The sequence below is a fragment of the Panicum virgatum genome, chromosome 9N, assembly GCF_016808335.1.
Source record: "Panicum virgatum strain AP13 chromosome 9N, P.virgatum_v5, whole genome shotgun sequence".
Classification (NCBI taxonomy): domain Eukaryota; kingdom Viridiplantae; phylum Streptophyta; class Magnoliopsida; order Poales; family Poaceae; genus Panicum; species Panicum virgatum.
Window position 1 is genome coordinate 77,238,327 of NC_053153.1, and position 68,112 is coordinate 77,306,438.

At 48.9% G+C, this 68,112-nt stretch overlaps 7 protein-coding genes across 24 annotated transcripts; 4 read left to right on the plus strand and 3 right to left on the minus strand.

Moving 5' to 3' along the window:
- The first annotated feature begins 1,785 nt into the window (after window positions 1-1,785).
- On the plus strand, window positions 1,786-5,737 carry LOC120691536. 3 transcript variants are annotated; one of them, XM_039974618.1, is made up of 7 exons: window positions 1,791-2,155; window positions 2,269-2,308; window positions 2,417-2,487; window positions 3,779-3,873; window positions 4,008-4,075; window positions 5,180-5,290; window positions 5,376-5,737. In XM_039974618.1, exons 1-7 carry the CDS (start codon window positions 1,972-1,974, stop codon window positions 5,515-5,517), a joined length of 711 nt encoding a protein of 236 aa, XP_039830552.1. In that variant the 5' UTR covers window positions 1,791-1,971; the 3' UTR covers window positions 5,518-5,737. The 3 variants fall into 3 exon arrangements, with proteins under 3 accessions (XP_039830554.1, XP_039830552.1, XP_039830551.1); XM_039974620.1 differs by lacking the exons at window positions 5,180-5,290; window positions 5,376-5,737 and adding an exon at window positions 4,367-4,831 and having other exon boundaries at window positions 1,786-2,155; XM_039974617.1 differs by lacking the exons at window positions 1,791-2,155; window positions 2,269-2,308 and adding an exon at window positions 4,367-4,958 and having other exon boundaries at window positions 2,416-2,487.
- A 935-nt stretch (window positions 5,738-6,672) lies between these two features.
- Window positions 6,673-9,474, plus strand: LOC120689373 (WAS/WASL-interacting protein family member 3-like). Its single transcript, XM_039971662.1, has 4 exons — window positions 6,673-6,738; window positions 8,355-8,850; window positions 9,319-9,359; window positions 9,466-9,474. Exons 1-4 carry the CDS (start codon window positions 6,673-6,675, stop codon window positions 9,472-9,474), a joined length of 612 nt encoding a protein of 203 aa, XP_039827596.1.
- Window positions 9,475-9,689: 215 nt separating this feature from the next.
- LOC120692892 lies at window positions 9,690-11,792 on the minus strand. The gene is made up of 3 exons (XM_039976282.1): window positions 11,314-11,792; window positions 10,783-11,154; window positions 9,690-10,690 (listed from the first exon to the last, which is right to left on the minus strand). The coding sequence occupies exons 2-3, from the start codon at window positions 10,873-10,875 to the stop codon at window positions 10,055-10,057; spliced, it is 729 nt and encodes a 242-aa protein (XP_039832216.1). The 5' UTR covers window positions 10,876-11,154; window positions 11,314-11,792; the 3' UTR covers window positions 9,690-10,054.
- Window positions 11,793-14,036: 2,244 nt separating this feature from the next.
- LOC120691494 (phosphomannomutase) lies at window positions 14,037-18,785 on the plus strand. Its single transcript, XM_039974569.1, has 11 exons — window positions 14,037-14,557; window positions 14,681-14,725; window positions 14,800-14,866; window positions 14,983-15,059; window positions 15,222-15,257; window positions 15,343-15,398; window positions 15,716-15,815; window positions 15,909-16,004; window positions 16,090-16,179; window positions 16,728-16,779; window positions 18,486-18,785. Exons 1-11 carry the CDS (start codon window positions 14,483-14,485, stop codon window positions 18,539-18,541), a joined length of 750 nt encoding a protein of 249 aa, XP_039830503.1. The 5' UTR covers window positions 14,037-14,482; the 3' UTR covers window positions 18,542-18,785.
- Window positions 18,786-19,443: 658 nt separating this feature from the next.
- On the minus strand, window positions 19,444-27,377 carry LOC120690177. Of its 14 annotated transcripts, none has more exons than XR_005681614.1 (6): window positions 27,239-27,377; window positions 26,798-27,067; window positions 26,559-26,644; window positions 21,069-21,170; window positions 19,994-21,004; window positions 19,444-19,869 (listed from the first exon to the last, which is right to left on the minus strand). XR_005681614.1 is itself a non-coding variant. In XM_039972746.1 (5 exons), the coding sequence occupies exons 2-4, from the start codon at window positions 27,023-27,025 to the stop codon at window positions 20,375-20,377; spliced, it is 960 nt and encodes a 319-aa protein (XP_039828680.1). In that variant the 5' UTR covers window positions 27,026-27,067; window positions 27,239-27,377; the 3' UTR covers window positions 19,444-19,869; window positions 19,994-20,374. The 14 variants fall into 14 exon arrangements, 10 of the variants coding, with proteins under 10 accessions (XP_039828680.1, XP_039828678.1, XP_039828675.1 ...); XR_005681615.1 differs by having other exon boundaries at window positions 26,559-26,710; XR_005681616.1 differs by lacking the exon at window positions 21,069-21,170.
- Window positions 27,378-50,870: 23,493 nt separating this feature from the next.
- LOC120691489 (AP2-like ethylene-responsive transcription factor AIL5) lies at window positions 50,871-55,158 on the plus strand. Its single transcript, XM_039974564.1, has 9 exons — window positions 50,871-51,159; window positions 51,878-52,436; window positions 52,547-52,629; window positions 52,772-52,780; window positions 52,877-52,965; window positions 53,487-53,560; window positions 53,899-53,949; window positions 54,209-54,285; window positions 54,434-55,158. The coding sequence occupies exons 1-9, from the start codon at window positions 50,970-50,972 to the stop codon at window positions 54,850-54,852; spliced, it is 1,551 nt and encodes a 516-aa protein (XP_039830498.1). The 5' UTR covers window positions 50,871-50,969; the 3' UTR covers window positions 54,853-55,158.
- Window positions 55,159-56,663: 1,505 nt separating this feature from the next.
- LOC120693173 lies at window positions 56,664-61,110 on the minus strand. Of its 3 annotated transcripts, none has more exons than XM_039976591.1 (5): window positions 60,929-61,110; window positions 59,672-59,940; window positions 59,051-59,182; window positions 58,187-58,303; window positions 56,664-57,413 (listed from the first exon to the last, which is right to left on the minus strand). In XM_039976591.1, the coding sequence occupies exons 2-5, from the start codon at window positions 59,936-59,938 to the stop codon at window positions 57,069-57,071; spliced, it is 861 nt and encodes a 286-aa protein (XP_039832525.1). In that variant the 5' UTR covers window positions 59,939-59,940; window positions 60,929-61,110; the 3' UTR covers window positions 56,664-57,068. The 3 variants fall into 3 exon arrangements, with proteins under 3 accessions (XP_039832525.1, XP_039832524.1, XP_039832526.1); XM_039976590.1 differs by having other exon boundaries at window positions 60,925-61,089; XM_039976592.1 differs by lacking the exon at window positions 60,929-61,110 and adding an exon at window positions 60,658-60,895.
- Between the last annotated feature and the right edge of the window lie 7,002 nt (window positions 61,111-68,112).

Consider the following 68,112-nt stretch of genomic DNA (forward strand, 5'->3'; position numbering starts at 1 on the left):
TGGTTCCATACCCCAAGCCTACTCCTTCGCCGCCCTATGGAAAGCGCTCTAGTACCTGAACCTGGCAACAGGTATTTCGGCCTCCAAGGGGTCTGGAGCACCCGCTCTCGACATGAGCACTCCGACACAGCCAAGTTACGTGGAAACACATCACGATAGTGGCCCCACCCGCGGGTTCGTACCTCTCCCGATGTGGGCCCGGGGCCGCTGTCGGTACCCCAGGACTGGAGTACCCCCTCTTGCTGTGTCTAGGCAAGAGTCTCGTAGTTATCCTTAACTACGCCTTGACGACCGAGCAGCCGGACCCCTGTGGTCCGGAGCCCTACTCACCCGGCAAACGGCCCCGGATCCGCTCCCCGCTTGGGGAAGGTTCGGTGACGCCACATGTCCCGGAGGAGGTAGCTCTCAGCCAAAACAGCTGGGGGTCCCGGACCTCCCAGGGAGTACCGGACCCCCGCCGGGTCCCGGACCCCCATATACTATCCGGATCCATCAGCAAGGAGGAACCGACACCCTGCCTGGGGCTAGTCCGGAGCCGCCACATGTCCGTAAGTGCGGGCACGCGCGCGGGGCCGCGTGGATTTCACTGGAAGACTCGCCAACCTACCGCATTCAATGCGGTAGGCGGAAGTGCGCTCTGCCACAGCAGAGCCCGAGGCGGCTTTTGCCAGGTTGCACTATTGGTCGCGTGTTACCAAGGAGCGCAATGCAGTCGCTGGCGCCGCCCACGCCACGTATATCAGTCTACTATGCCAGTTGGACACGACGGCTCGGCTTCGCCCATTATGACGCCTACACGATAGCCTCGACAGACTACGCCGCAAGCTATATTTCCCCAACGGGCGCCTCGCCGATGGGATAAATAAAGACCCCCCTCGGTCAGAGAGTCTACAGGGCAATGAAGCGTATCCGAGAAGAGATCATCAACCGCTGTAGCTCCATTGAAGCTTCCTGCGTAGTATATTATACATTCACGTTAGACCCACCTGTCGGGGTCAGAACGCCTGTGTACGCGTTCCCTTGGTCTATAAAAGGGAGACGCTCGTTAGAGGAAGGGGATTCAAGCCCGGCTGGACAGAGGATAGACTTATTCATACTAAGAGCAATACATCTCACAGTGGATGTAGGGTATTACGCTCCGGCGGCAAGAACCACTCTAAAACCGAGTGTTCTTGCGTTCTTGCCCCCAAGCTAGATCGGCTTAATTGCTTAGCACTTTCCCGAGTACTCCCCCTCTGGGATTAGGCAGGTGCGTTCCGCCACCCGGCTGTGGGTACCCTCAAAAGCCCGCGACACAGGTTTAAGTTTGGCAGCCTATGGGCCTCCTCAACTGAATGATGAAAAACAATATGCAAATGCAAATCTGAAAAAACATATGTCAAATATACCTCCATTCCAAAATATAAGTATTTGTTGTCTTCTACTGATCATGTTTGATCATTCGTTTTATTTAAAAAATTTGAGAAAAAATAAAAACAATTAAAATATACTTCAAATATATACGATGGTAAAACATGTCATTACAAAATAAATAATATTTTCACAAATTTTTTGAATAAGACAAATGGTCAAACATGATCAGCAAAAATCAACAAATACATATATTTTTGGGAGGGAGGTAGTAATAGTAAAGAATGTAGAAGAAGGACAAGATTTTGGAAATATGGATCCCAATCTTTGTGCTTTGCACAAATAGACCTGTGTACGTGAAGTGATCATGTACGGCTACTGGCATCAGAAAGCCCACGTCGATCTGTTCCTGGCCCTGGAATTTGCCGCGGGCCAGGGGAAGGGAACGAGTGGCTCTCGTTCTCGTGCAATCGCGTCGCTCGCAGCGCCGAGCACAGGAGCCCAACTGACCGCGGCGGTCGCTGCCGCGCCACAAGCAGCGTTGCCTCGCGCCGTCGCGCGGCTGCTCCAAGCAGTAGCAGCTCGCGACGCCGCTTCCCGCCGCCTCCGCCTCCTCCAAAGATGTCCTCCTCGCTCGTCCCCACCAGGGCCACCACCTCCGGCGGTCTTCACGTCTGCCCGTCCCCGACTCGGCCGCGCCGGCGCCGTTGCTGCCAGGTCACGGCCGCCGCGCTCCCCCCGGCGTCGGGCCGGCGCGCCGTCTCCCTGGCCGGCGTCGCCGCCTGGCTCGCCACAGCTGTCGGGCGTGAGTAGCATCCCCATGAAAAAATCCTGTGTTCCGTTTGAGCGGCGACCTGGTTCCGCTGTGCGCGCGCGGCGCGACTGATTTCGGTGCTCCCGAATTGCGAATTGTTTCAGGGGCGGACGCGGCCAGTCCATTGGACAAGTACGTCAAGAGGTACTCAGCCGTGTCCTGCTCTCACCTGCTTTGGATTGCTGCGCACTGTGACATTAGTTTTGCACAACACCTTACGGCCTCTTGCTGTCCTTGAATTGCTGCTGTCAGGAAGAAGCTGGAGCCTCTGGAGACCTACGTTCCGGCTGTGCTGCTGACTATCGACCAGTTCGTTGATCTAGGTAATTCACAACTGATAAGTAAGGTAATCAGTATCCCACAATATCACTTCGGGCAACGTTGGCTGATGCACAGCAAGTAGTGTCAAATATGAATTATATTTAGTCATAAAACAGTCTCTCTTTCTGAGTACTTCAAATTCGAATCAATAATTTTTATCTGCTTGAATGTTTCTCATAGCATTTGCTTTGGTGATGGATGAGGTCACAGGGGACATACAATGTGATATCTCTTGGTGTATGCTCTTTGCTGATGATGTGGTGCTAGTTGACGAGAGTAAAGCAGGGGTTAATAGAAAGTTAGAGCTGTGGAGACGCACGTTAGAGTCAAAATGATTCAGACTTAGTAGGACCAAGACCGAGTACATGATGTGCGATTTTACCGCATCTAGGCATGAGGGTGGTGACGTTAGTCTCGGTGGGCAAGTGGTGGCCCAGAAGGACATTTTTCGGTATTTAGGTTCCATGCTACAAAAGGACGGCGACATTGATGAAGATGTTAGGCATAGAATCTCAGCTGGTTGGTTGAAATGGCGTCAAGCTTCTGGTGTCCTCTGTGACAAGAGGGTGCCACAAAAGCTAAAAGGTAAGTTCTATATGACAGCGATTCGCCCGGCGATGTTATACGGTGTTGAATGTTGGCCTACAAAAAGGCGACATGTCCAGAAACTGAGTGTAGTAGAGATGCGGATGTTGCGGTGGTTTTGCGGGCACACAAGGAGGGATAGAGTCTGGAACGAAGTTATTCGGGAAAGGGTAGGGGTGGCATCAATTGAGGAGAAACTTACCCAACATCAGTTGAGATGGTTTGGAGATGTCCAACGGAGGCCTTCGGAGGCGCCGGTGCGTAGTGGGGTGCTAAAGCGTGGCGATAAGATAAAGAGGGATAGAGGTAGACCTAAACTGACTTGGGACGAGTCGGTTAAGAGAGACCTTAAAGATTGGGATATATCTGAGGAGGTAGCTTTGGATAGGAGCGCTTGGAGACTAGCTATCAATGTGACTGAATCGTGATCTTTGTGTCTTTTGGGTTTCATCTCTAGCCTACCCCAACTCGCTTGAGACAAAAGATTATGTTGTTGTTGAATACTTCTCATAGCACAATCTGTTGAAACTAGACATAAACGGCCCTTCTTATTTAATTTGCTGGTACAAATGGAAGTACATTTATATTGACTAAAAAGTGCTTCTGCCGTTACCAATTTTTAAGAAAAATGTCAATATTTTGAGTAGGTGTTTAATATGATTGAGCAGCATATCCATGAGAGATTCCCCAGTACATGATTCATTGCAGAGAAATCCTTAGAATTTGAGAAGCCAAGGTTTGACGAGACCAGATCATTACTTCGCTCCGGACCAGCATCATCTCTACGAATCAACATTCGGGCAGTAAGTTAGTGAAGATCATTGAATCATTAATCATGTTCTTTCATGCCCAAGGCGATAGGCTGGTAGCTTGTGTAGCATAATGCAATTTCGTCATCCGAATGATGCCAACTGAATTCGTGTGACAAAAAAACCAGGTGGCACAATATGCTGACAGTACTGGTCAAGGCAAAGCTGCATCAGACGCTGTGGACGAATGCTTACGGTAACCATGTTCCTCTTTTCCCGAGTGCACTTCTTTGCAGAATAAACTAGGCAAAATTTATCCGGGGACATTGAAAAAAGATGACATTTGCACAACACACTGAAAAAATATGTCTTTGCCACAACACATTATAATTTTGTGGTAATTTGGTCCTGGACACTGCACCTATTATTATAATCATTTTTAATACAAGGCCACCTAGAATGACCGTTATACCCCTGCTCCTCTTCCAAATCCTGCGCGCCATCGCTTCCCCTCACGCCTCCACCTCGCCGTCATCGCCTTCCGAAGACACCATGTTGACTCGGCGAAGAACAAGACGGTACGACCGTCGTGGTACGCGGCGGAGAAGAAGATGGTGCAAGGCGACGGCGAGGCCCAGCGTCGGGAGCGCGATGGCGGCGCCGGGAGATAGCACAGCAGCGCCTCGGGCTCGACGCGGATGTCGCATGGCTCCGCCTCGCCGCGGCCAGGATGAAGGGCGGCGTCGGGGACGACAGCGGAAGTGGCCGGCGCTCGAGGCGGACTTTGGCTGCCACTGTCGGCGGCGACGGAGCTCCAACGCCGAGGACTCCCCCATCTCCGTTCTCTCCGACAAGCTCCTCCTTGAGTACCTCGCCAGCTCGCCTGCGTGCTCCCGCCGCCCAGGGAGGAAGAGGCCCCCGACCTCAGGACACTGGCCAAGGGAGGAGCAGCGCCGGGAGGGAGCCGGACGGAGGAAGCTGGCGGCAGACGGCAGGCGAGCTGCAGGAGCAGCGCTGACGGAGCCACGGAGTAAGCTGGCAGCAGGCGAGCAGCAGGAGCGGCGTCGAGAGGAACAAGTCCCGATCCGTTTTTTTTTTTTTTTGCCATCCCGTTCGGCAGCAGGAGAGGGAAAGAATAGGTAGGGGGCAATTTCGTCTTTTCGCATACCTTTCTATTAAAACTGATTTTTATAAGAGGTGTAGTGTCCAGGACCCAATTACCAAAGAATTTTAGTGTGTTTGGGCAAAGACAAATTTTTTTTATGTGTTCTAGCAAAAGATATCTTTTTTGAATGTCCAGGACCTAATTTTGCCAATAAATTATGAGAGGTTATGACTTTTGTTGCCTGTGTTTTCCTAGAGCATTGGAAGATCTCGACTCGCTGCTACTACATGCATCACGGAATGACCCTACTGCATCTGTTGAGACCATGAGGAGCAAGATCAGTGTTGCCCTTGGAGCATTGGACAAGTAGTAGCAAATGAAAAGCCCATCTACATCTTGAAATCCGTAGGGATCATCACTCACATCTCACCTTTTCCTTTCATCTTTCCAGTCTCTTGCAAACTGTGCCATCTGCGGTCCTGGATAAAGGAAAGGCGATTGCTGATGCATATCGGACTCCCGCAGATGATTATGTTGAGGAAAATGCTGCCGAGTTGGATCCCAAGCTGAAAGAGTTGGAGGATATTCTTTAAGCTTGAATTTTGTTAAATCCAATACTAACTACTTCCAGCGATGCGACTATATTGTAGAGTGAAATTTAGAGAGAGGGTATCGGTACATCAATTTCTTTTTTTGTAATACTTCCTTATGTTTATAATATACTTGTTTACGTAATCAAATTGTCTGAATGGTAAATTTATATGGATAAATTTCTGATGGCTGCAACCTATATGTGCAGCCAGGGGAAGATCACAATCCAAAATCTGAAAAATGTGTATTGTTAACTTGGTCTTTCTTATTTAAAAGACGTATAGACAATATCCATGAACAAAGACAAGTCCCTACAACAGTCGAACAATTGTTCCACTAGACATGCTCTGCACTGCTACTTGGCAGCATATGAAATTTGGTCGTTTCTGGTCCTGCCACAGTTGGGACACAAGAAAAACTAGTGCACAATTACTTGGTAAATGCGTTTATGAGTTTAACATAAGTACAAAAGAAAATATTTAGACCATGGCTAGGGTTCAGCTTAATGATATGGAAGATTTGGAAATTCCCAAATGAACACGCCTAAATAACAAGCTGATTGTGGCGCTGACAATCCGACGAGATCCGACACTGAGGATTCTATTCTTCCGGGATGACGGATGCTAAGCATGTGGGGCGATCCGTGGACTTAGGCTGGCGAGCAACACGCTGACCGGCGTGCCCCCGTGGCTCCTCCCACCCTGCAACTTTGCAAGCGGCTCCTCCCACCCTGAAAGCGTCGCGTGGCTGGGCTCCTGACGTGTTCTCGTGGCTCCTCATTCTTCCTCTCGTCATTCTCGTCATTGTCTTCTGAAAAGCGGCACTTGGGACGATCTGAGCGGAGCTTAGAATAAGTAGTTTCGACGCAGGTTAGCATGCCACCTCACAAGGTCATTGTCTCTGCCAGGATCAAAAAACCTGTAGCCCACGTCAATTGTGCTTGGGTAACCACAATCATCCTCAGTTTCTCCAGTCTTGTGTGGATGCGCGTCACTTATTTGAAAAGAATTATTTGAAAATAATTTAATTACATCAACGACTACTAAACAATTAACTTCTTTATATATTTTCTTAATGGAAATTTGATAATAGAAGATACACACACACAGGTAGCCTATGCATTATTAACTGGCCCTCATATGAATAGTTTAGTGGCGATGACGATGAGTAGGCCGGCGGAGGGAGATTCAAGCACCAATGGTGATTCCAAAATGATGTACATGGTAAGTTTACCGTAGGACCTTTAAAAATGATAAGTGGAAAGTGTACCGCATATTTAAAAGTAATCATGAAAAGTGCATCATAGATAAAATATAAATGGAAAGTGCATCATAGGCCATATCCATCAATTCCCTTCCATTCTTTAAATTCTTTCTCTCACACCCTATAATTTATTTTCAAAATAATAGGCAAGTCTCTCACCTCCTTTAATTTCTTTCCAAAATGATAGAGAATTCTCTCATCTTATTCAATTTCTTTCCAAAATGATATGCAATTAGCATAAATTAGCCTTAAGATTAAGGGAGCGGAGAGGAGTTGCGGCGGTACCAATGGGTGAGTTTATATTGGTGAAAAAAGTTTGGCTTTTTGAAAAGTTGGTTTTGAGGTTTTCTCCAAATTTTGGTACCTCTTAGTCCTAACAAGTCGGTTCTCTATGGGGAGTATGGTAGGTCTAATTTTGGTTAAAAAGGTTTTCAATTATTTCATGTTTATAGTATAAATTTATTTATAGTATAGATTATAGACTTACAGTATAGACTAGAAAGGCCCGCGACTTTGCCGCATGGGGCTGTATCCCGCATTGTTGTATTATAGTTGGTGCGGACTTTATTAGTAGTGGTTGTGTAAAGATAAATGTTTAATTTTTTAAGCAACGTAGTTAAGATAAATCCATCCTTTCATTATTTTCATATAGGTGTCATGGCCTGCAGCCACTATTGCACTTGGTATATATTTTTGGCATTCTGTTATTGCGACACTATTATTTAAGTATGTTGCACTTAGTATATTTAGGTATTCTATTGTCACGATGCTATTATTTAAGTAGTACATTATTTTGAGTATTGAAATACATGTATGACATTTGTTATTGTATTTATTATGGTGAAAGAAGGGGTAAAATCATTTATTAGTGAGGATGGGCATAATTAGTCGAATACTTAATGTATTTGCGAAACCATGAGGCAATTAATAGGGATGATAGGTTGATTTTGGGAAAGATTGAGGATTGTTTTATAAAATGGTAGGGGTTCCATCCGGCCAGTGGGATGACCGGGAATGGATGGTGATGTGGCATTCTTTTGGTGCAGGATTCGTATATAGAGATGTAGATAAATAGTACTTCTTGTATATTGTGGACGTGATTGTGGGTGGTGGCATTGGATGACTAAGTAAGACGTATCCTCAAAGTACGCTTCTACAAAGTGAAGACGTTTTCTCGGCAATCGGTTCAAGTCCCAGCCCCACCATGGAAGTGGCAGGGCCCCACTTTTCGGCATACAGTAATCTGACGTAGCGCGCAATCGCTGGCACAACCGCCACCTCTCACGACTCCATCCATGATCCATCCGGCCCAAGGAAAGTGACGACCTGTGGGCTGTGGCCTGTGGGCATGGCGCAGGGCAGCCATCGAATTAGGTCCCGTTTGGATTCGTAGAATTCAGAATCCAAAAATCGTGTTGCCTCCCAAATGGGGCGATTCCTTAGAGCAACTCCAGTGGGGCTGCTAAATTTGGGTGAGCAAAAGCCCATTTAGAAGTCCAATTCTAAATTTTACTCACCTAAATATGGGCCTCCACTCCAGCAGGCTGAGTAAACTGGGCTTCCATTTTTTCATCAGTCAAATGGGCCCCACCTGTCATTCCCTCGTCACCCCCACCCACCTCTCTCACCCGTTCCAACCCCCGCGCCGCCGCCGCCCTCCACCCCGCCACCGCCCGCTTGTCGTCCCGCCACCGCTGCTCCGCCTCCGGGCGCTCCGCCCCTCGTCCTCTCCCACAACGCGCTCGCCGGCGGCATCCCCAGCGGCCCCGTGCGGGACCCGCTCGTCCACCTCGACCTCCGCGGGAACCGCCTCTCCGGCGTCGTCCCGCTGCTGCCGCCCACGCTGCTGCTGCAGCTCGACGACGACGTCGCCGCGCTGCGCCCCGTCACCGGCCCGCCCCTGCTTGCGCCCACGGCGTCGGTCGTCTCCGTCGCGGCCCTGCAGGTGGGCCGGGTCGTCGTCTCGCTCTTCGACCTGCTGCGAGACCCGCAGGCGCAGGAGCCGCTGCGCCGCCTCCCTTCGTCGCCCGGCACCACCACGCTCTCCCGGCACCACCTCATCGCCTTCGCAGGTGCGGCTCTGTCTCCTACTCCTCCCCCGCCTCCCTTCGTTGGTAGGAGCCCGTTTTGGCTGTCACCGAGCTCGATTACGTGCAGAGGAGCTCGATTTGGTGGTTGTCGAGCTCAACTCTGCACAGCGGAACTCGATTTGGTGGTCCTGGAGCTCAGTTGGTCAAATTGTGAGCTTGCTCCCGTGGGCGAGATGGCAAGCACGATATGTTTTGCTTCCGCCCAATCTCATGTAGATGCAGGCAAGGCCATTGGTACTGCCCATATATAGTAGTAGCAGTATATATAACAATCAGCTAGCACTCCAAAAGGTAGTTCGGTGGCCAAACTTTTTCTTGTTGTTGACCATCAAAAATTGATCTTTTGATCTGTCCAATGCAATGCCTCCTGTATTATAGCATATGCTTCACTACCTGAAATTCTTGTTAATATATGATATTTCTTTTGTCACCTATTTTATATTATGTCAGGTGTACAAGCATATCTTGCTGGTCTTACATTAGCATATCCAGTATTTTATATTACTTTCATATTGCACACTCTGTCCTTGCACAATCACTCTGAGTCTACGTTATAAACTAGCTAACTTGATTTACTCTTGGGCTTTGGATATATAGATTGGCTAAAGAAACAACACGCATGAAATGGCATATGAACCCTTTTTTGTAAACTACTGACCTGATGTAAATATCATTATCAATTGCTCCTTCGAATACATGAAATGGCATATGATGATCCTTTGTTGAACTTCAGAGAGGGTACTTGACTTAATTTGTTGATCCTGACCTTGAGAGTGGACACGAACATGGCAAAGCAAACTGTTACATGGGAGAGGTTCAGCTTTGTAATCCAGCACACATCCTGATGAACATGGCATGCCCAGCAAACAAACTCAGAGTAACATAAACACTCAGTCATTATTTGAATAGAAACATTCAGATAAATAAACATCTCAGGTTTGACAATAAATAAACATCTCAGGTTTGGCATCTAGCCATCTACCACCCATCTGAACAACCAAACAAGAAAGATATTTGACAATAAAAATGCCACTGCTACATTTGACCAAACTGAACAATCACGAACAAATGATGAGCTTCAATCCTACACTGGACTCCAATCCATGCTGAACCAGAAATGACTGAATGTTCTTCTGAAGAGGCCCCTACGACAAGTAAAGCAAACAGAACTGAGACAAGGAAAGGATCACGCGGAGCTTACGTCATCCCCAGCCGCCCCGCTGGCATGCTCGCTTGCCCCCGAATTGAGTGAGGCAACCTTTGCCGCTGCAATATGTGCCCTCATCACTCGAACGTAGGCCCTCTGACTCTCATCCATCGAGCTGAGATCACAGAACATAATCTTTTGCTCTTGCTCCCACATCAACCGCCGCTCCTTTATCTCGAGCCTCTTCTCCTCAAGCCTGGTAGATTCTTCAAGCTTCTTCTGCTCAATCCTGGTAGCTTCTTTCCACCTTTCATTTTTTTGTTTTGCTTCTTCCACCTTCATCTGAACAAAGCTGCCCCAGACCTCTATGCACTCATCAACTCCTCGTCCATTCCTCTTCACCTTCTCCTTCGACTGTTTCCGACCCGGAGGTCGATCTTGCTTGGCAGCAGGCATGGAAGAGTTAGCTGGTGTCGAATCTTGACCTGCTTCATTTCCTTCATCTTCAGCTGGTGTAGCACGCTTGTCTGATGTGCTTGGCCTCCTTGATTGCTTCATGGCCTCTTGCAGCGATAGAAACTTCTCGGTGTGCCTAACCTCCAACCAGCAGTGGATGAAGGTGAAGGACTTGGTTTTGGGGTCAGCTCGAGCATATCGAGCTTGAGCTTCTTTTATCTGCAAGAAAGAGAAAACAATGAAGCAATTATTAGAAGATAATAAGCATTCGAACATTGAAAGTAACAAAGGCGATGTTCGATGCCACTTACATGCTCAGTGTAAGGAATACCACTTGGATGTCGACGCTCGATCTCGTCGTAGAATGATTGGAATCTCATGCAGTCTTTCAGTATGCCTCCCATTCTTTTCTCGAGCGAAGCAGTAGTTCTATCAGACTCAAAACATTTGTGGTCGTGGAAGTGCTCTGCAATCCTTGCCCAATACGACTTGCTTGGTTGGTCATTTGCAGTGATTGGATCAGTTGTGATGTTAATCCAAGATCTGCAGAGCTAGATATCCTCATCGTGGTGGTAATTGCCACCTCTCTTACTTCCACTGCCTTGAAGTTGCATCAGCACATCAACCTCCAGCTCAGTTTCTTGTGTCATAAAATTGACGAAACCTCCTGGGGGAATTGAATCCTACAAAAGCTCGACATGTTAGAAGGTAATAGAAATGTGAAAACATATAATAGGATTTATGAACTGAGTTTTGTACATTGAAATGGTGAAACCAGAAACTGAATTTGGACCATGGAAATTTCATAGCACACAATGCAAGTCGATATCACACTAGATTACCTGGGTGGAGTCCGGGGTGGGGGTCCAGTCAAAGAGGTTGGGTGCACTGAAGTCGTCTACGGTGGCCTCATAGTCAAGTGCTGGTGTTGAGGAGGCTCTTTGAGTGTCCCAGTCAGTGGCGTGGCCAAAGGATGACATGGATACTTGTGGCAGAGATGGTAGGCGGGACGGCTCAGAGATGCTTGGCATCGGGGCCTTCATGGTGCTTTGATGGTAGCCACCGCCGGGAAGTGGATGCTGGCCGCCGCCGGTACTTGGTTGATGCAGGCTGCCACCGCTCGGTCGGGGAAGCGGAGCGACGAAGGACTGGTGTTGTTTCTTGGACGGTGTCGAGGTAGTCGGCTGAGGAGGTTTGCGGCCACCGGAGATGGAGCGGGCCGGCGGCGCCAAGTTCCTCAAGCTCGCCCCGCCGCCGGTAGCCTGTTGCAGATGACGTCTCTCCATGGCGGCGTCGAATCTGAGATATACAAAAAAACATGGCTTTGTGGTCAGGTTCTCAATATTCGATGCATTTGAATAAACACAGAGGCTGATAATGCCTGCTTGAGAGGCTGAGACCCTCATACCTACAGCTAGAATACCCAAGGTCAGACAGCGCGTCTCAACTCCAACCAAATAGGCATTGCCGAGATAAAATTTGAGCAAACAGTTGGGTGATTAGGTCAGGCAAGAGAAGATCATTTTGATTCACATCAGACAACAGATGCAAGTACCGTCAGCAAGCATAACAAGAGCCATGTGAGTAAGGGCACAGTAGGCTACCACTGCAACCACAAGCTAGATGAAAATCCCATTTCCATTTCCCACGGTACACGCACTGCAATACATACCAGTTCAACCCAAACAAACCGACATCACTCTACTATAAACTTCCACGAATATCCCAACCAGATTACAGCAGTTGCCAATCCAAAGCCTGAACTCACACAGCAATCTCCATCTACGGGGAGCTGGGAAACAAACACCAAGTCTCCTCAACATCACGAGTATGCACACACAAGCAAATTTTCCTCAAACCGAAGCACAAGACCCCCAACCCCAGCATGTAACATCTAGAAGCTTCTAGAACGGATGCAGATCGAGAGCACACTTTACCATTGGGCAGTAAATAATCTGACAAAACTTAACCACGGAGCAAGAGGCACAGAAGCGGAGCGGAGCACATGAACAATACCTGATGAATGCCTGCCCAAGCCGCCGGCCAACCGGCTCAAGATGTCGCGGAGCTGTGGCGTTGGCCTGGAGGACGCTCACCGCGGCCACCTCCCCGCGCCCGCGCCCGCGCCCGGCAAGAAGCAGGCGCCGGCGGCTCGCAGATCCGGGGAGGAGGAGGAGGAGGAGGACCGGAGGCAGGCAGGCGGGCCGGCGGCGTCAGCTAGGGTGGCCGGCGGCGTGGCGTCGGCAGGGGAGGGGCGGCGGCTAGGGCGGCCGGCGGCGTGGCGTCCGCGGGGGCGGGGCGGCGGCGGCGGCGGCGTGCGGGGCGGGGGTGCTCGCCCTGCGTGCGACGGATCGGCACAGCTCCGTGAAAATGAAAAAAAAATGGGTGGGGCCCACAGTTGGCAGCCCAAATAGAATGCCACCAAATTGGGGAGTGGGATGAGAAATTTGGAAGGGCTACCAAAATGGCAGCCCATTTACTCTCCCTGTTGGAGATTGATTTTTTGTGTCCACCGCCTAAATCTTGATTTGGTAGCCCATTTGCTCGTCCTGCTAGAGTTGCTCTTAGGCTTGCTCCAACGGTGCCCTCTATATGGCCCCCCACCCCACGTAGGGGGAGCTTTGGGGGGAAATCCGATCCAACGGTTCCCCCCAAAGCTCCCCTATATACGGGGGGAGTTGAAACTCTCTCCATATATAGAGTGAGTTTCAACTCCCCCTATATCTCTAATCACACCGTTTCTTCATGATATTAATCTCGTTTGAGCCCCGTAACATGATGATAATACGTATTATGACAGTACAAATACTGTATGATTTTTTTAAAATTCAAAAACGATAAATAAATAGTTAGTTAATGAGTGATAGTATATAGAGGGAATATATATGGGGGGAATGGTTGGAGAGAAGGAGTTATAGGGGGAGGAATCTTTTGGAGGGAGGTAGTAAAATATAGTAAATAGTACGTTTGGGGGGAGTTGGATGGGGGGAATGGTTGGAGAAAGCCTTAGGCGACCTCCAACGGTGCCTTGTAAAGGGCCCTCCCCCGCACGTAGGGGGAGCTTTGGGGGAGGAAGCCCTCCAACGGCTCCCCCCACAGCCCCCATGTATATGGGGGGAGTTGAAACTCCCCCCACGTATGGGGGAGTTGAAACTCCCCCTATATGTCTAATCACACCGTTTCTCACCGTTTCTTTGCGATATTAATCCTATTTGAGCCCCGTAACACGATAATAATGCGTATTATGACAGTACAAATACTGTATGATTTTTTTAAATTCAAAAATGTTAAATAAATAGTTAGTTAATGAGTGATAGTATATAGGGGGAATAGATATGGGGGGAATGGTTGGAGAGAAGGAGTTATAGGGGGAGGAATTTTTTGGAGGGAGATAGTAAAATATAGTAAATAGTACGTTTGGGGGGAGTTGGATGGGGGATGGTTGGAGAAAGCCTTAGCGGATTCTAGAGCAGGATTTTTTTTTTAAAGATAGAGCAGGATTTTAAAATGTCTGAATCAACTCGAAGGTTGCTTCCAGCAGCAACTGCTTCCCATATTACAATTTTGCCCTTAGCTGTTCCGGAAAAAAAAAACGCCAATCGTTCGCAATCCCGTCTCTCCTACGCACCCCCGCCCAACCCCGCCGCCCTGCATCGCCATCCCGGCCGCCGCCCTCGTCCCCATCCCGGCCGGCGCCTTGGTGCGCATCCACGGCCGACGCGGCGCAAGATCCGGCCGCTCCGGCGCTCCGACGCCCGTCAGGCCAATAGCAGTGCGCGCGGCTGCGTCCTCCCCACCCCACGCACAGATCCCGAAGCCGACGCCTTGCCCGCGACGACTGCACAGTCCACGGTCCACACGCACATGCAAAGCGCGGCGGGTCGCATGCGCATCTAGATCCTCGCGCCATTGGAACCAACGCCATCTTCTACCCGGGTTCGGGCGCCGTACCCCTTCTTATTACCACGCTGCTTCGTCCTCTGCTCCTCGTAGTCTAGCGGACGGGCGGCGATGGCTGCGGCGGCGAGGAATGCGGGCGTCCTCGCGCTCTTCGACGTCGACGGCACCCTCACAGCGCCGCGCAAGGTAGACGCGAGTTCCCCTTCCTGGATCTCTTTTGCTTATTGTTTTTTCCCCAAATTTCTCGTGTTTAAATCGTTGCCAGCCCCGCGCTGTTTTTTTAAATAATCTCGTGCTTCTCTGGGACAGGTGGTGACGCCTGAGATGCTAGAGTTCATGAAGCAGCTGCGCCAGGTGAGAATTGAGATCGCACATCCTCTGTTCTGGTATGAAGGAGAATTACAGTGTCGTTTTTATTTTGGGAGCAGCATGTCACTGTTGGCGTGGTGGGCGGATCCGATCTGGTAAAGATTACTGAGCAGCTCGGCAGGACAGGTCTGTAATGTGCACAATCAACTTTGGCCACGATCTGTTGTTGACTGGATTTCACACTGTTGCTAAATCTTGCAATGTGATATTGAATTGGTCTAGTCTTTTTCCCTATTTTGCAGTTATTACTGACTACGATTACGTCTTCTCTGAAAATGGTCTAGTTGCACACAAGAACGGAGAGCTAATTGGAACTCAAGTAAGTCTTTGGGCACCACAAGCATGTCTTGTATCCAGTGACGGGCTCAATATCAACAAATTTAATTGCAAGAAAATGTTAGTAAAGAAAGCAAAATCTACTAGAACATCTGATTTCTCTATGTTCTTGTATATGCTGATACTGAACTTTTGCTTTCTGCAGAGTTTGAAATCATTTCTTGGAGAAGACAAGCTGAAGGTGAGCCTATGTGGTGTATTCATTTTCTTTCACTAATTCATTGATCCAACATCAGGCTTGCTAAAGTTCTGCATATGTTTCTCAGGAATTTATTAACTTCACCCTTCATTACATTGCTGATTTGGACATTCCAATTAAAAGGTAGGTAAAGAACCCTATTAAGGCCCTGTTTAGTTCCCAAAAAATTTCCTACAGTACTCGTCACATCGAATCTTTGGACACATGCATAGAACATTAAATGTAGTTGAAAAAATAACTAATTACACAGTCTAACTGATTAGTACAAGATGAATCTTTTAAGCTTAATTAGCCCATGATTGGACATTATTTGTCGAGTAACAACGAAATGTGCTACAGTACCAAAACCCAAACTTTTTCACCAACTAAACACACCCTAAATAACTCAGTTCTGCACTAGCTCAGTGATCATTACTGACCAGTGCTCAATGTTTGCTCAGAGGTACCTTCATAGAGTTCCGAAGTGGAATGATTAATGTTTCTCCGATTGGGAGAAACTGTAGCCAAGAAGAACGTGATGAATTCGAGAAGTACGATAAGGTATTAATCCTTTACTAGAAATCAGTAACCTTTCTTAGTCGGAGGTGGAAAGTTATCGAAGATACATCAACGGAAACAATGGATTTCCTGCAGGTGCATAACATTCGACCTAAAATGGTATCTGTGCTTCGTGGAAAGTTTGCTCACTTGAACTTGACATTTTCTATTGGAGGGCAGATTAGTTTTGATGTGAGTATCCTAGACTTATGTACATATTTATTTTTTGAAAATAATTTGAATTATGATATTTACTATTGATGCATTCAAATTATAGGTATTTCCCCAAGGTTGGGACAAAACTTACTGTTTGAGATATCTTGAGGAATTTCAAGAAATCCATTTCTTTGGGGATAAGACCTATAAGGTGATATGTCGGTCTTATTAGTATATTATCATATAAAAGTATTATTTAATTTGTTTGTGTGGAAACATAGTTTCTTGTTAGGACCCAAAATACTAAAATAGCATGTTTCGATATATGTTTTCTTTTGAAATCCATTTCTTTGGGGATAAGACCTATAAGGTGATTTGTCGGTCTTATTAGTATATTATCGTATAAAAGTATTATTTAATTTGTTTGTGTGGATATATAGTTTCTTGTTAGGACCCAAAATACTAAAATAGCATGTTTCGATATATGTTTTCTTTGAAATCCATTTCTTTGGGGATAAGACCTATAAGGTGATATGTCGGTCTTATTAGTATATTATCGTATAAAAGTATTATTTAATTTGTTTGTGTGGATATATAGTTTCTTGTTAGGACCCAAAATACTAAAATAGCATGTTTCGATATATGTTTTCTTTTGCAAGCTATCAATATATATTTTTATGTTTTTGTTTCATTTTCTAGCTAATGATCAGCAACTTACTGGATAATTTCTTTGACAAATTCTTTTCTTCCACTAAATAGGGTGGCAATGATTTCGAGATATTTGAATCTGAAAGAACAGTTGGCCATACAGGTATGCTGGTTGTATGACAAAGGCTAATGTTTCCATGCTTATTAATTTGCAATGTCACCTAATAGAAATTTTTACTTCTTAGTTAATAAAAAGAAATTGGAAATGAGAACATGAGTGGAAAATACTAAGAGGACAGGTATCAGCGTAACAATGAAGTATACAAAGATGCAACTAGCACAAAATGATTAGTTGCAGGTCAACTGTTATTAATGTTAGGCCCTGTTTGGGAGGGCTTCTTGCGCGGCTCCAAGTGAAGCCCTCCCAAACGGACATTTTTGGAGCAGCTTCAGGGGCGGAGCTGCATCTGGAGCCGGCGGCGGCTTCCACAGAGGAGGTGGAGCCATGAAAACGTGGCTCCGAGCGGCTCCTCCCGCAAGCCCGCGGTCCCAAACCGTTTTGCCCCCGGCCGCACGTGCTGCGTCTCTTCACGCGCGGCGCCTCCTCGAGGCAGCGTGGCGGCGGCAGGAGGCCGGGCGGGGCGGTGCAGGAGGCCAGCCAGCGGCGGGAGCTCGCGGCAAGGCGGGGCGGGAGGCCGGCCGACGGCAGGGTGGGGCTAGGCGGGTCGAGGCCGCCCGGCGGCGGGAGGAGGCGGCGCGGGTCGAGGCCGCAGCCGGTGGGAGGAGGCGGCGCGGGTCGAGGCCGCCGCCGGTTGGAGGATGCGGCGCGGGTCGAGGCCGCCGCCGGGGGAGGAGGCGGCGCGGGTTCAGGCCGCCGCCGATCCCGGGAGGTAGAAGAATGAGCAAAGGCACGGGCGAAGGCCGCCGACTGCCGGTGGAAGGAGGCGCACGAGAGGGAACGGATAAGAAGAGAGAATGGAGGAAAGAAAATAATAATAAAAAGAAAAAGAAAGTGAGAAAAAATTAAAAAAAAACTAAGGGGCATACTAGACATTTGACCTCTTCAATCCATTCATGAAAATAGAGTGAAGCCGTTTTGCCAAATATTCTCCGAAACGGCTCCAGCTCCACCAGAGAAGCCGCTCCACCAGAGGAGCTGGAGCCGGAGCTATTTTTGGAGGAGCCGGAGCTTTGCCAAACAGGCCCTTAGCCTAACAAACTACCTCTGCTCAGCTGATCACTTTGATCGGAGAGCTCAAGCTCACTCACACTCACTCTCTGGTGGCTGCTGATAGAAGAAGGAAGTGGAGTAGGGCACACACACCGGTTGGTTGCTGCTCTAAAACTAAACTGGCTATTCTTTTAGAAAATTCCAAGGGGGTATGTATATACAAGGAGGAAGACTTCGGACACACATTGGTTCAATACATTTCTACTCCCTACTGCCACTGTTGCTAGTTTGGCACTGCTGTAGCTACAGTTACTAGCTTCTACACTGTTCTACTATTTTCTAATCTTACTATTGCTGCCAGGCTGCACTCTTGCTACTGCTGCCAGGCTGCAAGCTGGCATTTGCTACTGCCCTCTTCTACACATTTTTAGACTCTTCTGTCAGATTAATACAAAAAATGCAAGAGCTAGCTAACTATTATAACAATTAATATCAGTTAATAATAATGAATCAGTGATCTGATCAAACTTACTGGGGACTTTTCCATTGATAATATGTTGCATGAAATTTTGGTTCCAGAGCTTAATTTTACTGTTAGAAATGATAACTTTTTTATCATCATAGTAGCTGTATCACATGGATATTCACCCACCTTTGCTGTTGTTCACATGCTGATTCAATAGCATTTTTATTTGCAGTTACCAGCCCTGATGACACAGCACAGCAGTGCAGATCTCTGTTCATGGCAAAGTAATCTTCAGCCTATTTACAACACATTCATTCACTCGAATTTTATCATGTGCTCAAGGATAAGATAATGGCTTACCAGATCTTTCATTTAAAGCATCCTTTTGCATTTTTCTTAATGGCCACATCACTTGCTACCATTTTTTTTCCCTTCCAAGTCCAAACAGGTTGTACTGCTTCACATTCACAGATGTTCAGACTGCATGTGTACACTTCGTGAAAATAAATGAAAATTACCTATTTTTACTGTATCTTGTGCTTGAGTGCATCCTGACACTATGGTGATGTAAAATGATAGTTACGCATTGCTTTTGTTGGCAATTGTCTGCTGCAATCACAAAATCTTAGCGCAAGGCATCTGCAAGCAATCGCCGAATATGCCTTTCAGCTACTTAAAATGCTTTGGATTCTAGAGTAGTTGTTTGTCAAGTGTAATAGCTATGTAATTCTGTTTCTCTTAGCTTCCAACCCTTCTCATAAATCATGTGCTCCATTTGTCCCCCCCCCCCTCTATTGCATAACTGCCCTCGTTTTGACCTCTTACTGCACGTGTGCCCCTCCTTTTCGGACTTTGCATGTTTGCCCCCGTTTTTTGAATCGTAACAGTCAATATGCCCCTATTCTGTGAAGCGCAGTTAACAGTGTTAACAGACAGATGGAAAGCCATAAATACCTCTGACTTAGATGACGATACGAGCAGCCTAGATTTGCATATCCGGTTATATTTTTTTGAAATATACAAGCAAATCGCCACATATAAACTTAAATAAATGACAAAATGTCATATTTCACATATGTATTTTAAAACCCTTTAAATAAATGACAAAATATTATATTTCACATATATATTTTAAAAATATCACACTGTACAACACATATTTTGGATCTGGAAAGAAAGTACAAGTCATATTTTCGTCTCCATGTCCAAATCACATGTAAGCATACAAGTTCAAATATCACGATCACATTAAAGCATAATATTTTGTCACAGAATACACTAGGGACTGATTAAATTTCATATCCAGATTGCATGTCTAAGCCACATGCAACCTAGAACATACATGTCACCAATATTTTAAGCAGATCACATGAGTGAGTACATGTCCAGATCACATGAGCACCCCAAAACAAGAGAAATCATGGCCAGATCACATTTGAGCACTCCAAAATAATGCAGTACAATCCTAGGCCACAATTAAGCACCTAAACATCATTTTCTAAGCGTTGAAGTATGCAGCAAGCCTTGAAACACCTCTTCCTCTTCCCCTTCCTCTTCCTCTTTCTCTACCCCTTCCTGTTGGTGGTGCTTCTCCTTCAATGTGACTTGTACTAGCGCTGCAAAACATTGGAGTAAAAAATGTCTCAATAACTATTGCAATCATCATGCATATGAAGTCTATACAATTTAGAAGAAAATAGGGTGCACATTCATCACTTGGATGATTCAATAGATGATGACCTCGTAGCTCTACCTCTACCTCTCCCTATGTGCCGTGATGATGATGGAAGTGTAGCACTAGGATCATTGCTTCCCTCCTCTAATACATTGTCAGAAGACAAGCGGCTCCTCTTCTGTCTAGCAGTAAGACCTCCTTGGCACTTCTTAGCTGTATGGCCTAGTTCATGGCATTCTGGGCACCTCTTTTGCTTTGTGCTGCCCGATTCATCTGATGCCTTGATCCTAGATTTTCTTGGTCTCCCAGGCTTTCTTCTCAATATTGGCTTCTTGATTTTATAACCAGGATCGACACGTGGCCAAAATTGCTTTGATGTCATTGGATTGAACACACTAGAATAGGTCTTTTTGAACTTGGCAACAGAGAAGTATTCATGAACATAGTCATCCATGTGGATCTCTACTAAGTTTTGCAATGAAGGCTAAAGCATGTCTACAAGGTTTTCCACTAACTTGCCAAGCCCTGCAGCTGCATGTTTTCAACTCCAAGTTTACTGCATACCTGAAAAGTACTCCTGATTTGGTAGGTGCATTTACTTCAGTAGTGCCATGTCCACACCTTAATACTTCACAGTCCTTGATAGCTTTGCTTTGAGTCGTAAGAGCCTTAGTAATAGATGGAATTATTTTGCCCTCTATTGACTCAGCAATCTTACTCCTCAGTTCAAACTTGGCTATGATCATTCGTCTTATATTGTCATGCATCTCCACAATCTGCAAGTCTTTTACTTTGACCCAGTTGTTGAAAGATTCAGAGAGGTTGTTATTGATGTAATCAACCTTGCAATGATCAGAAAATTTGCTTCTACTCCATAAGTAGGGATGGTTCTCATCTAAGTATGCAATGGCATCAGGACATCTCTTCTTCAATGCAGCTTGTAACTCCTTTGGTCCCTTTTTTGGATCCTCCTTCAACCAATCAACCACCCTTTCAGCTACCCAATTATTTGTGGCCATTGTATCACCACAGTTATTTACTGAACCACAATTGTGAGTTGGCCCATTCTTCTTAACCTACAACAAAATAAAGGATCTATGTGTAAATATACAAGATGAAATAGAGCGAGTGTTAGTGTACCTTGCATCCAATGTATATCTTCTTGCTGGTAGATGCAAAAAAAATCCAGTTGCAGCCCTTATCTGCTCTCACGCATTTGGCTCGAAAACGCTCATGGTCTTTCTTCACAATGCAAAAAGCATAATCATTCAACATTGAATGCTGGGTTAATGCTGATTTGCATTGTTTCACATCAGGAAAGACCACACCAATATCAACACATGGATCATCAACATCATAAGAAAACACAGAAATATCATCCTCTTCATCCTCATCAAATATTTCAACATCAGGTTCATACTCAGTGTCAGAGAAATCAAATTCAGAAGATGCAGCCATGTCAGAATCATAACTACTATCACTTCGTGCAGCAAGTGATTCAGTGTGAGAGTAGTTGCCCTCCTCATCAACTCCAACTGGCTCTTCATCATCATCTGCACGTTTTCTCTTGTTCTTACTCCCTTTCCTAGTGGGTTTATAAGCTGTGGGTGTCTCATATGTGTTTGTGGCTATCTCAGTTATGGGCTCCCTAACATCTTGAGTGGATTGTGTTGGAGCAAGAGGAAGATCCAAAATAGCAGGTGGAGTATTAGGAGATTGAACTAGTTTGTTTCTCACTGTAGGGTGACACCTTCGTTTTGTGGGTGAGAACTGTATTGGCCCTTGAAAGACATCGATCTGGGCATCAATGTGCACAACCCTTCTCTCTTGGTTGAGTTCAAACCACTGTAACAGTTCTTTGTCTCTTTTAATCTCGATAGATGCATTTTCTAGAAATCGCCAAAAAGAAATGTACTGCTTCGAACCCCACACACAGCGCTCACCTACGAAATCTACTAACTGAAGAAAGTCATAGCTATGTCTATCAACAATTGCAGTCACCGATTCCTTCCTTTCAAATGTCTTTGGTCCACTGTCAGGTAAGCTCCAGTGTGACCGGATGTTAACAAGTTCTAATTCACTGTGATTCAGCCTACAAATCACAGCATTCAATTTATGATAAGCACAATGCTCATCTAATTACCATCCCTTCCAGCCTAATTGGAGGAGAAATTACAGAGATTGAGTTTGGGGGAGAAATTACCCATCATGTCGAGCAATGGATTCCATGGCCACCGAGTCCCCGTGCTGCTAGGCGAGCCGCGTCCCCGTGCTGCACGCCACCTGCGAGGCGCGCTGCAGCCCCAGCCCCATGCGCTGACCGGCCGCGAGGCGAGGTGCAGCCCCAGCCCCACACGCTATCCCCCGCGAGGGCACCCGCGCCGGCCTCCCCTGCCCCCCCCCCCAGTGCTGGCCAGTCCTGCTGCGCCGACCGTCGGTGCGCGGCCGCGAGGGACCGCGCCGGCCTCCCTGCCGGCCCCCCGCAGTGCAAAGCGCCGGTGCGCGGCCGCGAGGGGACCCGCGCCAAACTCCCCCTGCCGACCCCCGCGGTGCTGCCTTGCGCCGGCGCGCCGCCCTCTAGGGCTGGGCGTTCAGTTCTAACCGAACCGATCGGTTCGGTTCTTCGGTTCTTAAAGAAGTTCGGTTCCTGAAAAACAGGAACCGTTCGGTTCTTTTCAGGACTAAGAACCGAGAAATTTCGGATTCGGTTCTTTCGGTTCGGTTCCGGTTATAACCGAAAGAACCGAACTTTGTTGAGAAGGAAAAAATCTCTGGCAGCCAGGACCGGCGCTGCCGCGCGCCGACGGCGGCTTGCCTGCGGGCGCAGGGACGGCCGCGCCGCCGGCGCTGGACTGTCGAGGACCGCCACTGGGCTTGCCGAGGTCTGCTGCTGGAGGCCGCCGAGGAGGTCGGAGCCACGGGCCCGCGGCCGGGGAGCCGGGGAGGGGCAGTGGCGGCCGCCTGCCGGGGACAGGGAGGGGCCGCGACGGTGGCCGCCTGCCGGGGACAGGGAGGGGCCGCGACAGCGGCCACCGGCCGGGGAAGGCGAAGAGGTGGTTGGGGACACGGAGGGGCAGCGGCAGGGGCCGCGACGGCGGCCGCCAGCCGGGGAGGGCGAAGGGGTGACTGGGGCCGCGGCGGGGGCGGGGAAGGGCGAGGCGGCAGCTGGGGAGGGCGAAGAGGTGGCCGGGGCCGCGGAGGGGGCGGCGGAGGGCGAGGCGGCGCGAGGCGGAGTCGGAGAGGGAGGAGCAGGCGGCAGAGGCCCCTGTGCCGGCTGGAGGTGGAGGCGCCATGGGGGGATCCACCGCGGGGGCCCTGTGCTAGCTGCGGTCGTGCTTGGAGGGCGACGCGAGGCGGAGTCGGAGAAGGAGGAGGAGCTAGCCGGCGGCGCATGCCTCAGGCCCGGCCACGGGTAGCCAGTGGCGGCGTTGGCCCGTGGGAGGAGAGAGGCTGGAGGCGCCGAGGCGGTCAGGCGGAGGCCGCAGGGCCCGGGCACCGCGCCCTCCCGCAGCCACGCGCCGTCGATTCGCCGTCGCGCCGGCGGCTGGGCGGGGGGCTGGACCGCCGGAGACGCTGCGCCGCAGTCGTGGTCGCCTGGTCGGGGGGGGAGTGGAGGTGGCGGGTGTGCGCGCTGTGTGGAGGCGGCAGGATTGGGGAGTGGAGGCGGCGACATCAAGGGAAGAATTAAAGATACGACACTATACCCTCTGCTAGCCGCCGACCTGCCGATCTGCAAGCCGCCGCCGCTAGGGAGGGAGTAGAGGGAGGTCACGGGAGTCTGGGAGACTCTAGGGTGCGGGAGGGGGCTCTTTAGATAAGGTAGGGGCAATATGGTCACTGCATATCCTTTTCTTTTTTTGAATCTTTTTTTTTCTTCCAAACAAACAGGCTCCTTCTACGGCATTAAGAAATGAGGGCAGACGAATGACCCAGATTCAAAAAACAGGGGCAAATATGCAAAGTCTAAAAAAGAGGGGTAATGGTGCAGTTGGAGTTAGAAACGAGGGCAGTTTAGCAATGTACCCAAAAAAACAAGTCATTCTAGGAAATCCACGACAAATTAACAAGAATGTAAAATAACAATGTTTACCCTTGTTTATTATTCATATTTGACACTAATTGATTCTTACATGTATATGCACTTTCTAAATAGGGTAATATGACTTTTTTGGGGCAAATTTTGAATCTTAGGGTGATTTGTTTTTTTTTTTTGGACAGAGGGAGTATATTGTAAATAAAAAACGTTCATGTTGGTACGCTGGTGTAAGCCTGCGGTAGTTTCAGTAAAAAAAAAAGATAGCGCCTATTTATATTCTTGGAGATTCACAAGGACTTTACTATGTACAGTACAATTTAGAGTTGAACATAAACTAAAAACAACGTGCATATCTCCCCCGCTAAGCCTCAGTTTGAAGTGATTCTTCTTGCATAATTCATTTAAATTCCTGCTCTTTCGCATTCTCCAAAAGATATTTGGTGTTCATTATTGCAATTAAATTTCTTTTTCATATTTTAGAGTTTATCAACAAGATGACTTGAAAGCATGAGAGTTGAAACTCTGTTCAGATTTGTTCTCATATTTTTAGTTTGTTAAAACTGAAAAGTATGTCATGTGGTGATGAGTTCGATCTCACATGCATAGAGGAATAGGCTATCTGCTAGGAATTGGGTAATGCCGTTTAAGGAACATACTAGATTATAGCCATATAGGGCATAATTAGCTTGTATGAAAACTCATATCACTTTCTTGATTTACAATATCATCTTGTATGATTGCAATATACAAAGCCGAAGTTGGCATTCGAGTAGTCGTGCAGAAAGGGACGCGAAACTGTGTATCTGACTGATATTTCATCGCTTCCTTTTATTGCAGCCCTATCCAGCATACAGGTAACGTGGAACTTCGCTGGTGATGAAGGTGTGACAATCTTGGTATCTTCTTATTCTATCAGAGTGGATGATTCAGTCGTCATCACCAGATAAGCTTTGTCTTCCCTTGGAGTCATAAGCATTGGCTGCAAGCAGGACCATCTTCTTCACGTCAACCTCGATCATCCATGCCGGCTCGTCAGAGTTGTACCGTTTATTCTTCAGACGGAAGCAGATGGCGTCAGGATCCTCCACGTTGACAACAGGGAAATCCGGCGAGACGCGCGGGAAACGCTTCTCATACACCGTTGCGTCTCTCCTCCATGTGTGGTCGTCTTCCCGAAACGACCAGGTGGTGATTCTGAACGAGCTCTTCCACTCCCTCATGCACCAAAGCCCGAAGCTGCTGATCCGCTGGGTGTCGACGCTGACGAACTTGACGCCGGAGCGGGTGACGCACACGCTGCGAGAAGCTTCGGGGCATCCTCGGCCGTCAAAGGGTTCCTCTTCGTCGACGTATGTCGGCATTGAGTACACCGGAAGCGGCACATACCGGAGCATGGGGGACCTCCGGGACATGTCGGCGAGAATCATGCCTCGGTAGTAATCGACCCAGATCAGGAACCGGTTGCCGTAGGCCACTGTCGCATCCGTTGACCAATAGTGTAGGTCGCCGGGGTTAGCGACGCCGTGGACGTGCAGATCCTTGACCTCCCACTCGCCGGACGCCGACCGGAACAGGTGGACGGTGACCTCCGGCTCCAACACTGGCTTTACCTGAAGCTAAACCACGACGAACGACGGCGAGGACGATCCCTTTCCCTCCTCGGTGGCGCAGGATCGGATGCCCGTAGCCTTCGAACTCAGGTGGTGTCGCGTTAAAGGAGGAGAAGAATATCCTTGCATGGGATCGGAGTAGTGAGCAGGTAGCGCCAAAAAGGATGATGGGTTGCCGCTCGCCGCATAGACGAAGTAGTCCTGTCGTTATCTTGAGCAGAAGAAGGTCGCGTTGAGCCGCCAGGACGCACAGGGAGAAGAAGTTCTCGGGACGGGGCCCCGCGGCCAGTCGAGGGTGACGACGGAAGTGCGCGGCGGCAGCGTGAGATGAAGGGAGACGGAGATCTCGTCGCCGCAAGAGGTGCGGGAGATCGCTGACGTTGTGCGGTCGCCGCGGAAACCGTCCCTCGCGACGTCGCGGTTGAGGATCGCCCAACTTGGATGGGAGGATCTCCGGTGGCGGCGGGCACATCTTTCTCCGTGATCAGCGGTGCCATTAGCACGGCAGTAGGATGGCGATACAGGATTGCTATACCGCGCGACAGGCTTTGGCAACCCGCAACCGTGTGGGGCCAGGGTTCGTTTTGTGGCGTCAAAAAAAAGGTTGAGGCAGAGAACACATATATTGGCTGCCTAGGGTCGAGGGAAATTCGGTTTCGGACATCAGGGGCGGCGCGGTGGTTTTATTTTGTCGGCAACCTATGCAGCACGGATACGGATACGCGTATCAGTATCGGGCCGATACAGATACGGGGATACGTCATTTCCTAAAAAAACAGATAGGCATATACGTTTTAGTAATTTTTTTATCAGATAGGCAGATACGTTTTAGTAATTTTTTTATAAAATAAATGATAATGCATCCAACAATCCACACACACTTCCAATCCAGCCTTCTAGGCCACACAAATACAATACTCAAAGCAATCATAGATGGTTTTTGGTCATGGCAATGTCTGAAAACTGAGAGCAGTTGCAAATTACCAGAGAAGATGGAGGCTGGAGCTGAATTTCAGGGATCCTCAAAGTTAGCATGCTCCTCAGTTAGTGGAGAACTATGTAGTGATGAGCTAGTAGTAATTCATGTAATATAAGTCAGGCAATCGCCAATCACTTGATGAATCAGTAAGTCTCGTCTGTAAGCAGAAGTCACAAATTCACAATATAGAGACCTCTCAAATCGACGCTTCTGCTGGAGTTGCGGTGGGAATGCGGACGTGTACCTGTCCGAAGGACGCGGCGATTGTCTCGAAGCCGTCGCCGGAGCGGAGGTCGGCGCGGACGGAGGGGAGCGCATCGAGGAGTGGCTGCGGCGGGGCCTGGCTGTGGTGGGTGAAGGCGACGTCGAGGCAGCCGGCGGCGGAGGCGAGCGCGGCGAGGAGGTGCTGGCCCAGGTAGCCGCTGCCCCCCACGACCAGCACCCACTTCCTCTCCTCCTCCTCCTCCGCCATCTCTCCCCTCCCCTGCTGCTTTGCGATGGCTGATGACAAGATCTGCGAGCGCGAGCAAGGGAAGCATAGCAGCACTAGCATTAGCATTGCTCGATGTAGCCATCTACAGAAGAAAGCAAGAGCAGATCCGAGGTAGTGAGGTCTCCAGATCGGGAAGAAGGAAATTAGAGAGGAAAACTGAGGAGTAGGGGACGACGAGAAGGGGAAACTCACCGGAGATTGCAGCCGGCAGTCCTCCTTGCCACTTGCCGGCGGGCGGCGGCACGTCGCCGGCGACGGCGAGCGGCGGCGCTCGTGCGGCGGCGTCTGCGTGCCGCGTGCGTGGGTGTTGCTGGCTGTGGGGGGCTATAGGTCAGGGACTGGGATGGGATACGGGGGCTTCGTGGGCTGGGCCGTGTCCTATCATTCGGATACGTATCCGGACCGCGTATCCAATTACTCGTGATTTGTTTTTTTCCCGATACTCCACGGATACATATCAGCGCCGTATTTGATACATATTCGTGTCGGATACGTATCGGACACGCGATACGTGGCCATTCTGCCGTGTCCGGGTAACACAGTCGGCAACTTAGAGCAACTCCAATAGTTCATATTCCTCTTCCCAATTTTTTGGGAAAAAGAAAAAGAAATTCTTCAATAGTTCTTCATTATAATTTCTCATCTTAACAATTGGTTTATTCCTCATCTTTATGCTCAAACATAGGCACCACACTATGACTCACAATCCCTTTTCCCACCACTGTTTTTTTTTCGCAGGCTTCTCTTCTCCCGTCCTTCTTGGCACCGCGCCGAGGGGAGGAAGGAGGAAGGGAGGCTGCCACCGCTTGCAGTCGTGATCTGCCCGTGGAGGAAGAGGGCTGTGCCGCCCTGTGGGCTCAACAGCGGCGTTCACACAGGTGGTCCACTCCCGCCACGACCCACAACCCGACCGGTCGCTGCGCCACGGTGTACAGGAGTGCGTGTAGAAAGGATCAAATTTTGAATTTTTTTTCAACTGAAGTATAGAAAAATCTTAGAGATAGTCTATTTTTTTCCTCGTACTATTTTGAGAGTTGGTAAAATCATGATTTGGGGAATAAAAAATAGGTAACTCTTAGAATATCAAATTTCTTGTCTACAACACGTCTAATTACTAGGCTTTTCCCTCTCTCCTCCCCTTTCTCCTCCACCTCACCAAAATTCCTACGTGGCTCTGCATGAGATAGTTTGTGCCGACATGCAGCTATGTACGACCATCATCATCCTGCACGCTGATTTTTTCCTCTTCTGCGGATCCGCTGCGCCAAATCCTCTTCCTGCTAGAAAATATCTCGTTCAAATACTATCACAAAGCACATGCATGGCGATGCATCTCCATATGCCTGCCAACTTACATGCTAGGAAATTTACCAAGTTTGCTCGCGAATAATGATATGTATTGGCTCAAAAGGGGAAGAGAAAACTGAGGGGACTAGTTACAACATGATCGTAGCAATAATCTGCATAACTATTTAACTAACCTACACAGTGCTGGGCTGCTGGCTGCAGTATCACGCCGTAGGTCTACACCAACCAGTCCTTACGGTTTGTCCGATCCTCATGTCCCAACATTTACAGCATTACCCGACATCTCAACGGTTGGGCTTCGATGATCATGCTCTCTCTCCACAAGTAACGCAAAGGCCCTATCTCTGTCAGCGTAGTCCACATCCAAGCAGGGACCTGGAAAATCACTGCCATGGTCGACTTGATCTTCTTGAATTTCACGGCCGCCACCAAGGTATTGATCATACAAGGGGTGCACAATCTTCTTCCTGTTGATCTCGCAAGCGAAGCAGCAGCCTAGAGCAGAATAGCAAAGAAAGGTCAGTAAACTACTGTTTGCGTAAAATTTCTCAGGCACTAGAGCAGGAAAAGAAATTGCAAAGTATCCTCTAACCATATTTGCATAAGATTAGGACAAAGTATGCTTCCAATATGATTATGTGAAAGCAATCGTATGAAGAATGAAATTAGAATCTGATAAGCGGCTCTGTTTTAGAGTCCTTTTCGTTCTAACAAAAATTCGGCAAAACTCTTGTCACCCTTTCGAAAAAGGAAAAAGTCAATTTTTGGCCATCCAACTCTTGCCTCGGTTTGATTTTGGCCATCGAACTCCAAAACCGGATATCTTTGACCATCCAACCCTTGAAACCGTTCATTTTCGACCATCGAGCGGTTTTGCTACCCGGTTTCGCTGACGTGGACGCCACGTTGCGGTGGGGTCCACTTGTCAACCACATCTCTCCTCTCCTCTCCCCTTCCTCTCTCTCCACCACCGGCCCCCGAGCCGCCACCGCTGTGCTCCACACCTCCGGCCGCCCGCGCCTCCCCTGCCGCTCTCCACCCAGTTGCGCCTCTCCCCGGGTCTGCACCTCCTCCGGCCTCCCCGACGCGGATCCGCTCGGATCGGGCGCGGACGCCGGTGGATCGGGCTCCCCTGCTCCCGCCGCCCCCATCCCCTGCTCGCGGACAGGCGGAGAAGGGCGCTACGGCGGTGGCGGCTCCTCCGCGGCCGTCCTCCCTCCCTCCCTCTCTGCCCTCCCATCCGCCGCCTCGAGCTTCCCCCCGCCACCCTCGCGGTGATCTCCGCGGAGCGCGCCCTCACGCCGGCGCCGGCCTCCCTGACGACCTCGGCCAGGGCGCGCGAGGTCGTCCGCGTCGGGGACCGCGCCTCCTCCACGGCGAGCCGCGCGTTGAAGAATTGGTCGGCGGCCATGGGCCACGCCAGCATGGGCACCCCGGCTGCGCAGGCCTCCAGCACCGAGCTCCACTCGCAGTGGGTCACGAAGCACCCCACCGCGCGGTGCCGCAGCGCCGCCACCTGCGGCTCCCACCCACCCGCGAAGCACCAGCCCCCGTCCCGGCCGCGCCTGCCCGGGCCTCGAGCGGCTGCGCGTCCAGGCCGAGGCAGGTGTTGTAGACGAACCCCGCGCTGTCCAAGTTCCAGAGGAAGTTGTCCTTGATCGCCTCGGCGTGCTCGTCGCTGCCGCCCTCCGCGTAGCTCCGGTACATCCGCGAGAGCTGCCGCCACGGGAAGGCCGGTGCGCCGGGGAGGCCCGGGAGCGAGACGGCGTACCCAAGCCCCGCGTCCCCTTCGGGGGGCCTCGGCATGCGGTGGAACAGCGAGTGCGTGGCGGCGGTGGCGAGCACGCCGGACGGCACGAACACGAGCCGCGCCACGCCCGCATCCGCCGCGAGCGGCTGCGTCCACTCGCAGAAGAAGTCCGAGACCACCGCCACGACGGGGCCGGCGGCCTCCCCGTCGCTGGAGCCGGAGCGGCCGCGGGAGGACCGCAGGAGCCACTCGCCGAGTGGGGCGCGCAGCGCGGCTGCGTGCGTGTGGAAGTCGGCGTGCGCGTGCAAGAGAGAGGAGAGGAGAGATGTGGCTGACAAGTGGACCCCAACACCATGTGGCGTCCACGTCAGCGAAACCGGGTAACAAAACAGCCCGATGGTCGAAAATGAACGGTTTCAAGAGTTGGATGGTCAAAGATACCTGGTTTTGGAGTTCAATGGCTAAAATCGAACCGAGGCAAGAGTTGGATGGCCAAAAATAGACTTTTTCCTTCGAAAAAAATAAGCGATCAAGTGGCTACTTGAACTGTCAACAAGTGCATGATCAAATCAATCCTACAGGCACACCAAAAACTGAAGGGCCTGAGGAAGGTAAGACAATATCTTAAGCCAACATTTAGGTGAGCTTCCAATGTAGTCTCATTCAAATGGAGGACAGGGGAAGTGTATTGTATTCAAGGGAATTACTTGTAGCTGGAAAATGATAGTTTGCAAGCTGTTAGTGGAATACTGGAATGTGTCAATCAGTTGACATTATCAGAGCATTCAACGCAGTTGCTACAAAGTAAAACAAAAATATTGGAGGACCTCATTTAACTAATTAGCACATCACAAAGTATGCTAACTGGTGAGTGAATGCTCAGACCAGAAAGCTCTTTCATGTGTTTAGTGAAGCAAGAGGACAGCACTTCACTCTGGACCCTCATGACAAAAAAAGGATATCAGTGTACTCAATGTCACTGTGGTGAATTGTTATTTTATAATCAAGAACATCAATTTTTGTATGGAACTATGGACAGAAAATTCTCGATTGAATTTGAATAGATAGCACCATACCCAATAAATAAAAACATATACAGTCTCCAGTCAGGCATTCACGAATAATACTTGACACTTTAGAAAATGTTCAGTCAAACTATTTAAAATTACTGTCTTGCTCAAAACATCATGTTTACTTAGTCATCAAAATATGTGTCATAGTATCGATATTTTTTTTAAGATTTATTATTAAAAAATATTGGTCAAGTTGTCTTCAAAATTACTTCCATACTATCAATATTGTTTGCCAGATGTATTACAAAAGAAATATTGGTCAGAGCTATGTTTTGGAGATTGTCTTGTCCAAAACATCAAACATTTATGACTGGAGGGGGTATATATAAAGTTGTGATATGGTCATTGATAACACAATGAAAATCAAATGCTTCAAGGCAGCAGAGGAAAACTGGGAGAATGAGAACAAGTGAGCAACTATTATGAAAACTACCACCTAAATAAGGATATTTAACCAAAATTACACTACGGTGGTACTTTGAATAGACTGACAATAAAGAAGCTTCAGATTCCAGTCAAATTAAAGAAGCCTCAGATGGATATGGCATAATTATGCAGTAGTTTTGCATTCCAGTTGCTTCTTTTGACTCTGATAAGGATAATGAATATTTCCTTCAAGCATATCAGTAACACAAAACTACAGCTTTCGATTGGTGCGATCAGTGCGGACTGCGGAGAGGTGGCAGATGCGACTTCGATTTCGATTTCGGCTTCGTTTTCGATCCAGCGGATCGGATGGGCCAACGGGGGTACCCTAGCCCCTAGGGATAGCACATCTGTAAGGATCACTGGGGTGTCCGACCCTAGAGGAAGAGGGGGTGAATAGGGTCGCTAATCGCTTTCTATTTGCATAAGATAAACCTAACACGTCCTACACATGCTAGTTATGACTATGGTTTATCTATGCCACTCTCTACTTACCCCTAAAAGACTTGCAACCTATAGCCAATTCTAATCAAAATAACTATGAAAATAAAGGCACGCAAGATAGAGCAAATGCGGAAATGTAATACGGTAAGTAAAGAGGTAAGGGAGAGAATATGCAAACTCCCGTGAAGACACCAAGACACACGATTTAACGTGGTTCGGTTAGTACACCAAGTTTCTCCCTACGTCCACAGCCACTTGTCCAACACGAACATGTGTGATGCCAACTCTCTTCGCTTGATCACCGTCTTGTGTTCGCCACCAAGGCTTCCGGCAAGCAAAGGCTAAGTGGCGCCAAGTCACCAAGACAAGGCCACCGTCACCGTCTCTCTCAAAGCGTCACCAACGGCACCGTCTTCACTATTGGAGCTTCTCACCAAGAGGGGTCTCCTTCCCCGCACAAAGTGTCATTGCCGCTCCACACCAAGTCGGAGGGTCACACGACGAGTACACGGTTACTTGCCGCAGCAAGACTTTTGCTCAAGGGAGCTCTCGCAAGAACTAATCCCTATACAAGTGCACAAAGCACTGTCTCAAAACTTCTCACAAACTAGATATAACTATAAGCTTTGCTAGGATGGTTGGAGATGTTAGTTTGCTTGGGCAACACTTCCTTCAACTTTTCTGGTGTCCAACCATGTGCAGCAACTGGCCTTGGGGGTATATATAGCCCACACACCCCAAAAGAGCCGTTGGAAAAGTGGCTGACAAAAAGCACTATCACCGGTTAAACCGATGATCCACTTTGTGTCATCACCGGTTTAACCGGTGAGCACCTTTTTCCAACTAGCCGTTATACTTCAACAGCTACCTTAATTAACCGACGTAATCAACCGGTGAATGTATCTTCATCGCCGGTTTAACCGGTGCATGTAACTGTCCCAGAGTTCCCGAAAACTAACTCTCTGGACAACTACACCGACGTTCACTTTGCGTTGATCGCCGGTTTAACCGGTGCCTGTAAAACTCTTGCTGCTCCTTCGGCCTCCAAGTTCATTGCACCGATGAGTGCAATTTGCTCATCATCGGTTTAACCGGTGATAGCAAATTGTTTTCGTTTTGATTTTTTCGACTTGAATTTCTTCACGGTCTCTTCAATTCTTGTCCTTTGGACCGAAGAGGTTTCAAGGCGATGCCCTGAGACCCGCGAGGGGCGGCTCCCCCTCGACCCCCGTCCGCTAATCGGTTAGCGGAACCATCGTAGGTGCGGCCCTTCGGGCCTAGCTACGCATATCTTCTCTTTGTCATCACTTGAACCTAAAAGGCTGAGAATGGTCATCTTAATAATCATATTAGTCCAAGTGTTGTGTGTGTCATCAATCGCCAAAACATTATATTGAAATATGGCATGAGAGGCCATTTTCGCTACAACATCGCAAACAGTGGGCTAAGATGGGCTGGGCTTCGAGCACGGCGGTTCTATTTGGGCCTAGCTACCGCTTCAGATTTGGTTGCTCAAGATCCGTTTGGTTGCTCGGACTAGCCTGCCTCGTACTAGATATGATATGAGCCAGGACCGTTTAAAAATGGTGAACGCCACACTGTTTGTTTGGTTACCTGTGTTGAGACGCGATGATGTTTAATTGCAGGCACAGAGACTTGTTAGATAAAAAGGATAAATAAAATTATTATGGTATGTACTTTGTGTCACTGTACTTTTATTCTGACATTAAGACTACTTTTATATGTGAGCGTTATACTGATCGTAAAAAAACATAGGAAAGAGAATATTGCAGACAAAACTTGCTTGTTCTGTGGGGAGAATGAAACTATTCATTACCTTTTCTTCGATTGTTGTGTTGCTGTGGAAACGTGGAATTCTTGTGCTGATATTTTGAACACCCAAGGAGCTCATAGCTTTGAAGCTGTGGCCCGCTAGCGGATCAGCAATAAAAAGCACACTGTTCTTAACATGTGTACCTCTATGTTTTTATAGAGTCTTTGGAAACTAAGGAACAATATTTGTTTTTAGGGCGTGATATGGTCGGATGTGCGGACAGTGGTGAGGAAGGCAAGCAGGATGCTGAGGAGATGGAAAAGCTTATGCAGGGAGGCCGAGGAACTTCGCTTGGGGGAAATAGTGGAAGAACTGGACAGAAGGGCAGCGCAACCGCTACGCATAGATTGGACTGTGTCGGATTCGCAGGCTGTTCCAGAAGCTTAGACCTTGGCGGAGATGGGAGCGGCGTTTCGTCAGGTTTTGGCGTGAGCATGGAGCCTGAAGCTGCCGCTCAGGATGTCTTTCTCTTTTGTCTTAGGTGGCACTCATAGCGGGCGCGTCTAGAATAGGTACATTGCTTATTCTGCTGTAAAAGACTCGAGATGTTTTCTTTCCTGGAAATGAAAACAGGGGACCCCCGATTCCTCTAAAAAAACATAGGAAAGAGAGATCCGAAGAGGAGTTTTTTGTCAGATAATCATCAGGAACGAAGGAAGATGCACGAAACAAACCCTCCTCCTCTCCAGGGGTCCAGCTCCCCTCCTCCACGACCTGTTTGTGTGGTTGCAGCCGACGCAATAGCAAATGCTGCCGCCTCGGGAAGCGGAAGCCAAGTTGCACGGATACCAAGCAATCCTTTCAATCAAATCAATCAATGCCGTCGCGAGGCAAGGAAGCAAGGAAGCCCGGGAAGGGAACCCATGCGCCATGTTGCCATGCCAATGCCATGCGTGATGCTTGATTGCTTCGTTCATTGCTTGTCACGGCGAGAGCAAGCACAGCAGCACAGGCGCCTCCATCAGCTACTACTCCTACGACTGCGCCCCTAGCTATTTTGGAATCCGCAGAGCGCCACGCAATAAAAGGAGGCAGCAGGGGCGCCAGCACGGCCGGATAGAGGAGAGGCGACGTCGTGAGGTGAGGTGACTCCGGGATGTCGCGTGCTGTGCATGCATGCAACAGGACAAACGAGGCGTACGTACGTAGTGGGAGAGATCAGAGGATGGAACCTAATCGGATTCTTATAAATACGGATTCCCGATATCTATCCGTCGTTCCGTTTTCTATCCATTTCTATTCCTTAGGATGGAGGCGGATCAAGTTCAGATTCAGATATCTCAAATATCTTCTTATTTGCAGAGCTCCAAAAGCGACTCCAAAACCAGCTTCAGTTGGAGTATTCAGATATCTCAAATATCCTCATATTTGTACACCTCCAAAATCGACTCCAACTAGAGTCATGCCAAACGGTGCATTTTGCACAAGCTCTAGGTCAGGAGCCGCCCATGGGGCCTCTCGCGGCTTCCACACGTGAGGAGCTGGAAAACGCGGCTCCGGCATTGCCCTTTGCCAGCCCTAACCCCGGGTTGGGCCTGTGGGGGCGCGGCCGACGGCGGTCGTAGGGGCGCGCCCTGCGGGGCTTGGGAAGAGGTGGCCGGTGGCGGCCGCAGGAGACGGCAGTCGTGGGCAGGAGCTGCGTGGAGGAGGTAGCCGACGACGGCCACAACCAGAGGCTACAGCCTCCGAGGAGGGAGGTGGTGCAAGAGCAGAAGGAGGCCGCAGGAGGAAGAAGCGCGGCGGAAGGAGAAGCGATAACGAGGAAAGACATGGAAGGAAAGAAAAATAAAAAAAATAGGAAAGGAAAGGTGTTATCAATATTTTACATTTTCTATGTATTTTAAACAACTTAAAGGAGTTGTTTTGCCAAATATTTTTCAAAATAACTTCAGCTCCATAGAAAAATCAGAGTCATTTTTGGAGGAACCGAAATCCTGCCGAACAAACCTTTATTTTTAGAGTTTTTTCAGTTTCTATAGCTACAGATAAACCGGTGGCACGGTACCTCGCCTTGTCCGGGCTCCGGACCGGACCTCGCACTCACCTACCTGTGTGTCCATCGCCATCCATCCGTAGTACGTCAGCCTTATCGTTCGAGACTACATACAGGGGTAGTAAGAGCATACCGTAGCTGTACACACTACGCACTACGCTGTATTTAAAAAAAACTCTACACACTACGCACACTAGTACGTAGGAGTACGAAGCTAGCTCTACTGCACAGACCTTGCCTCCCTCTCCACGCGGTAGTGCAGCAGCAGCAGCGCAGTAGAACAACTGGTTCATCACGTTCAGTGTGCGATTGCTTCCAAAGAATAGTAGTAAAAGGGCAAAACTACAAAATTAAAACAATAAAGGTAAAATTACGATACACTTCAGACTTAGTGGTAAGAACATAAATCTTTCCTTTTAATATTCTAGCTTAAGGTTGTAAATTTTTGACGCTGTAGCAGGTTGCTTAGGTCCTTTTAGTCAGAGCTCCTAGAGCACGTTTTTAAATTGAATCCAGAACAAATTCTACAGAAATAGTTTTTTTTCAAAGAAGCAATTCAGTGCTTGTTCTGTGGAGTGATTCTGTGAAATGAACTAAAAATCTAACAGTTGAAAAAAATAACTTCTTCTGATTCACTTTTCACACTAGATCTATTTTCATAAAATTAATCTTAGAGAATCATACAATTACTTTTAGCTAATGAATCAATTTTCTTACATCATCATCTTTCATAGAGAATTAGAATAAGGTGGAGCTCTTCCAAACTAGTCCCTTCGTCCTGAAATGTTGGGCATTCTAGATTTAGAGTGGACTCAACGATTCTTAATTGTGCATTGTTTTTAGGTCTTTCCAAATAGAAAGACGTGCATGGGACCATGTAGGGGAGGTGCATGGGAAGGGCATGCTACTTTAATTAGCATATTTAGTGACTCAAATAGAGTCCCAATACTTAATAATTAGTGGTAGGAGAGTCTTTTCTATAACCATAATATGTCCTAAAAACTTCAAAATGCCCTACATTTTAGGCCGGAAGGAGTAGTCCTTACATTTGTGATGCTTGAGGATCTGAATTTTTAGAGAAATGTCTTTCCTTTTATTTGCAAATACAGACACCCTATTCCAGGCGCGCCCGCCACGTGAGGGTCCGAATCAAATCAAATCAAATACACATTATTCTGGCCGTGTTTAGATGTTTTGCAAAAAAAAATTGCGATGGAATCTTGCTAATTTGAAGTACTAAATGAAGTCTATTTACAAAACTTTTTGCACAGATGGGTTGTAAATCGCGAGACGAATCTAATGATGCTAATTAATCCATGATTAATCAATAATTAGTGGATGATTACTGTAGCAATATTGTTGCAAATCATGGATTGAGTCGGCTCATTAGATTCGTCTCGCGATTTACAGCTCATCCATGCAAAAAGTTTTGTAAATAGACTTCATTTAGTACTCCATACATGTGTCGAAATATTTGATGTGACAGTTTTTATGTTTACGGGTTTATGGGGTGATAACTAAACAGTACCCTTGTTTAGTTTTTATTTACAAAAACAATACAGTGTCAACTTTGAATTGTTGGTCCGAGTCCTGGCGGTACTCCATTATGTTTCCGTGGTTTTCTGCGCGGTGTTTGTTGTTTTGCTCTCGGGAGCGGCGAAAGCAAGGAAATCCAGGTGAGAGCGCGACACTGTTGGTATGGTTGTGCGCCGTTTCTTGAAAAAAAAAAAGTGGTTGTGTGCGCAGCGCCTGCGCACGGTGGAAAAGAGCAAGCTCTATGCGGCCGTCCCCTCGAGGAGCAGCAGCGCACATCGCCTTCCGTGCCCCTGCCTCGTCCGGCACGAAATCTTCGGACACCGAGCATTAAATACACTTAAAAATAATTAATTACACATATTAACGATAAATAATAAGATAATCTTTTAAACCTAATTAATTTATAATTAAATATTATTTGTCAAGTAATAACAAAAATACTACAATATCAAAATTCTAAAATTTTCACAAACTAGACATGACCTCGATTGTCAAATGCGTGACGAGCCTCGGCACATGGCTTGGTCGTCCCTTCCCTACCTGCGAGTCAGCTTGTGCTGTTTTCGGCGAAGAGGATTTGCATGGGTTTGTACTAGCCTATCAACTCGTGCTCCCGCACGTTCTTATTAGAGTTATTTTAAAAATAAATCATAAAAATAATAACTATAATTATCTATTCCACGCACTTTCGTCTATTGAATATTCCAACACATACTATAAAATATATATTTATCACAATATAGTTGCAATAGATTTCATTTTGCCCCACACCTCCATGTGTGTTTGATATATATATTTAATCAAATTATTTATTTATGAATTAGTGTTCTTATTTTTTTCAACGTACATGAATATACAGTGACATTTATCGTGGATAGTATTCTTATATACATAATAATATAATAACGATAAAAATAGTAATTTAGAATTTTATTAATATATTTTAATATTTTATTATAATTATATAATTTAGATTCAAATTTCGAGGTTACTTTAACTTTTAACAATGACATGATTGGATAATTTATATACAAATTTAGTGGTCATTTGTATTTTTGTTTAGTGGCATAGGTGGGTAATTTACACAAATATTAGGGGGTTATTTTAGTTTTTTTATAATGGTAGAGGTGGGTAATTTAGATACATGTTTAGGGAGTTATTTTAGTCTATTTTATAATGGCAGAGGTGGATAATTTATTAGAAAAGATAACAGATCCAATGACTATTATGATTAGATTAGCCAGATGAATGGCCAGATGTTTATGATTTTTGTGAGAATTTTTATAACTTCTCTATTTTTTTTAGAGTGTCCATCTAAGATTCTAGATGGTTTCACGTGGAGACTTTAAAGAAATCTCCAATTAGTAATAGTAAAATTAGCTGTGTGAAGGATCACCGTAATTAAGAACGATGAATCAAGTGATGACAAGTGTTTCGCCGCGAAACGATCCTTTCAGCTTTTGCATTTCTCGTGGCTGCACTGCAGCTGTGTCCGCAGAACCTGCTGCTGTAGCTGCTGCACCTGTTGATGCTGGCAGAGGGCGTCCGAAAGCAAACAGATGTTGTGGTCTTGAAATTGGAAAGCAAAAATCTATTATCTTATTATTTGGCTAATAAATAGAGCCTTCACGTTCGCTTTTAAGGTCTAGAAATTTCCATGTTAATCGAAGAAAAATAGAAAAATAAAAATTACCCACTACTGCCATTATAATAAAGTTAGCCTAAAATACCCCTATACTTAATTAAAAATTACCACCAATACAATTATGAAAAATAAATATTAAATATCATTTAGCTATGTTCAGTTACAACATATTCTATTAATGAAAACTAAAGCAAACAACCATCAGTCAAAATAAAACGAAAATAAGAACAATTTTATGCATAATATTATTAAAGCTCAACTAATCAAATTGTTATTTTACATAATATTTGAATTGGTTTAACCAACAATAAGACATAATTTACAATAATGAACATGGTGATATATAATAAAAAAATAGTATAATCTTTAAGTAAGATATAACGATATGTAAATTTTTGAATTTTCAATATTAGCCGCGCAAATACGCGGTCCACACGGTTAGTGAGGGACCGAAACTGGCGACCAGAGGGGGGTGAATGAGAGCCGATCAAAATTTCTCTCGAAATCGATCCGTCGGCCTATATCCCGAAAATCACCACAAACCCTCGAACCTAGAGCGAGAGAGTAGCTATGGATCAGCTATCTCCTTGCGAAAAGACCTAGGAAGCTACGCGGAAGCAAAAGAGTCAATACGATTCAAACCGTAGAACTCGACTGCCTGGACCGGTCTGACCGGGGCAACGGACCGATCTGACCGGTCGTGGCCTGAACAGGTCTAGACCGGTCTGACCGGTCTTGTCGTCCGGTCTGACTGGTGCCACCCAGAGAAACCCGTGAACAATACTTCAAAAGAGGAATCTCGAGCAAACGAAGTCCAAATCCTGAGAAACTTGGAGGATACCTCCGCAACTAACCTGCGAACATATCCCCAAGAGATCTTTCCCAAAAGATCAAAGAATCTTGAGAATTTAAGGGAAGATCAAGAAGGATTGGGGTTTTCTCAAGAACTCAAAAACTTCAATTCGTGAGAACTCGTGATTCCAGAGGATTTGGGACGAGGCTAGGGGTACGTGAATCACTACAAAGAGCTCTACGAACCGTCACGATCATGTGCACAAAAAACGAAATGATAATCCATCACAAAAGAACGCAAGAGGGACGGGATTGGATTGATTCAAAAGCCCAGAGGGCATAAGGAGGATGGGGGCTCCTTTCCCAATCAAATCCAATACAAAGTCTCACAAATCTATAAGCAAATCCTATTCTAAAGAGAAGAGCGGGAGGAGAGAGACACAGGGGCGGCGGCCTGGAGGAACAAGCAATCCACGGACAAGTTACAAAAGCCGCTCTAACCTAATACAAGTGAAGGGGTATTTATACCCGCGGAGACCGGTCAGACCGGTTCCATGGACCGGTCAGACCGATGCCAGGGACCGGTCAGACCGGTTGGTCTGCAGTATTCCCCTGTACACGATCCCATCTGATGGCTGAGGTTCTTTCTTCGGAACGAAGTCTTCTCCACGATGCCGCCATCTTGATGAAGATCTGGTCCACGATTTTGGAAGGTCCGTGAAACCCGGGTAGGTGGCCGGTTTTGAGAAAACCGCCAAAAATCCTAGCGCGGGAAGATTCCCGCCTCCACGCCGTGGCCCTAAACGCCGTTCCCGCCTCTGCCTTCTGACGGCCCTAGACGCCACCCAAAAATCATACCGCACGGTTGACAATTCACTCATCACAGGCAGGATAGAGTACTCAACATTCCTTAATTTTCCCCTTGATGAGTGCATTGTCAACACACCACCTGAAACCAGAGAAGTGACAAAATGGAAGCAAGAAAGAGAAGAACTCAAGCAAGTGACAAAAAGCTCAGACAGGCAAGACCAGTCACTTACTCAAGCACAAATCGATCCCCTAAGACAAGGGCAACGGCTCGACGCAATCGATCAAAAGCCAAAACATGACTCCTCAAAGACAGAGGTAACACTCGACACAGTCATGCAAGAAGCAGGGGGGGAAACGAGGAAACCAGGAGCCACAACCAAAGCAGAAACTCCCCCTGAAATGCATTTCCCCTCACACGTGCAATTCTCCCAAAATGATGCACTCTCAAAGCCAAAATCAAACAAGTCTCCCCCTTGTTCGATCACTTCTGCCAAAAATTCTCCCCCTTGTTGGCACATGCACACATCAAGCCTAAACAAACCTAAAGCTCCCCCTGAAGCTGAAACTCCCCCTGAACAGATGCTATGTAATAAATGCAATGCAAGAGGTGTTAGTGAAAGCATTCAGGGATACAAGGATATGAGCAACATCTAGTCACAAGCACGTGTGCATCCATAAACAAGACCTGCATCTAGCTCAACAGGGTATATCAAATCAGTCTAGAGCTAGGCAAGTTCAGTTTAAGAGAAATAAAAGCATCATCCAAGATCTAGCACTAACAAATAGGGAATGGAAAGCAGTGCTAATCATACTCATACAGGTGAGCCAAACCAGCCAAAAGCATGTTGCAAACATTCATTTTTCGATCAAATTTATATCAAGCAATTCTTAATGCCAGGGGTTGAAAGCTTGTCATGCTTTACTTAGCAACGAGGCCAAGCCTATGCCAAAGACAATCAGAAGCTTAAGGCACTCGTTTCAGTCATGCACAGTCTTGCCCGGGTTCTCATAAGTGCAAGGTGAGCCGTCCCAAAAGCTTGATCAGTGCGACAAGCAATCCCACCTGGATCTTTTCAATCCATTTCAAGAACAATTCAAGCAATTTTATCAAATTTAGATCATTTCAAGTATGAATTGCTGAACGAAAAGCTACACTAGCATGAATAAGATAGCAAAGCATATCAACACACCCTAACATGCTAGTAGCCAAGACATGGTGATCATGTTTTCAAATTTTCAAATCAAAATAGCTTAACTCAAATGATGTCATATACACAGTGGAGCAAGCTATACATGATCAAATTTATCAACTCACACTAGCAGGCACTAGAAGATCATAGCAATGTATACAAGAATGCTAGTGCAAGTGAGGCAATGCAAAATGCAAACATTTACAATGCATATGCTCAATGCAACTACCAAACCTAGAAAACAAAGAGAAGCAAATAAAAACCTACAAAGCTAACCAAAGAAAAGTCAGCGATCAAAAGGGGTAACAAACCCCAAGCTCCCCTCGCAAGCGAGCAAAGGTGTCCTGCTCTAGCGGTTTGGTGAGGATATCTGTGGTTTGCTTCTCTGAAGGTTCATGGATTAGGTCTATGTGTCCTCTCTCATGATTATCTCACAGGAAAAGGAACCGGATATCTATGTGCTTGGTTCTGGAGTGTAGGACATGGTTCTTTGCAATGCTAATAGCGGACATGTTGTCTACAAAGATGGAAACCCTACCAAAACTCAATTCATAATCCTGCAAGGTTTGTTTCATCCAAAGGATCCGGTAGCAGTAGCTAGCAGCGGCAACATACTCAGCTTCTGTGGAAGAAAGCGCTACGCTAGCCTGCTTGCGAGAGGACCAAGACACCAAAGATGTACCGAGAAATTGACAAGTGCCGGATGTCGACTTGTGATCAAACCGACACCCACCGAAATCAGCATCAGAAAAGCTCACCAAAACAAGAGAAGAATCCACAGAATACCAAAGACCAAATTCAGGGGTGAATTTCATATACCTGAAGATGCGTTTCATCACCTGCCTGTGGGAGGTGTGCGGAGAAGCCTGGTACCGCGCACAGAGACCGACCCCGAACTGAATGTCCGGCCGGGTCGCCGTCAGGTACAGGAGCGAGCCGATCATGCTCCTGTACTTCTTCTGGTCCACCGCCTCGCCGTCCAAGTCCTCATTAAGCGCCGTCGAAGTGCTGATCGGAGTCGACTGAGGAGACAAGTCGCTCATGTCGAACTTCCGCAGCAAGTCCCTGGTGTACTTGGCTTGATGAACGAACGTGCCCTGGGAAGTTTGCTAGATCTGCAGCCCGAGGAAGAACTGCAGCTCACCCATCATGCTCATCTCGAACTCCCTGGACATCTTCTCAGAAAACTTGGAGACAAGAGCGTGAGAAGAGCCACCAAAGATAATATCATCCACATATATCTAGTGCCAGATCGCATGAGGAACAATGTTTTATCCACACATCCCTTTTTAAAACCCTGAGCCAGCAAAAAAGTTTTCAGTCTATCATACCAAGCTCTAGGTGCCTGTTTCAAACCGTAAAGAGCTTTCTGAAGTTTATAAACACGGTTTGGAAACTTGGGATTTTCGAAACCAGGAGGTTGTTTCACATAAACCTCTTCTTCGATAAAACCATTCAAGAAGGCAGATTTAACGTCCATTTGGAAGACTTTAAAACCCTTGGAAGCAGCAAATGCAAGAAAGATTCGAATAGCTTCCAAACGAGCAACAGGGGCAAAAGTCTTCTCAAAATCAATACTCTCTTTCTGGTAAAACCCCTGGACGACAAGACGAGCCTTGTTTCGAACAACCAACCCATCCTCACCCTGCTTGTTTTTGAAAACCCACTTCGTTCCGATGGGATTACAAGCAGGTGGAGGCTCGACTAAAACCCAAACTTGGTTTCTCTCAAAATTTTCAAGTTCCTCATGCATGGCATTGACCCAATTAGAAATAGAAAGAGCGTGTCCAATATCCTTGGGCTCAAAAGAGGCAACAAACGCTGAATGGGCAAAGCCAGCGATACTCGTTACCTTGGACCTGGTGACTCGCTCGTTGAGATCACCTAGCATCTGTTGAGGTGGATGACGATACTGAATACGTCGAGGTGCTTCCCGCGTCGAAGTCGCCTCCTCCTCAACCAAATCTGGTGTCTCCTCTGGTGCAACTGGTGAAGCCTGAGTCACCTGCTCGATCGGCCCCCGTGAAGTAGACGTAGTCGGATCGGGGCCGTCATCATCGTCCGAGCTCGTAGCGGAGGCAACTGGGTCCACAGCACGCGTGGTAGCCTCAGCCTCACCCTCCGCAGTTTCTTCCTCCTCATCTTCAAAGATGGAGGTGCCGAGCTCATCATCTCCTGCAACTTCAAAGACAGAAGAATTGCACGGTGCAGTCTTGTCGAAAGTGACTTCACAAGTCTCTCTGACGATGTTAGTATCAATAATCAGCACACGGTACGCTCTAGAGTGAGAAGCGTAACCGAGAAAAATGCTGTCAGACGAGCGAGACTCAAACTTATCAAGATTTCCATCTTTCAGCACAAAGCACCGGCAACCGAAAACTCTGAGATGGTCAACACGGGGCTGGTGTCCAAATCGCAACACATAAGAAATCATGTGCATGAAAGCACGCAAGAAAATGCGGTTGGACACGTAACAAGCGGTGTTAACCGCCTCAGCCCAGTATTTGCGAGGAGTCCTATGCTCATCGAGCATCGTCCTCGCCATCTCAACCAGCGTCCGATTCTTCCGCTCTACAACTCCATTCTGCTGTGGAGTGTAAGGAGAAGAATACTGGTGTTCAAGCCCTTGATCACTGCAAAAGGCGTCAAAACGAGCGTTTTTGAATTCTATGCCATTATCACTGCGAATCGCTCGCATGGCCTGGGGTAGCTCATTTTTCAACCTTAAGATCAAGTCTCGAACAAACTCGAAAGCCTCATCCTTGGTTCTCATAAAAAAAGACCCAAGAATAGCGAGAGAAATCGTCCACGATCACAAGAACGTACCACTTCCCACCAACAGACATCACCCGAGAAGGACCTACTGTGTCCATGTGTAGCAACTCTCCAGGGTGAGTGGTCATCTCCTGATTAACAGGCGGATGAGAAGCGGCAATCATCTTCCCGTGGCGACACGGATGGCAAACAAGCTCCTTTTCAAACTTCAATTTGGGCAATCCTCGGATTAGGCCAAGTGTGCTAAGCCTCGACAACAAATCGAAGCACAAATGTCCAAGTCTCCTATGCCACTTCCACAATTAAGAAGAAGGATCAGCCAACAAGCAACGAGAAGGCCAAGAGGAGTTCCAGAAAAGTCAACCAAGAAACCCCGATCGCGAGGTGTAATCCGGCAAACCAAATCTCCTCTGGAATCCAAAACACGCGAACAGCCCTCCTTGAAGCGAACCTCAAACCCCTCATCAAGAAGTTGCGAAACAGAGAGCAAATTAAAGCCAAGATTCGAAACCAAAGCAACTTCTCTCAGGGTGAAGCGATCAGAAACTCGAACAGCGCCAAGTCCACGTACCTTTCCTCTTCCATTATCCCCGAACACAATGTACTCCTTTGAGCGCATCGGGGTGAGGCTGGAGAACCATTTGTCATTCCCGGTCATGTGGCGCGAACAACCGGAGTCCATGATCCACCTATTCTCCAAGCCTCCAACCTGCACATCAGTAGTGAGACAAAGTGTGAGCAAATGTCTCAACACTGGGGTTAGCAAAGTGAGAAGAAAACCAGTGTCGAGCTATTTGCTCTACAGAAGGGTTAGCAAAACTAGGTAAAGCGTATCCCTCGTCCCGTCTACCGCGTGACTGACGAACACCACCGCGAGGAAAGCGTGGAGCATCGAAACATCCTCCAAAGCCTCGGTCCTATGTTCCATAGCCGTACTGAAAATGACCAGGAGCACGACTGGCAAAGCAACCACCCGCTGGAGCACGGTAACCACCACCGTCTCCCTGATCTCCACCTACACGGCGCGCCCTAGCATCTTGCCTACCACCACGCCGAGGAGGACCATGCACCCGAGCAGAGTACATGTCCGCGTTCCGTCTCTCCTGCTCACGCCTCACAGGCCGCTTCCTTCTGAAGCAAAACTCCTCCAGGTGACTTTCCCTGTGACAGTACTCGCAGTGGTACCTCACCTCACGCTAGGGAGGTGGAGGCCTAGCCTGCGGAAGGGGAGGAGCAGCCCCCTTCTTCTGGGCAACCTGGGCTGCGGCAGCAGGGAGCGTATCCAGGGAATTCTTCAGCTCATTGGGCTTTGGAACCCAAACCTGCTTCTGCGGAGGAGCTTTCGGTGGTTCTTTAAGCACACCATCCGCGGGGTCAACAAGCGAAGGCTGCGTGCTCGTACTAGCAGTGTTTCCAGCAGCCTTGCCGATCTTACCATACAATTTGTCAAAGTCTGACTTCGTGTATGTGTAACCGACCCCAAACCCATCACCACGCTTGAACTACTTAATCATCATACCCAACTGCGGCTCACTAGCAGAAACCCAACTAAGAATCGCCCTAAGATAGGTATTCTCATTCTCCAAGTTGGCTTTCTCTACCGCAAGATTATCCAAATCAGAGATCAAGCCAGGGCAAACAGAGTAGTCAAAGGTGGGCTAGACTCCACAACCTTAGTTTTCCCTAAAGACTTAACCAAGGCGTTCTTCTCATCTAGCTCCGACCTAAGCGTGGGACAAAGCTTGCAAGCACCAAGCAAAACTGGCCTAGATTTCATCTCCTCTAGCTCGCACACAACAGTAGCAAACTTGGACTGCAACGAAGCTAGATCGAACTTAAAGATAGGACACTCATCACATTCAAGCACATCGCTAACAATAGGAGCGTCCTTAACCAGTTCTATTTCATGCTTGGCCTTAGCGAGCTCATGAGACACGTCAGCAAGCAAAGTCTTAGCAACATCTAAGTTCGCGGCGTTCTCATCATGCTTGGCACGGAGAGCAACAAGATCGTTCATGTGAGATATGCAGCCAGCGCACTCATCCTCACTAGATTTCTCCCTAGCACAAGCCAGCTCAGCCCTAAGATTTCTACGCTCTCTAGCTGCTTCCTTAAGCAGCATTTTCTGGTTGTCGAGAGCGGCGTACAACTCCCTAACCTCTTTATCTAGCAGATCGATCGTGGAGTTTACCTCTGAATCACTCTCGGATCCAGGAGAAGAGTCGGCGTGCGTCGGTGTAGCATGTCCACCTGAAGACGCATGTGCACCATCGACTTCGCCCACCATGGTGCAGAAACCCTTGCGTCGACCAGCCGCCAAGCATAGGCCGATGAAGCCGGGGGCTTCCTTGTCCCGCTTCTTCTTTTTCTTGTCGTCATCGTCGGAGGTCGGTGAAGAAGAGCGGTCGGTGTCGGAGCTCTTGTCGAGGTCACTGAGCTGCGCCAGAAAGGCCTTCTCCCGCTTCTTGAGCGACTCCTTGTCGAAGCGTCCTCCCCGGTCACGACTGTGGTGCTTGTGACACCGACGCTCCTTGTTGGAGCCTCCCTCGTCGCGGTCGCGGTGGCGGTAGTAGTCGAAGTGGTTGTTCTGGCCACTACCGGACTTCTTGGGGCAATCGGCGATGAAGTGGTTCAGATCGCCGCAGTTGTAGCACCCGGGATTCTTCTTCCTCTGCCTGTTGTGGTAGATGCGCTGGAACTTGCTAATGAGGAGGCACAAGTCGTTGTCGCTCAGCGTCTACAGCTGTTCATCTGTAACAGAAGGCAAAGAGGCAAGAGAAAAGCCGAGGGCAGAGTTAGCGTTAGAGCTCGATCCACCTGGGCCAGTCACAAGAGCGATGCTCTTGGAAGGAGGGGCACCATTGATCTTGCCTCGTGTCTGGTTATCCACCTCCGTGGCCTTGAGCTTGCTGAAAAGCTCGTTTACGTTCAGAGTCTCGTAGCCAGCAGACTCAATGATCGTGTTCACCTTGAGATCCCACACAGAGCGGTCAAGTGCGTAGAGCAGCTTAAGGTCCTTCTCACGCTCTGTGTACTCAAGGGCATCAACATATCTATTCGCATTGACCTTGTTCACAATCGATTGAAACCGACTGAACATGTCGCCAATGCTCTCACCCGGCCCCTGTGTGAAGTTCTTGTATTCACGCCGGTGAGTCTCGAACAGTCTGGCCTTCACCTGAGGTGTGCCCTTGTGGTAGTTCTCAAGGCACATCCAGACTTTGTGGGCTTCCTGAAAACCCTGGACGCGTGAGAACTCCGCACGAGAAACGCCAGCGAACAAGGCATTGACAGCCTTGGCGTTGGCCTCGTGCTCGGACACCTGAAGAGGTGTGGTCCGAACGGCAATCACCTCGTAAGCCTGGTTCTTGGTGATCTCCCAAACCTCGGCTCCCATGCTCTGCAAGAAGGTTCGCATACGCACTTTCCAATAAGCATAGTCCTCGCCGGCAAACACGGGGATCTTACCAAGACTCGTCATGGTCGCCAAGTGGTTTTTGAACCGGTTAAGGCACTGAAAACCTCAACCAAGCTCTGATACCAATTGAGGGACCGAAACTGGTGACCAAAGAGGGGGTGAATGGGAGCCGATCAAAATTTCTCTCGAAATCGATCCGTCGGCCTATATCCCGAAAATCACCACAAACCCTCGAACCTAGAGCGAGAGAGTAGCTATGGATCAGCTATCTCCTAGCGAAAAGCCCTAGGAAGCTACGCGGAAGCAAAATAGTCAATACGATTCAAATCGTAGAACTCGACTGCCTGGACCGGTCTGACCGGTGGTGGCCTGAACAGGTCTAGACCGGTCTGACCGGTCTGACCGGTGCCACCCAGAGAAACCCGTGAACAATACTTCAAAAGAGGAATCTCGAGCAAACGAAGTCCAAATCCAGTGAAACTTGGAGGATACCTCCGCAACTAACCTGCGAACATATCCCCAAGAGATTTTTCCCAAGAGATCAAAGAATCTTGAGAATTTAAGGGAAGATCAAGAAGGATTGGGGTTTTCTCAAGAACTCAAAAACTTCAATTCGTGAGAACTCGTGATTCCAGAGGATTTGGGACGAGGCTAGGGGTACGGGAATCACTACAAAGAGCTCTATGAACCGTCATGATCATGTGCACAAAAAACAAAATGATAATCCATCACAAAAGAGCACAAGAGGGACGGGATTGGATTGATTCAAAAGCCCAGAGGGCACAAGGAGGATGGGGGCTCCTTTCCCAATCAAATCCAATACAAAGTCTCACAAATCCATAAGCAAATCATATTCTAAAGAGAAGAACGGGAGGAGAGAGACACAGGGGCGGCGGCCTGGAGGAAGAAGCAATCCACGGACAAGTTACAAAAGCCGCTCTAACCTAATACAAGTGAAGGGGTATTTATACCTGCGGAGACCGGTCAGATCGGTTCCATGGACCGGTCAGACCGGTTGGTTAGACCTGTCAGACCGGTGCCAGGGACCGGTCAGACCGGTTGGTTTGCAGTATTCCCCTGTACACGATCCAATCTGACGGCTGAGGTTCTTTCTTCGGAACGAAGTCTTCTCCACGATGCCGCCATCTTGATGAAGATCTGGTCCACGGTTTTGGAAGGTCCGTGAAACCCGGGTAGGTGGCCGGTTTTGAGAAAACCGCCAAAACTCCTCGCGCGGAAAGATTCCCGCCTCCACGTCGTGGCCCTAGACGCCGTTCCCGCCTCGGCCTTCTGACGGCCCTAGACGCCGCCCGACGCCCGTCACCTCTTCGCCCGCAGCGAGGCCCTAGACGCCGTCGACGCCCGTCGCCTCCGCCAGTCCCGAGACCGACGCCTCCACGACTTGGCGTCTTAAACCGCCGTCCGCCTCCTTGGTTTTGTGGCGCAAACCAAGAAACCCGCATTCCGTCGCCGCTCGCGCCCTCGATCCTGGAGTAAACGCCACAGCTGCCGCCCGGTCTGAACTCCTCCACGGCAGCTCATCGTCGACACTCGACGACATGTACCTGCAATCCAAAGACCAAGTGTGCGATCATACTGCACGGTTGACAATTTACTCATCACAAGCAGGATAGAATACTCAACATTTCTCAATTAGTTGTATTTGTATCAGAAAAAAAAAACTTTGCCACCGCAGTCTTGCCGGCACTAACTCCTACTAGTTTAAAAAGATGGACTTGCAGGCAATAACGGACAAGTCGAAATTAACCTTGATCACCCGGCCAATTAGAGGCGTCATGCACACGGGAATCCCTACCCCAAATGAGATAGGTACTAGTATGTGCGAGGTACGACGGCCGTCCAATCGAGTATCTTTCGTAGATTTTTGCTCAGGTTGTGCCTCGAGATACCACCACCATTGTTCTTGTTCGTCCAAAAATACCAGCACCATTTGCTCTTTGTTGTCTTGCTACGCTTTCGGCAGCATTGTTGCAGCAGGCTTGCAAGACACAAAGGTGGGGATCGATTCTCCCTCCCTCCCTCCTAGTCCTATCCGCATGGGTTCGCGTACTTCCTTTCCTCTGGCTCGATCCGCGTGAATCGCCCGTCGCCAAGTGCTGGCCCGAAAAGCAGGTGTCAACTCGTAACTGCTGATGCTGCAGCAGCAGATAAAATGATTGACAAGACTGTTTAAATATACTACTGCTAGTACTACTCCTGGCCCTTGTTTAGGCTATATTTAGTTTTCATCCCATAAACTCAGTAAATAAAAAAAAATCACATCGAATATTTCGATACATGTATGAAGTGCTAAATGAAGTTTATTTATAAAATTTTTTGTATGGATGGGTTGTAAATCACGTGACGAATCTAATGAGGCTACTTAATCTATGATTTGCAACAGTGATGCTATAGTAACCATCCGCTAATTATGGATTAATCATAGATTAATTAGTATCATTAGATTCATCTCGCGATTTACAACTTATCTGTGCAAAAAAAAATTATAAATAAACTTCATTTAGTACTTTAATTAAAAAAATTCTTTTGCAAAATTTTTTTTGCGTTCCAAGCCTTTGTTTTGCATGCGCCCCCTTCTTCGCTCTCTCTCTCATCGCCTACGCCAGCTTCTTGAGCTCTTCTTCCTCTTTGCAATTTGCATTCCACCTACGCTACACGCGTCCGTAGCCATATATAGCTTGCTCGCATAAACGTCAAAAAGGACCCTCTTTTTTTGGTCTCCGGGGCTGCACCACTCTAGTAGCAGTTTACCTTCTTCCCTCCCTCCTTGCCTGCAAGTTACAGCCCCCCCCCCCCCCCCCCCCCCTCTCTCGAGAGGAAAAAGATCGCCGGCAAGGCTGCAACTCATCGATTCCTGATCCTCCCTTCTATCTTCTTGTGGCCTCTTTGTGTGTGCGGGTAGGGGGAGATGGACATGAACAACGGGTGGCTCGGCTTCTCCCTGTCACCTTCGGCTGGGACGAGAGGCGGCTACGGCGGCGGCGGCGCGAGCAGAAGCGGCGATGCGGAAGGATCTTGCTCCTCGCCGGCCGCCTCTTCGCCTCTCGTGGCCATGCCGCTGCACTCCGATGTCCCTCCGCAGTATAGCTCCGCACCAGGTAACTCATTTGCTCCTGTCTGTAGAGAGGGAAGTTGGTTTTCCATTCAGGTTTTGGCAGATGATCGAGTTCTCCTTCTAAGGTTGTTGATGCTAATCATCTGGACGGCTGTGTATTTTTTTTGAAGAAAGTGTATTTTGGATTTTGTTAATCAATGATTTATGATTGTCTTTCATATTATAGATAGACGCAGGAAGAAAACTGTTCTTGTTCATGCTATTTTCTTTTGAAAAGAGGCCTCTTCTTGCTATTTTTCCATGTCGGGTGTTCTGAGCTTAGGTAGCTTTGGTTTTCAGTTCAGTTTCGGTTAATTATAGATTCCAAACTCTAAATCATGATCATCTTATATCATGTGTCCACATGTACCATTTTGATGTAAGACGAGATCACGAGAGTGGTTTAAACCTTGTAGCTGAATGCCAGACTGCACTTGTTAATTGGTCCAGTGCACTCTTTCTCTGTATCGGTTAATTATAGATTCCAAACTCTAAATCATGATCATGAGATCATCTTATATCATGTCTCCACATGTACCATTTTTATGTAAGACGAGATCACGAGAGTGGTTTAAAACTTGGAGCTCTAGTTTTACTTTAATTAAGGCCAAGATACTGAATGCCAGACTGCACTTGTTGGTCCATTGCACTCTTTCTCTGTGCCACTCTCCCAGAAAGGACGCATCATTTCTGTTTCTCTTCTTTGTACCGTTCCTGTGCAGATTGGAGGCACGCCGCAGAAGCCAAAGGCCCCAAGCTTGAGGACTTCATGAGCGTCACTTGCAGCAACAAGAGCAGCAGCAGCAGTCTCTACGACAGCTGCAGTCACGCCGACCACGAGGTCCACGACCTCCAACCCTTCTCGGGCGGCTCCTACTTCCACGACCACGGCCACGGCAGCAGCGGCGGCATTGGCCTGGGGATCAACATGAACGCGCCGCCCTGCAGCGGCTTCCCGGACCACCACCACCATCAGTTCCTGTCCCACCACGGCGAGTACTTCTTGGGCACCCCGGCAAACCCGAGCGCAATGCCGTCGATGCCGGTGTACAGCGGCGGCGGCGGCGGGTGCGTTGTTGGCGGGTCGATGTCCATCTCCGGCATCAAGTCGTGGCTCCGCGAGGCGATGTACGTGCCGCCGGAGCGGTCGGCGGCGCTGTCGCTGTCCGTGGCGGACGTGCCGGCCGAGCCACCGCAGCTGCTGCCGGCGCCAATGCCGGTCGCCCGCAAGCCCGCGCAGACGTTCGGGCAGCGGACGTCGCAGTTCCGGGGCGTCACCAGGTTTGCGTCGCTGCTATGCAGTGCATGCCTTCTCAAGATCTCGCGTTGGCTGGACGCGTCATTCCTGCCGTCGATTAGCTTGATCCTGATGTGTAATCGATCTGCCGCAGGCACAGATGGACAGGGAGGTATGAAGCTCACTTGTGGGACAACACTTGCAGGAAGGAAGGCCAGACTAGGAAGGGACGCCAAGGTGAGCTTCGCACCATTCCATCCATGACCTTTTTCGTTGAAACCTTCAGTTTCTGTCCTCCATGTAAACTGCATTCGAGTTTTTACTGACCTAGACGTGTCTCTTGCCCTTGCAATTCATTGCCGTGCTGACCAACGAGCAGTTTACTTAGGTGAGCTACAGCTACCCTCCTTGTCCAAAATCATCTGCAGTTTTTTGGAATTTCCATGTGTAGAACTGTGACCAATGCTGTTACACCATATGCTAGGCGGGTATGACAGGGAGGAGAAGGCTGCGAGGGCTTACGACTTGGCAGCGCTCAAGTACTGGGGTCCTTCAACTCACATAAATTTCCCGGTACGTTTACTGCCTGACTCCCTCAACGTGATCTTAGGCCGTGTTTAGTTGCACTCCGTAAAAATTTTGAAAAGACATCTTTCTACATTTGAAGTACTAAACATAGACTAATCACAAAAATAATTGCAGAACTCGTCTGTAAATGGCGAGACGAATCTAATGACCCTAATTAATCCGTCATTAGAGGTTATTTACTGTTGCATTACTGTAGCAATTTAGCATCTAATTACAGCCTAATTAGGTTCATTAGATTCGTCTCGCCATTTACAGACAGCAGTCGCAATGTGTTTTTTATTTCGTCTAGATTTAAGTCTCCATGCAGGTGCCGGAATTTTTTTTTGGAATTTTGATTTTTGTAACTAAACACGGCCTTAGTTTTAAATCCACGAAAAAGTTCTGTCAGTCCAAGTAGGGGCCGGCCTGGTTCATTCCTGCGATCTTTATTTTGCATTTGATGAATGGTTAGTACACTTGCATTCTATGCTGGTTTCCTGATCCAATGAGCTCTGCCACATGTATAGTTGAGCCACTACGAGAAGGAGCTGGAGGAGATGAAGCACATGTCAAGGCAGGAGTTCATTGCACACTTGAGAAGGTACGGCTGCGTGATGCAGTTCTTAGGTTATTCACACCTCCAATTCTTTACAAGCACTGCTGCTCATTTGTGAAGAATTAATGACCAGTTCACTACATGTTGGAAGAGTTCATATGCATGGAACAAAGCACACTACCATTGCTGCATATCAAATTTATAGTTCACCAAAATTTTCTGAATGAGAATCTTTCACGCGCCAATTTATCAGAAGCCCTGTACTCGAACGCATCACTAGAAACAGAATCCTTTTTCACATGCATCCAAAACCGCATCCAACATCTGGCGCGCTCACCAACGCCAGCGCCAGCCGCTCACGATGCCCAATTTTATTCCTGCAGGAACAGCAGCGGCTTCTCGAGGGGAGCATCCATGTACAGAGGAGTGACAAGGTGGGTGCCGTGCTGCCCTCTGCTCGCCCATATTTGCACCCCACCTGCTGCCTTTTCCAACACCCAAAACTTCTGAAACACTGAGCTGAGCTGAGCTGACTAGCTGAGCGAGCCACCTCACTCGTCTGAGTGAGCTGAGCTCCCTGGGAGTTCTGAATTTCTGATCTCACCAACGCGCGCGCGCGCACAAGCATCGGCCTGCTGGTTTGTGAGTAAAATAACCTTTTCTTGTCGCGCTTGCTTTCCCCATGCGACGCAGGCATCACCAGCACGGGAGATGGCAGGCCAGGATTGGTAGGGTCGCTGGCAACAAGGACCTGTATCTTGGCACATTCAGTAAGTTCCTGTCACTTGCGCAGTAATTTTTTTGGCGCAAAGATCAGAGAAGTGGATTCGTCTTGTGAGCATGAACTTCTGTTTTTCTCCTGAGCAATTGTAGTATTATGGTCACTATTAATCCCGTGTGTGCTGTGTTAAACTGCAGGCACGCAGGAGGAGGCGGCGGAGGCGTACGACATCGCGGCGATCAAGTTCCGGGGCCTGAACGCGGTGACCAACTTCGACATCAGCAAGTACGACGTGAAGCGCATCTGCGCCAGCACGCACCTCATCGGCAACGACGCCGCGTGCAGGCGCTCCCCGACGCGCCCGCCGGCGGCGCTCCCCGAGCGGCCTTCCTCGGACGCGCCGAGCGGCGACCAGGGCGGCGCCGCGTCCGACAACTCGGACACCTCCGACGGCCACCGCGGCGCGCACCTGCTGCACGGCCTCCAGTACTCGCAGCACCCCATGAAGTTCGAGGCCGGGGAGGGCAGCAGCTGGATGAGCGCTGCCGCCGCGCGGCCGGCGGCCGGCGTCCCCAGCGTGCACCAGCTGCCGGTGTTCGCGCTGTGGAACGACTGATCGTCAGGGTAGCAGAGCCCGCGCGCACGTCGTTAGTAGGTAGCTAGGGCCCGTGCAGGAGGTGTGGCGTAATTCTTTTGCAGTAGTGGTGAGCTGAGCGATGGGAGGCGGCGTTCTGGAGCCCGGACCCGGCCTGTGCAGCCGAGATGCATGTTGCATGGTCGCCATCTTCCTTGGGAGTTGACGACAACTTTGCTGCAATATGTAACGGTTCGACATGCACGCATGCGTTTTCTTCACTGAACATTCTAGCAGTAGTTTTTCTGGATCTTTGTGACAATCTGGGAAAACTAAATGTTGCCATGACTTTTACTAGTAGTTCCCGGCAGGTTCATCCTTTTTTTTCAAAAAAAAAAGAAGAAGAAGAAGAAGAAAACACGCCCTAGATTGGGTGTACCGCTGGCCTGTGAGCGATGGGGCAGTACGGCGGCAAAGAGAATCGGTGCTCGCGCGGACGAAAAGCGGGCAGTACGGGGCCTAGCGTACGTACCGTCGTCGCGCGCCGCCAAACCTCGGCTGCCGCGCGTGCGCAACATCGTTGGCCACGGCCTCGTCCTGTGCTGGTCCCGGCCGGCGGCACGGGGCGGCGGAAAATTACCCGACGTCGACGAGGCGAAGCGAAGCGCGCCGACGGCCACTCGAGCAGACTCGGCGGGGAGTTCATAGCCGCTGGAGCGCGCGGGCGTTGGCTGTCGGCACCCACTACGGTGGTGTGGTTCGGTGCTCGCCGCCGCGTGTGGCTTTGCGAGCCGGCGTAGCGAGCTGCTCTCTGGTCTCTACGCCTAGTCCGGCCGGGGTCCTGCGCCAAAATTTTGACTTGCTGCGTGCGTGCTCTGAATGGCTTGAGCTGGCAGATCGGGCGCCGCTTCTCGAGAACAAATGACATCACCAAACATAATTGCGCAACGTTGACGGCTTTTATGTTGAAACAAAGAAAAACCGTTGACGGCCGCCGTCGCCCGTTCGTTTCTGATCGATGTCTGTGCTCCAGCTGCCGATCCTGCTGCTGCGATCCCCAAGCCCCAAGGCGTGAGCGAACCGAGAAAGCGAGAGGTCCCTGCGGCGCAGCTGGTACACGCGGGAATCCGGCGGCTGCGCTGCACTCGCGTCAGCCTTCAATGTGCGCGCCCAAAAGTGGCAGCACGCGGCACCTCGGCCCCTCCTACAAAAACAAGCTCGCAAGACGTGCCGGCCGCTGTCCTGCGAGTGCAAGTGCTGGCGTGCAGCGGGCAGCGGCATGCCTGGCCTGGCCGTCGCTGCAGCTCAACAGCCTGCAGTGCCGTGGGCGTGCGTGTCTGCATGACGTGCTCTGCTCGTGAGAGATGCCAAAAAGAACACAGAGGGAGGGGTTTTTTCTTCTCGGAGAACTGAATTGACCGAACGTCGGCGCCGCAGATGGTGCGGAGCGGACAACGATGAGCGATCTCCAGGACCAGGACGAGATCCCCCCCCCCCCCCCCCCCCCCCGGTCAGTACACAGGCACAGCTCGATGGAGTTTCTGACTATACTGTCATACACGCATACGCACGTATCGTACGACTGTAAAGCTTTTTTCATCGGAACTAGTATCTCGGTCCCACAAACGATTTCAAAGCTAGCTTCGTCAAGATGCTGAGATCCAGCTCATACGTCTCTGTACAGACTTGTATGTACTATCATGCGTCCAGTACAGAAGTGAAGCTCATAGGATGGCGATGAAAACCAAACGCCTATCGTAGCCAGGGGTGGTATGGTAAATGCAACTTCTAAAGATCGAATTCAAAAGGACTGGGCGGTATGGTATATATGCTTTTTTGGAGAGAAAAAAAGGTTGATCAAAAGCTCATTTATTAGATTGTAATGAAGACAAAGGCACCAGGCATCTATTTGACGCCTCCCGTTGACATGTACACCTGTCATACCAGGCATCTAAATACCTGACTCGAACACACCCGATCCACGATCGCAGAGAGTATCGAAACGATCGTTACCAGTGTGACGGACTCGAGGCTCCACTTCTGCACCTATTTCTTCCAGCCCACCTTGAGCCTTCACTGTAAAATTTCGGTCGACTTTACAAGTAGTACGCATTTGCTCGTCACAACTCGGTTTCATAAAGCGACTCTGGACTTTAAGATAGGGCAACTTGGCAAGTCGATACTACCCTAAGTCAAAGATCGTGATGCCCGTTCGGCCATATTGTACGCCGTTGCTTGATCCAGCCGACAGCTCCGGCTCAAGTGCTCAAGTTCTCGAACAGTTCTGGCAGATGCCTGTTCGTGAGCCTGGTCCTGCTCGTGATGCCGCGCTGCTTCTTCCTGGCCTTGGATTTGGACTTGGATGCGGCGCCACTGATCTCTGCTAGCGCGCGCCGCTTGGCGGTGTCGGTTAATGGCTTCTCGCCAATCTTCTTTAGCTCCTTCTCGATGTCCAGCATGTCCCGTGGCAGCTCTGTCCCCCGGAATAGCTGCTTCAGGTCACTGTCCACCGTGATCCTAAATCGGGGATCGTTGAAGTGCGCTGTGTCTTCCTGGGAGTTGGTGCCTGATAGCCACCAGACGTCACCTGATGCTTTCAGGGCCTGAAAAACATGTTACACACCAGATTACTGAGCTGAACTTTGGCACATATGATGCAACAGAGAACAAAAGATACTCTCCAGCTATAACTACGGACTCGACTGCAATACATTGCCACCAGAAAACTTCATTGCAGTGGACTGCATTCATGTGGAAAAATGGCGCCATAAACTGGCATTAACGAACCGATAAATCAGGAGAAGGAAGCATTCACAATACTTGCCCATGAGATATTATAAACTACTAGTTCAACCTAACTAAAAAGAACCATTCCAAAGGATTTGTGCACTTGTGCAGTCAGTCAACTTGCACAAAGCACCTGTCATTAGATCGCCATCAGAAGAGTGCAGAATCAGTTCCTTTCTTTGAAAACAACATATTCAAATCCAACATTGCTAGCCCAAACAAAGAAACATTCAAATGCTGGAAGACTTAGGAAAAAACAACTCCTACAGCATATCCAAAAAAATGTCCATTCAAGACTATATCTAAAATAAAGAACTTTTGGACGGGTCCTTGGAGAGGTACCATGTAAATATTGGCATCTCACCAAAAATGAGGTAGCACCAGAAATCTGGTGCCTTCAAATGACTGTTAAAAAGCTCATAAAGAAAACCAAGCATTCATCAAACACTACAGATAATTGGTTTCTAAATATGTTACTGGCACAAATTGAATTCATTTCAGCCATCAAAGTATCAAACTGATTCATATAATCCAAAATATAGCAGACAAGAGATAGTATCATCATTAAAACAAAGACTAATCCAATTACCTGCAAATCTTCCAGTACGGATGGATAAGCATCTTTGAGTTCCTCAACAGCAATGCCGTATTCTTGATTTTTTATCAAATTATACAACTGATCTCTCCCAGTCAAAACATGCGTCGGCTGCACAAGTGCAAAATGTCAAGACCCAATTTAATCAAACATTATAAAGGATTAAAACCTATAAAAACTACCAAATTTTAGGTATCACTTAAATACCCTCCATTACTTTCCAGCCTATGGACCGGTTGCGCCACAATTGGAGTACCATGCATGACCATGCATGTGGCATGGTAGCTCAAGAATAGTCCCAAATGGGAAGTTGAGAGTGGGATGAGCTAACTTAAATTGCCAACTCTAGGAATTATTGCAACCTTGGGTCGATCCTTTTACGCGAAGCGATGACGAAAACGTAAGGAGGTTGCAATGTAGGTGTGGCCCACTCAGTGTGGACGTGGCTAGGAGAGCGGGTCCGAGACATTTGTCCCGTGTGTGGTGAGTTATCTTAGCACTCGAAGAGGACAAGTAATGTAAACTTTAGGTTTCACATAAATAGTCAATTCCAGAAAAAAAAAGAGAGACAGATTTAGCTTGCAGCTTGCCACGAAGCAATTAAACAAGATTAATCATAGATTCTGTGAGGAGATTGAACTGACAATTCAGACTTCTAACCAGTATGTTCCTTGTGTGGTTCAGAGAGCTAGAGGCAGAAGAGGGAAGGGAGAGATTTTCGCATGAAAGGTTTTATATAAAAATGTTGCATTTTTTTCTCGAACAATGCATGAGCGCTGCGCGTACAAAATTTCTATTTCATTCATCAATGTGTTCATTAAGGTAAATTGTAAACAAGACAATATTTAAGTCATTTACCTTGTACGAGAAATGCCTCCCATCAAGTTTAACTTTGGAATTATTCCTTAGGCTGTCAAATAAAGCCTTGCTACCATGAATATCAACGTAAGTTGCTTCATTTATCTGCTCTGCTGTAAAAACTTGCCTTGTCTGCAAGCCCAAAACAACAAGGACATCAATACAAATGCTAGCCGTATATAAAATACACATTGCAGAAAGAAGTTTTGACGAGAACACTCGTTTTCTTTTGGACGAGGAAGCTTGTTAATTATGCCAATAATACCAATAAAATAATACCATCTAAATAATCCAATTTTTGCATAAGGTTACCAATGTCTGATTACTCCACTAGCATATTTAATCAACAGGAATATATGGCATGGTATGATTGCTCAGGTATGTCAGCATTGTCCAAAAATCAAACAATGGACACCACAACTCTAACATCAATATGAACCAGCTGAACATATGTTAAGAATCATACTTTGTACAACATCAGCTTGATTGCAAGGTTAAGAACTAACCACTTTCGAATGCTAGATCAGCAAAAGGAAAAAGCCTCTCAGTTTTAACTATATTAGATAGAAAAATAGTAGACAATTGGAGTTACTGCATCAAGTTGAACCTTTTGTAAATCACCTTGTAAAGCAGGTCGATTACTAACTTCATCTGTGCTCCCACAGTAGACTTCCTTATTGAATTGATGTGTTGTAGCCTTTGTGTATCATCTGAGAATTTAATAGGCTGCAGTGGTTTTACAGATGCGTACGGGGCATTTGCTGGTCTAATCCCTGGGGCAACTTTTGGCATTAAAATTGAAGCTTGGTTTGCGGCAATGCTAAATAGAGTAGTCTGGCACCTCTCTTGCTGCTGTCTAAATTTGTTGAGACGCTCGTTCAGAGCCATACCTGGAAGGAAATATGGAAATATTTATAATCCGTATGGCACCCAGCGATATAAGAATGTGATTACATGGAAGATTTTCACATTTCTAAATTCACAGGAACCAATGCCAAAAGGATATTTCAGCATTGTAAAGCGTCGCAAGAATGTGATTATCTGGAAGATCTTCACATTTCTAAATTCACAGGAAGCAATGGAAAAAAGGACATTTGAGCATTGTAAAATGTAGTGCCCACTGTTTGAGGTGCCTTACACTGTAGGAGCATATCCTACTTCTCTATCATAAAGCCATCTACCATCAAACTAGAAGAACACTCTTCCAATTTAAAAGACCAAAGAGAAAAACAGAGGAAGTAGTATATGATAATAACTAACTTCCTATATTCACTTTTATTAGTCAAACCACCCTCGTAGACTTAATTGTGTAATAATATCTTCACTCTTCAGAACTTTGGACGATGCCTCATACAAGCATTTTAAGCAGTTCCGAATGGGATCAGGGGTAGTATCGACCTGATGCCACTAAACATCCAAACTGGATAAGTAAGACTGTTAGCTTTGTAAGAAATTCACAATACGATACACTCCTGGCAAGATGATAAATTCATCGTCGACTTTAGACTCACCGCCAAACCATATCCTCTCAAATTTTGTCATATCTAGTTAGGATTTAGAACTGTTCGGATACTAAAACGTCGATATGATAGCAAAATACATTCTACCTTGCTCTTCAAACGCATCATCCAAGTTCTCAAACTAACCCCCAATTTGGAAAAGCAGAATCCCCAAAATCGAGTTAGGCGCGATCATTCGTTCGAATAGAGCACAATCTCTATGCAGTCCGGCCAAAATCTGCCCAAATTCCACCGTCCCAGGTCCAGATTACCGGATTGGCCTATACGAACCAACTCCGCCCTCGAATGAGATCAACTCGGCCCGCCCTAAGCAAGCAATTGAGGATGGATTGGGGGCGTAGGCACCGGGAGAACCTACTGTGTCCTCGAGAACTCGATGGAGGAGATCAGCTGGGATTACGATGGTCGGAGCAGCGGAAACCTCGCGTCGGCGACGATCTCCTCGATGATTACTAGGGTTTGGTCGGCGAGGGGGAACGCGCGCTTTTGCCTTCAGATGAGTTTCGCTGTCGAACATAGCGTGGCAGGATTGGTATTTATTTGTGGCCGCATTAGAGGCGGTTGGCTGATGGGCCTCGAAGGCCGGGTGGATGAACAACTGGGCCTCAACGGGTCGACAGAAGTATTCCGGGCCCGCAGTGTGATAAGGCCCATTTTGTCGTCTTTTGTTTACACATGTTTCTGCTGATCATTGCAGGAGCTGCTTGCTGAGGTGTGTGAGGCAGAATATCTGTACTCGTGATACTCTAAATTCATACTCTAAAAAAATATTATGTTATGATCATCAATATTTTCTTCTCTACATCCATCCAGTTTCACTGCACTCATTCATCCTTTATATCTCTACTCTACCCCAACTACCACATATTTTATCCATTCATCCCAACTATCATATCATTGTTTTCCTTTTCCTTTTCTCTCTATTTTCTTCCTCCTCTTCTCCACCCTCCTCCCGTGTGTCTGCACCTCCCTCTACTCTCTCTCTCTATCTGGCCTCCCTCTCCGGCCAAGCCACCGGACCTCCCTCTCTGATCACGCGTGGGGGCGGTGCGCGCGCTCGCGCGGCGCGAACAGGGCGGCGAGCGGTGAGGCGGCGAGCCGCGGCGACGCGAGGCCGTGTAGCCACGCGAGGCCGGCCGCTCCCTGCCTGCACCCTCCGCGCGGCGACGGCATGGACTCTTCCCTGCTCCCCACCCACCACGTCGCCCTCCCACCTCCCTGCTCCCTCCGGCCGGCGAGCGGCGCGACAGGCGGCGCGGCGGATCGACCGGCGGGGCGGCGAAGCTCGGCCGCGGCACGACGGGCGTACGCGGGCGGTCCGGCGAGCGGTGGCCGCGGCAAGCGATGCGTCGCGGGGGGTGGTGAACGGCTCCTCCTCCCTCTCTTCCCACGGCGAACGGCGGCGCAGCACGGGCGCTCCTTCCCGGCGCTCCTCCCCGATGCGAACGGACGGACACGGCGGCCGCGGCGGAGCTCCACCTCCTGCTCCGCCCCGCCCCCTCCTCGAGCGCCACCCCTAATTGAGTTCCGCTACCCCCTCCTCCCGCGTCACCCCTGCTCATACGCCGGCGCGCAGCCCCCGGTGACGCGCGGAGCTCGACCGCGGCCTCCGGCGGGGCGCGCGGAGCTCGGCAGGCGAGGGCCCGAGCGGGGACCGGCGGCAGTGAAGCGCGCGCGGAGGCGCGGCAGGGACGTAGCGGCGGCGGCAATGGCGGAGCGCGAGGCGGAGGTGGGGCCGGGTCGCGGCGGCGCACGGCGAGGCGGAGGCCAGGCCACGGTATGGAGCGGTGGTGGCCTTGTGCTCCTTGGCGACGATTGCGTCGACGGCCATGGCCAGCGCGGCGTGCCCCGACGTGGAGGCCGCACGGAGCCATGGCCATCCGCGGCGGGCGGGGGCCGCCGCCGGCTGCGACTAACGCAGCAGCAGTGGGATCTCCGGCGGCGGCGGCATTCGAGGCGAGGCGCGTGGCAGTTGCATCCGACACGAGTGGGGCCGCGAGGTGGGGCCGCAACAGCGCAGCGCAGCGCACGCCCGGGACAACACTTGATTTGGCGTAAGCGGGCGCTTGCGTGGACTTTAGTGTGAGCTGTGCAGGAACCGCTACAGCGGATTTTTCCGCTACCCGGTACTCCAGGATGGGGTACCGGACTCCAGTGCGGATAGCCTTAAGAGCAACTCCAATAGATTGATCTTTCTCTTTCCCCTTTCTACTTTTTCTCAATATAGGGGATTGATGTTGAAAAAACCTACTCTAGCAGATTGATTTTCCATCTCCGTTTCTCCTTTATTTTTTCTCAATCCCCTATAATTTCTCTCCAATCCCCAATAGAAAGGGGAGACATCACATCTCCATTTCCATATAGAAAGAAGGAAAATCAATCTGTTGGAGCACTTCTTTCTTATATGTTAAAATTGAGAAAAGGGATTTGGTGAGAAAAAGAAAAAGGAAAGATCAATCTGTTGGAGTTACTCTAAGAAAAGTGTGGATGGAGGTGGCAGAAGGAAAAGAAAAAGGCGAGGTCACACGTGGGCGTGGCGCCTGGTGGATGCACGCGCGGGGCGAAGAAGTGTCAGCAACACGGCAACACATGATTACCTTCCAATTCCTTTATCCTTGAAGGGCTATGATCTCAACAAGCCTCCCGCCCGCCTCCGTTACACTTGGAATGCGCTGCCTTCGAACGGTCTGAAATTTTGGCTTGAACTTGAAGAGCACAGTGACCAACGAGTCTTTAACCAGACGATACGTGCGCTACTGTGGGAAGTGGGAACAGTAAAAGGAGATAGGGGGGGGGGAGGGAAAAGCTATGTGAAATCCAGCCAACGATCACTCGCATTTTGATGCAAATGATGCTGTCCGTCCCGCGTCTGGTTTCTTGGATCTGCTGCTTCCTTCTTCCCCGATCGGTTTCCCTTTCGCTTCTCGGGCTCCGTACGATCCGAGCCCTTTGGGCACATGACAGTTGCGGCTTGCAGCACCATGCGGAGCGGAGCGTTGGCAGCTTACGAGTATGCGGCGATCATTGAGAGCGACCTGTAAAGATGAGCAGCATGTCCCTCGCTTAAACAAGAGCAGCCCAGCCTGAACCTGAATACTGAATGGTAGTTGGATTCGTTGCCGTCCGTACGTGTACTTGGCTTCGTTTGAACGTGGAATTCAAGGTCGTGCTGGTTTGAGTGCGTGTGCGTCTGAAGGCTCGCACGATGCTGGGACCAGAGGAGCCGCTTGCACGCGCTTGGGCTTTGCTCTGGCATCATTCATGGCGAATTGGTATGCCCAAGCATGCGTGGGAAATACACACGAACAGCAGCAGCATCTCTCTGCTGATCCGGAGTCGGCCGGTGGCGCGCGTGGACGCCGTCGTCAGAACGCGGATGGGCGCCCGGCCCGGCCGGAAAGCAAAAGAGGAAAAAGGGCGGCGAGGACGAAGGAAAGGAAGAACCGGCGAGCGCCGAGGCGCGGGGGGCGCTGCGTCCGTCGTTCGAAAGAAGCAAAAGGAGGCGAGGCGCCGGTGGTGTGCGTGCGGCGGCGTGCCGCTCCCTTTCCTGGCCGATTTCCATCTCCTCTCCCCTCCCTCTGCTTTCACGCACCTCGTAGACGATCGGATCGACTGAGCTCTCGCGCTCGGCGCTCATGATGCGCCATGCCCGTCTCTGCTCCCCGTCTCGGGACCACCACCGCTCCCCGGGGCCTGGGCACCGCTGGTCCTGCTCCTGCCCTACCCGAGCTAGCTGTGTGTACCTGCTGCTTGTCCGCTCTCACGTCTGTCGCCTCTGCCGGTGCCTCCGGCATGCATGCTCCGGCTCTTTCTTTAGCCTGCATGCCTGCTCGTCTTTTCGCTTTCTCTGATCTCGAAACCGTGTGGCCGGTGCCCATGGAAATGGAATGGAAGGAATCTGTGATCCTGTATCCTCTCGCGTCGGCTGTTCCCTGCTGCGTCGTCCCACTCACATGGGACCAAAGCCAGGAACCGAAGAGGCCTGATCGTGTTCGTGCTAGGTGACCGCGCCGCGCTCGACGACAAAACGCTACATGGTTTCGCTGAATTTCGTAGCAGGCTTGCAGCTCAGCCACGCTGGATATACAAAGGACCAGTCAACTAGTGGAGTGAACTTGTTGGTTCCCTCTGAAACTCTGAATAAACTGTTTATTAAACTGCAAATCGTCTATATGGCCTATGCTATCCAGCTGACGATGATTATTCAGTTTTCTCCTAACATGTGTGTTTTTGGTTACTGAAGAGTGCAGCTCAGCTGTACTTTCGAAAATTTAGGTTTTCAATTTGACGACAGGAATGATGCCCTAAGGTGGTGGTGACCTGTGACCTCACTGTCCTGTACTGCCTGGCTCGAAACGCCTCGGACGACTAGGTACACATATACTGCATCGTGAGTTTTTTTCTTCTTCTTCTTCTTCTTTTGTTGCTAGATTTACACGTAAACATTCACATGCCTGCAACCCATGTGTTAAGCTCAGGCAGCATGTCTGCATGTGGGCTGCACGCACTTAGCCACACATACTGTGCTCTCCCTTCACGTTGCATGTTTACCAAAAGCTTGTATATGCTCACTTTTTACAGCTAACTGAAACTGTCCTGTCCTGTACTGTCCCGTCTGGTACCGTGCTCGTTTCCGGGACCATTTGATGAGGATCCAGTAGATTAATCACTGCATCGGCCGGATTAGCGTACAAGCACGGGCTTCGTGTAAATGGCGAAGCTGCTTTACGGCGTCGAAACCTTGCAGACAAAAAGCGTGCAGCCATGTAGGTGTACTATTCCAGAGGAGACGTTACTGTCCCTCATGTGAGTGTGATGCATCAAACTGATCTCTCAGCCAGGGGCACCCGCGGATGCGGGTGCGGGTTTTGCGAAAACCTGTCTGTAGGCAAACCCGCGGGTGTATTTCTGCACCCGCACCCGCACCCGCGGGTTTTGGGCGGGTTTCCGCGGGTGTGACAACATATACAATAAAAATGTATAAATTCATCAATTTAAATAGTCAAATAGCACGTTTATATAAGTAATAAGAGCAAACTAACAAATCCATAACAAATCCATAAGTTCAAAGTAATAAGGACAAACTAACGATAAATTCATAAGTTTCTGAGCTCATTTTATAGTTAGGATAGTTGGACTAGACTTTATCTAAACAGGTTGGGCTGATGTTTCTTTGTTTTTGGATGGGTGCGGGTCCACCCATGGGTGGAATTTCAAACCCGCAGCCGTACGGGTACCCGCACCCGTCGGGTCTAACAGTGGCGAAGCCACCACTAGGGCGAGCCCCGGCGGCCGCCCTAGGTCCCTCTGGCCGGGCTCCAGGCCAGTCCCCACCCGGCGACCCCCGCACCGGCCACCGGAGGCGAGGACGACGCCACCGGCAGCGAGCCGTAGGTGCATCCGTGGTGGCCTCGTCATCATGGGCTAACTTCTTCTCCTTTGGCTGGACAGTGGACTGGCCGCGGCCTTCTCCATGGCGGTATGGCCAGACTTAGTCTTCAGCCCAGCAACACTGCGACGGGATAGGGTAGGTTAATATTCGACGGCTGCACGCGAGCGACGAGTCCATGTCCATCCATCCCCGTCTGCCCATCTCCCCACCGTAATCCGCTCCGCACCGTGCCCTCCGCCTCTCGCCACCTACCATTGTCGCCCGCGCGCCGCTCGCCATGGTCCCCGCCCTCCGCCGCTCGCCACCTACTGACCTACCGCTGTCGCCCTCCGCTGCTCGACAGCTGCCGCCGTGCTTGCCGGGGCGCCGGGCACCCCCTCGCTACCGGCTGCGGGCTGCCGTCGCGACGGTCGGGCGGCCCCCTCGCTGTCGGCTGCCGCCGGCAGCTGCGCTCCGCCCTAGGTCATTTCTCGCGCTGGCTTCGCCACTGGGGTCTAAAATCCGCGGATACCCGCGGATTGCCATCCCTACTCTCAGCAAACATAGCTACGGTAAATCTGCACCAAACCATTATGATACTCCTGATTCGAAATTCGGAGCTAATTTGGTTTGGCTACTATAAACTTAAGCAGAATAATTTTCCTGTAACACGGTACAATCGACAAAGCTGAATATTCAGAAAACTGCACAGCCACAGCCAGCCAGACTGTACTAGGTCTCCAAACAAACAATCATGATCCATACGCAATAATTATGGAATAAGGTGATGAGATATATCTGCTATATCTTGTAGCACCATCGACGACCCATCCTGATCATCAAGAACACAGCCGGTTTCAGTGTCCACTAGGCTAGCAGTCCAATCGCAATCAGGCCGACTTGTCGAGCGAGCAATCTGGCCGCCCGCGCACTGATGCCGTCAACGACTAGCAGTAGTATAGCACCCCTGTTCTGTTTTTTTCCTTTGGAAAGACAACAGCTAAGCACCCCTGCACTATCTCGATAGCTCTGTATCCTGCAGGCGTACGTGGGGAGGAGATGAGATAGATGCAGTGGTGGAAGAAATCTCTGATCGTATCAGGGGACAAGACGTCGACCGATATGCAGGGCGACCGTTTGCTGAGTAGTGCGCGGCTAGAGCACGATTTGTTGCTTTTCGGTGGGAGATCGAGATGATCCATCGTTTTCCCGGCCCCTTCCATCTTTGATTGACACCGGCTGTTCCTTCGTTGGAAAATGGCATGGAACGGCTTCGTTGGAAGATGCGTTGGAATCGTGAGTTGGATCAGTGGCGTCGTGGAATCGATGGTGATTCGGTGCTCTTTGAAGAGACCCTGCGTCGGTCCTGAAGCACACGAAATCGAGGTCCCTGTCGTCGCCTTGGGTCGTAGCAGGAGAAAACAGAGAAAGTGGACAGTGATCGATCACATAGTAGAAGGACTTTCACTGAAAAAGGAAATTGTGCAGCTCCCTCATGATCCTAATGTAATGCTGGATTAGCAATGCATGGATCCTCTGCCTACCTGGCTGCCATGGGAATGGTAAGTTGGTAACTACCCTCCTATGGACTTGAACCTAACCCAGCAGAAAATTGAGGCCTTGTTTAGATGCCTTCAAAATTCCAAAACTTACAAGATTTCTCATTACATCGAATCTTTAAACGCATGCATGAAATATTAAATGTAGCTGAAAATAGACCCGAACAGAATAGAGAACCAACCCAGAAGGAGGGCAACCAATCCTCCTAGTCCTAACCCTCTCCTCCGTGAGTCCGTGGACCACCCTAGCTAGGCGAGCTTGCTACTAGGACCTGGAAAGAGCGAGCGCCAAAACAAAAGAGGCGGCACAGGCATAGGGCATACCATGATTAGCGCATCCGTCTGGCGACAGGGACACTTAACATTCTCCAAAGCCACCCTCTTTTCCCTAACACCCCCCATGCGTGCAGGTGCAGCGTGCGCTCCTTCCATTGCCCCTTTAGGCCTTTACCACTAGCAGTCGTTAATCGCCCAGGCCAGCGGTGCAACGGTGCGTGCGCCACAGGATGCTGATCCGCTTTCGGTTCCGGCCACCTTCCCGGCACGCACGCACACAAGACAGGCAGGCGGACAGGAGAGAGAGAGAGAGAGAGAGAGAGAGAGAGAGAGAGA

Coding starts and splice junctions, on each gene's coding strand:
- LOC120691536 (XM_039974617.1), top strand. CDS start 4,018: ATGCTGACAGTACTGGTCAAGGCAAAGCTGCATCAGACGCTGTGGACG. Junction 4,076..4,366: donor GCTGTGGACGAATGCTTACG/GTAACCATGTTC, acceptor CGCCTTCCGAAG/ACACCATGTTGACTCGGCGA. Junction 5,291..5,375: donor GCCCTTGGAGCATTGGACAA/GTAGTAGCAAAT, acceptor TCATCTTTCCAG/TCTCTTGCAAACTGTGCCAT.
- LOC120689373 (XM_039971662.1), top strand. CDS start 6,673: ATGACGATGAGTAGGCCGGCGGAGGGAGATTCAAGCACCAATGGTGAT. Junction 6,739..8,354: donor ATTCCAAAATGATGTACATG/GTAAGTTTACCG, acceptor TTTTTTCATCAG/TCAAATGGGCCCCACCTGTC. Junction 8,851..9,318: donor CCACCTCATCGCCTTCGCAG/GTGCGGCTCTGT, acceptor ATATTATGTCAG/GTGTACAAGCATATCTTGCT.
- LOC120692892 (XM_039976282.1), bottom strand. CDS start 10,875: ATGGGAGGCATACTGAAAGACTGCATGAGATTCCAATCATTCTACGAC. Junction 10,691..10,782: donor GTATTCCTTACACTGAGCAT/GTAAGTGGCATC, acceptor TCTTTCTTGCAG/ATAAAAGAAGCTCAAGCTCG.
- LOC120691494 (XM_039974569.1), top strand. CDS start 14,483: ATGGCTGCGGCGGCGAGGAATGCGGGCGTCCTCGCGCTCTTCGACGTC. Junction 15,060..15,221: donor GAGAGCTAATTGGAACTCAA/GTAAGTCTTTGG, acceptor TGCTTTCTGCAG/AGTTTGAAATCATTTCTTGG. Junction 16,180..16,727: donor TTGGGGATAAGACCTATAAG/GTGATATGTCGG, acceptor TCCACTAAATAG/GGTGGCAATGATTTCGAGAT.
- LOC120690177 (XM_039972744.1), bottom strand. CDS start 27,128: ATGGCTACATCGAGCAATGCTAATGCTAGTGCTGCTATGCTTCCCTTG. Junction 21,167..26,797: donor TCGCCGCGTCCTTCGGACAG/GTACACGTCCGC, acceptor TTGTGAAGAAAG/ACCATGAGCGTTTTCGAGCC. Junction 21,005..21,068: donor AGATATACATTGGATGCAAG/GTACACTAACAC, acceptor ATTTTGTTGTAG/GTTAAGAAGAATGGGCCAAC.
- LOC120691489 (XM_039974564.1), top strand. CDS start 50,970: ATGGACATGAACAACGGGTGGCTCGGCTTCTCCCTGTCACCTTCGGCT. Junction 52,437..52,546: donor CAGTTCCGGGGCGTCACCAG/GTTTGCGTCGCT, acceptor GATCTGCCGCAG/GCACAGATGGACAGGGAGGT. Junction 52,966..53,486: donor CAACTCACATAAATTTCCCG/GTACGTTTACTG, acceptor CCACATGTATAG/TTGAGCCACTACGAGAAGGA.
- LOC120693173 (XM_039976590.1), bottom strand. CDS start 61,087: ATGTTCGACAGCGAAACTCATCTGAAGGCAAAAGCGCGCGTTCCCCCT. Junction 59,183..59,671: donor TAATCGACCTGCTTTACAAG/GTGATTTACAAA, acceptor TTGGGCTTGCAG/ACAAGGCAAGTTTTTACAGC. Junction 57,414..58,186: donor CCGTACTGGAAGATTTGCAG/GTAATTGGATTA, acceptor CATGTTTTTCAG/GCCCTGAAAGCATCAGGTGA.